Source organism: Peromyscus maniculatus, chromosome 20 (assembly GCF_049852395.1).
Source record: "Peromyscus maniculatus bairdii isolate BWxNUB_F1_BW_parent chromosome 20, HU_Pman_BW_mat_3.1, whole genome shotgun sequence".
Classification (NCBI taxonomy): Eukaryota; Metazoa; Chordata; class Mammalia; order Rodentia; family Cricetidae; genus Peromyscus; species Peromyscus maniculatus.
In genome coordinates, this window is record NC_134871.1 from 67,874,219 (window position 1) to 67,946,307 (window position 72,089).

Consider the following 72,089-nt stretch of genomic DNA (forward strand, 5'->3'; position numbering starts at 1 on the left):
TCCAAAAACCTTAAAGTGCATTATCATTAAATTGTTTACTTTATTTCTCTCTAATTTCTAGAAGATTTATTTTTATTATTTTTAATCATGTGACGTGCCAGTGTGCAGGCATGTGCATGTGCATGTGGCGTGCATGGGGTCTAGAGGCGGGAGGTCCTCATGGAGCTGGAATTTCAGGCGGTTGTGAGACAGTCCGGGTGGGGCACGGCAACTGCATCACTGCATTGGAGTCTTCCGCGATAACAGTACACGCCCCTAACTCCTGAGCCCTCTCTCCTGCCTCCATCTGACTTTTAATGTAGGCTCCTTGGCTGTAAACTTCCTTTAGGATTGCCTTCCCTGTCTCATAGGTTTTTAATTTCATCCTTAATTTTTCATAATTTAATTTCTTGCATAATTTAACATAGTATTTGAAGATTCCTTCTTGTCTTCTTCTGTGTTTTTTGTAATTCACTCACAAGCCAGTAGGTGGCTCTCTTCCTTGACCGCTCTTTCAGTTCCTGCCTCAAGTTCCCACCTTGAGTTCCCGTGCTGACTTCTCTCACTGATGGCTGTGAAAGCCAAATAAACTCTCTCCTTCCCAAGATGCCTCTGCAGCAGAAGGAAGGCTAGAACAGGGGTGCGGTGGGACAAAGGGCAAAGCGCTTTCTCAGCCTCCATGTGTCTTCTCTCCCCACATCATCACCTCGAATTAGCTTCCCTTTCCTGCCCTTCTGATTAACCTCCTGCAGCTTTTGTTCACTGTTGAGATCTTAGGCCATTCAGTTTCAGTGTGGAAGCTGTCCTTACTATTTTAGGATGTTGAACACCTGCTCTGGCTCATGCCCTGTAGGTGCCGGCAGCAACTCGTTCCAAGGTCGCCACATTGTCCTTGGTGGAGAGCCGCCAATCCGGACCACAGATAAAAGGACAGAGGCTGGGGAAAGCGAGGGAAAGAACGGGGCAGACTCACCAACTGTGAGTGAACTATGAAGAATACAGAAGACAAGGAGGGCTCTTCAAACACTACGTTAAATTATGCAGTGCATATCCAGGCTAACGATGACATCGCCAGGTGGAACCAAGTATGGCGGTGCATCCAAGTAATCCCAGTACTTGAGAGACTGGGCTAAGAGGATCAAGACTTGAAGATCCTGCCTCAAGCAAAGAAAAAAAATTTAAAACATTTATAAATAAATATGAGCATATGTCAGAATATTCTAATTCTAATTTGCCCCTGCACACATAAGTAACATGCAAACACACACACACACACACACACACACACACACACACACACACACACGAGTATTGCCTGCCAAACATGATCTGATCTGATTATCTTCTTCAGTTGCTTTTCCTTGAAAACCATGTCTGTCTCTTCTTCTTTTTTTTTTTTTTTCAAGACAGGGTTTCTCTGTGTAGCTTTGCGCCTTTCCTGGATCTCGCTCTGTAGACCAGTCTGGCCTCGAAAAAGTATATGTTTGGATATAAACATACATCTATAACTTTTTTTTAAAGATTTATTTATTTATTATGTATACAGCATGTATGACCAGAAGAGGGCACCAGATCTCATTACAGATGGTTGTGAGCCACCATGTGGTTGCTGGAAATTGAACTCAGGACCTCTGGAAGAGTCTCTTCTTAATTTATAAAATAAGTTTCTTTGCATTTCACATCTGCCCCCAAGAATGAAAGTGTGTTACCAAGGCACAGGGGGCACAGAGGTCTTTGTGCTCGCAGACATGCACTAGGAGAACCTGGAATGTTAAGCACACGGGGTTGTTCCTTCAAAGGAAGGAACACAAAACTTGTTTTCCACCCAGAAGCCTGGAATGAACTTGCTCTCCAGCCTGGTGACCTTTGTGCAATCTGCGGCCAGGGACTTTCAGGCACTGGACTGTCCTCCAGATGCTGCTAGAAAACTCGTTTTTCTCAGTCAATCTATAGAATCTATCCTTATGAAAAGTGTCACATGTACTTTACAAAGAGTTTTGATATCGTCACGTCTGATCGGTATTTAGCTTTGTTCCTCAGAGATCTAGGTACGTGTTGTTGTATATGCAGGGTTCAGTTATTCACCACAAGAATAGTTTTCGCGAGATTGTGCTGTGTTTAAATATGCCTAATAAACAACTTGGGGTCTGACTCCGGACGTCTGAACCAGCGTTGATCACTGATACACATTGTGTAAACTGCCTTCTTGCCCTCTCCCCCCCAGATTGTCTCTCTGCTGCCCATGCAGGTCGCAGAGATGTTCCCTTCCCCAAACTAAAGGAAGTCAGAGAAGATCCATCTGTGCTGAAAGCCATCTAGAGATATCATATATGGACACAAAAGAAATTTCATCTTGAGTCTAGTGCTAAGGTGGCCGTGAATCTCATTCCCGGAGTCTGGCAGAGATGATGCGGCCCAGGAAAGGGGTTACCTCTCCACTCTCCAGTGGAGGGAACTCTCTAGGTATCTTCCTCCTAGACAGACTCTGCCTGGGCCAGGTTGCCTCTCCCAAGGGCCCTCCCCATGGCCCCCTTCATTTCCTTGTTGCGGAAGCTGTAGATGATGGGGTTGCACATGGGGGTGATGATGGTGTAGAGGAGAGAGAAAGGCTTGTCTTTGTCAGGTCCATGTGTACTGCGGGGGTTCATGTAAGAGAACATGGCTGAGGTGTAGAAAAAGATGACCACAGTCAGGTGAGAGGCACAAGTGGAGAAGGTCTTCCCCCTGCCTGAGGAGGAGGCTCTGCTGAGGATGGAGGTCAGGATGCGGGCATAGGAGGTGACAATGAGCACCATGGGGCTGAGCAGCACCACAATGGCATCAAGAAAGATCAACTTCATGCTGAACTGAGGGTCCCCACAGGAGAGGGCAATCACTATGGGGGCCTCACAGAAGAAGTTTTCTATGTGGTTGTCTTTGCAGAAGGGATTCCGGAATGACATGTACTCAAGAAAGATGCCATTGACCATCCCAAAGATCCAGGAAGAACACACCAGCCTGACACACACCTGCTGGCTCATGATCTGGGCATAGTTCAGTGGGTGGCAGATTGCAACATAACGGTCATAGGCCATGAAAGCCAAGAGGATGCACTCGGCCACACCCACTAGAAAGACCAAGTACATCTGGGTCATACAGGAGGCAAAGGATACCGTGTGGTCCTTGGTCACCAGATGGATCAACATCTGTGGGATGGTGGTGGTGATGAAGCAGATGTCCAGGAAAGACAGGTGTCCAAGGAAGAAGTACATGGGGCTGTTGAGCCTGGGGTCAGTCCAGGTGATGAAGATGATGAGGCCATTCATGGCCATGGCGAGGCTGTAGAGAGCCAGGAAGAGGCTGAAGAGCAAAGCTCGTGTGGAAGGGGAACTCTGCTCGAAGCCCACGAGGATGAACTCGGTCACTGTGCTGCTGCTGTTCCTCAGGTCTGCTGTCTGGGGCCTGTTGGAGGGGGGGGGCAGGAAAAGCATAAAGGACACAGTTGTGTGGAAGGTGAGATGTTCCCTTGGACCCAGAAGCCCAGCAAGAGGCTTTCCCTGGTGACAGTGACAGTCTGGGAACTTAGCAATCTCTGGTAAGAAAATGCCAGGGTCACCAGAGGCTCTCTACATAAATTCTAGTTTTAGAAGCTGAGGAAGTGATGGTTCCCCTTTAGTCTGGATCGCTGAGATGCTCTGTGAGATGGTGCATGTGGTCCAGGTCCTTCAACATCAAAGGGCTGCTTATGGCCAGGATGCATTCAGAGGGGAAAGAATAAAATAGCTATGCCTGGGGCTCATGTCAGATGAGGGAAGTTAAGAGCTTGAGGGATGGAGTGTGTGATGGTGATAGCAATTAGTTTGTTAAAGGCCATTAGTATGAAACACACGAGAGAGTGTTCTCTAGAGGAACAGTATATTCTGTCTTTGCAGACTTAATTTATGGGATGAAAGGCTTGTACTTTTAAAGCACAGGAGTCAAATAACTCAGATGACAGTTCCTAGCAGTCATTTCTCGATCATTCCAGTGATCCATGCTTTCCCTGACTCATTCTCCTTACTCTCACAAGGGAAAGGGGCCTGGCTGGAGAAGGAGCTTCCTTAGTAGGTGGCACCCTTTCTCTACAGTCAGAGGTACACACCACTGGGCAGAAAGCATTCAACCACTCCCCTGAGAATGGGGAATGAATGAGCAGGGCTCATAGATGTCAGCCTTTCTAAAACTGGACCTGTAGGGAACTATGCTCACCCTTGACCCTGTGAGTACACAGTGTTTACCTTACATCTTTAGGGAGGTAGTATTCACAATCCGTATGCTCTTTTGCTCATTACTGTAACATTCAGGGAAGCACCATGTTCAGATCAAATCTCTTGTACTTTCATCTTGTTTGGATTTAAGATGTATCAGATCCTGCTGAGCAATAGTGGCACATGCCTTTAAATCCAGCACTCAGGAGGCAGAGGCAGGCAGATCTCTGAGTTCAAGGCCAGCCTGGTCTACAGAGTGTGTTCCTGGGCAGCTAAGGCTACACAGAAACCCTGTCTCAAAAAAATAAAAAACAAAAACAAACAAAATACGTATCAGCTCCTTTCTATTTAACACATGTTTCAGATGGCGGTTGAATGTCTGCTGAACTCTGTTCTTCAGCATCTCCTTTCACCTTTCCTCGTCCAGTCTCTTTTTGGTACACTTTCATTTTGCCTTTTTTTTTTCCCCGACAGGGTTTCTCTCTGTAGCTTTGCACCTTTCCTGGATCTCGCTCTGTAGCCCAGGCTGGCCTCGAACTCACAGAGATCCGCCTGCCTCTGCCTCCTGAGTACAGGGATTAAAGGCGTGCACCACCACTGCCCAGTCCTCATTTTGCCTTCTATGTGATCTCCTACTTTCATGTTCCCAACTCCTACTAATTCTTACTCCTTTCTCTCCCTGCCCCCCTCTTTACCGATTACCTACCTTTCAGCTCTCTAAGTCGAACTGAGCTCTCTTATCTTTCAAGTTCTCAAATCTCCTTCCTGCCTTGTGGAGGCTCCCTGCCCTGTTGTGGCCCCTCCTTGGAGCACTAGACTCCCTCTAAGTGAGGATTCTTGGTCATCAAGGCATCACCTGGGCCTGTTCCTACCATCTTCACGTTGGAAAGTTCTGGTGCCTAGGACTACTCTGGTGGTCTGGAAAGGGAAGGGAAGGGAAAGTGAGGACACAGTTTAGTACGGGTCCACAATCCTGCACTCAGCAGACGTGTTGGGACTAAGCTAGTGAATGGTTGGGCAACATCAGTTGTCAGTGAGCTACAATCCATAGAATTCTTGGACTTGGCCAAGAAGAAGTTGGAATTTAACTTGAGGACGCACTGAGCCCCACTGCAGGACAAATGCTTGCCTGTAGTTCACTGAGAAGAAATATGTTGGAAAGCAAACCACACCTACCTCATCCCGTGGCTCTGCTGCTCCGGCTTTGTCACTGAATCACTGTCCCTAGTGACAGAGATGGCGTGGTGTTTGAGGAGGAGCTGCTCCAGGGAGGATGGTCTGAGCTGGTGGGCCACTCTGGAAGACAGTGGTGTCTGGTGACCTTTTCAGTTCTTTGACATCAATGCTATTGTAGACAAATGTCTTCTTAAGCACTATTACCACACTGCATGTGTGCAGCACATTACAGAGCAGGGGGAGCTGCCTGCCTCACATTGCCATTTGGTAATGCACACTCTCATCTGCCTGCTTGTCAGAGTGTGTGTGTGTGTGTGTGTGTGTGTGTGTGTGTGTGTGTGTGTGTGTTTTCAAGACAGAATTTCTCTGTGTAACAGCCCTGGCTGTCCTGAAACTTTCTAACTTTCTTTGTAGATCAGGCTAGCCTCTAACTCATAGAGTTCCGCCTGCTTATGCCTCCCAAGTGCTGTGATTAAAGGCCTGCACCATCACCACCCCACCAGATTGGATATTTTGAACTTCTTGCCTTTTACAATTTTTGTGTTCATGATTATGATTTCTCTGGAAGCAAGATGAGAAGAGCATCATAATAGTGACTTGCAGACTATACAGAGAAAAAGCACTACCCTCAACTCCACTGGTTCTTATTTAAAGACCAAAGGGTCTTTGATCTTGGCAAATTAGCAACAATTTAAAAAATAGTTTATGTGTATCAAGACATTTGAGCCTTTATTTTATTACCTTTATGAGGTAATTTAATCCAATTGAAGAGTCACGGGTAATTTAGTTTGGACAATGAAGTCATACATAGTTTCCAGCAGAAAGAAACAGAGAAAGAATTTTCTGTAAATCTTGTGTTGTCATAGTTGACTTAACTGACCCACTGTTCTGACCCACCTCAGAACCATCTACAAGCAAATTAGAAACTTCCCAAAGGTCCAAGAACCTCTGAAAAGAGCAATTATTTGTACTAGGTAATCAGTCATGTGAGTGGAGCATGGCCATCTTTACTAATGCCCCTTTGGTTTACCATAGGCTTAAAGAGTAGGGAAATAAAATCCATATACTGCTAGAGGTTGTATTAGTCAGGGTTCTCCAGAGCAATAGAACTGATAGAATGATCTATACATACATAAAGGGGATTTATTAGAGTAGTTTACAGGCTGTGGTCCAGCTAGTCCAACAATAGCTATTTCTTGACAGAAGGTCCAAGAATCCACTAGTTGTTTAGTGCATGAAGCTGGATGTCTCAGCTGATCTTCTGTATATGACAGAATCCCAAAGGAGTAGGCTCTAATGCCAGCGAAGGAATGCCCCGACAGCAGGTTATATGAACTTGACAGAGAATGAGAGTAAGCAGGCAGAAGTCAAAAGCTTCTTTCTTCCATGTCCTTTATATAGGCTGCCACAAAAGGGTGTGGCCCAGATTAAAGGTGGATCTTCCCACCTAAATGATCTGGATTTAAGGTGGTCTCCATAACTCAGATGATCTGGATTAAGGAAAATCCCTCACAGGTGTGCCCAGCAGTTTGGGTTTTTAGTTAATTCTAGATGTAGTCAAGTTGACAACCAATGAAGCCATAGCAGAAGTCCTGATACTGTTTTTCATGGGAAGGTAATTGTCATAATGTGATAGTCCTAACCTGTGTCTGTCCTTCAATTACACCATCACAGAGGACAGGATATAACCCGCTAACTGTTTTTTGTAGAATGAGAGACCCATCACTTCTTGTCCATCTGATTCTTCTGATTCTTCTGGGGAGTGGCTTTCTCTAGGTCAGTGGTTCTCAACCTGTGGGTTGTGATTCCTATGGGGGGTGGTGTCAAATGACCTTTTCACAGGGGTAGCCTAAGACCACCAGAAAACACAGATATTTACATTACAATTCATAACAGTAGCAAAACTACAGTTATGAAGTAGCAACAAAAACTTTTTTACAGTTGGGGGTCACCACACACGAGAAGCTGTATTAAAGGGTCGCAGCATTAGGAAGGTTGAGAACCACTGTTCTAGAGCATTCTCGGCCCCTATTTGGGAGGCTTTGTTGCCATCTAGAACTACCAATGGCTAGAGAACTCCAGGTTTCTGTACAGAGACACTTGGAGGATCTGTGATCATAGTTAAATTAGCAACAATTTTCAAAGTAGTTCATACACATCATGGAAGGAAGTATCAGGACCTCTAACAGTGTCAAGATTTTCTGTTCCTACCCATGAAGCCTATGGTTAACCAAAGGAGCAGTAATAAAGATGGCTGTGCTCCACTCACGTGACTGATCCTACCGTACAAATCACTGCTCTTTTGCGAGGCTCCTGTCAAGAGTCCTGCACTCTTCCGTGTTCTGGACTAAAGAAGCACAGGGTTCAAGAGTTAAGGGCGAGGTCTCCACAGATGACCATGAACTCAAAGAACCAAGTGTGGCCTTGCAAACAGACCTGTGGGAAAATGCCTCATCAAAATGTGATGCTTGGATTCTCATCATCTTTACAAAGACGAGTCTTTCTGTTCTGCTATCGTGCTCTGAACACAGGAAACAAGGGAAATACCACATTCTGTTATTAATTAATTGTTTAATAATAAAACAATCTGTTTTAGGAATGAGGTTAGTTCATTTGAGCCTCATATGAATTCACCAGCCTTGTTTAAATTACGTTTATTATTTCTAAAAAAGCTTCAGTCTGGAAGGCTTGACTATCTTCTGGTAGGTATGTCTTCTGGTAATATGTGCCTCTCAGTCTTGTTTACGATCATCTAAAACTAGTTTCTTTCATGCATACTTAAGGCTGTTATTCTTTGGATTAAACCCTTCACTTTATGGTATAGAAAATCATTATTTTCTGGACACAAAGCTCATGTGGTAGATCTAACTGGAGACTCAAGGACCCCCAGAAATCGATAAATCTCTTTCACACTGTAAGATCAACTTCTTGAAGGCAGCTGGAACTCAAAGGTTTAAAACTCTTTTGTTGTTGTTTTTGAAGTTGCTAAGTTCAATAAACTTATCTTATTTTGATTAAAAATTGCTCTTCCTCAAATTTTCTCTTATGAAGCAAGATTGAAATGGGATTGTGCTGGGGGCAGAGAGGTCCTTGTGCTCACAGATAGGCACTAGGGGAACCAGGAATTTCAATGCAGTCAGGAGTTTCAATGTAGTCATGTCTTTAACTTTGTTGTATACACAATATTGGCTTAATTATCACCAGGAAACTTTTTCCAAGACCGTGCTGTGTTTAAATATGCCTAAAATAAAATGCCCAGTGTGAGACTCTAAAGGTTTGAACCAACACCAGCTACTGAGCCATGTTGAACAAAATTTCTTTCTTGTCTCACACAGATTGATACTCTGCTGGCCTTGGTGGTCACAGAGATTCCCATAGGAGTGAACATCTAACCCCACCACCAGGTCTTTCTTGAGAAAGACTTCTCAGAAGAAGTCCAGGGAAATCATTTATTTGGCTCCCAACTATTATGGGGCAGATGTCCTAGATCTCATGAGTCGGGTGACTGCATGATGAGCTCTTTCTCCTGGGGCTCTTGATGGCCTCATGCTAAAAGTAGCTAGGACACTCTAGGCTGCTTCCCCCACAGGCCTGTGATCCAATTTTGCCTTCACGGTTAAAAGAAGAAATGACCTAAGGACATCAGGACCCAAATGGGGATGGAGTGAATAAATTCAGCAGCAGGCTTATAGCAATCAGAAAACGACATTGGGTCTTATTCACCATAAAGGTGACCGTTCAGGCCTTAGAACAACTCGAACACTGAGACTCCTTGACTAAATATAGACGAGTTTAAGATGTGCAACGTTATATGCTCAAGCAATTTAGATGTTTAAAGCAACTCCTTAGCAAGAAAGATAATAATAGATTTGAAAATGGGCAAAGGACTTGAATAGACATTTCTCAAGATAGACAAATATCCAATAGGAACATGGAGAAAACATCCAACAGCTAACAATCAGAGAAATGCAAATTAAAGCCCTATGAGATATGAACTCATACTTGCTAGAATAGCTATTAGCAAAAAGATGAAACGTAAGTGTTGGCAAGGATGTGGAGGAAAAGGAGCATTCATGCACACTGTTGGTGGGAACGTGAGTCCTGCTGTTATATTAAACATGGCATTTCCCAAACAAGTTTGAAGTATATGTGTCACCTGATGTGGCAATATCATGTTTAGAGGAGACTGAGCTAGCATAATTAGCATGCTGAAAAGCATCTTTCCTTCCGTGTTCACTACAGCACTGTTTATGTTTGTGAAATCAAAGGTCTTATGACTGGAATTTTTTTTGCAGGGGGCGGGGTCCTACCATGGTCACCACATGTTACCCAGGAAATCAGGGGATCCTCTTGAGGTTCTTAGTTTTGTGAATAAAAGAACTTAAGAGCAGACTCTGAAGAAAGGTCAAGGACACATTTATTAGCATTTAAAAGAAAAATCCCAGGCAAGCAGCATGTAAACCTAGGCAGCTGCCCAGAGGAGGCAAATGCAGAGAAAAAGAGGAAATGGTGCCATTTGTAAGCAGCCATAGGGTGGGGAGGAGGGCTTCAGAGAAAGAAAAAGCCCAAAGTACCCCAAGGTACTGGAGGAAGCCTTCTTCTGCTCTGGCCAGTGACTCGGAAGGATGGGCGGACCTAACAGAACCTCATGGTGGCTCCACAGTGACTGCAGCAGGCTGTGGGGAAGAAACCTAAAGGATCTCATTAAAGGGCTGTGAATAAAAACTCCTGGAGAGAAGCTGTGTTTCCAGAGACAGATTGCCTGATTAGAGCTGTGGTAGTGTGGAGAGACTGAAATGTTACAGGGCCGGAGGCTAACTTAGGTTGATCTAGCTTTAGTCCCTGGAACTATCATTCCTTGCCCATCTCCATCAGAACTAACATCTCGTGACTAATAGATAAAAACCTTTTGGAATCTGTTAACTTAACAACCACAAGCTTCCACCAATCCAAGAATCTAAGAATGTCATCAGATAGCATCTTGAGCTTTGTGATGGTTTGAAAGAAAATGGCGCCCAAAGGGAGTGGCGCTATTAAGAGGTGTAGCCTTGTCGGAGTAAGTGTGGTCTTGTTGGAGGAAGTGTACCACTGTGGAGGCGGTCTTTGAGGGCTCGTATACACTCAAGATACTGCCCAATGTCTCAGACTACTTCCTGATGCCTGTGGGATCAAGGTATAGTTCCTTCTCTTATCTTAGCTCCTTCTTCACCACCATGCCGGCCTGCATGCTGCCTTGCTTCTCACCATGACAATAATGAATTAAACCTCTGAACTGTAAGTGAGCCACCCTAATTAAATGTTTTCTTCTATAAGAGTTGCCATGGTCATGGTGTCTCTTCACAGTAATAGAAACCCTAACTAAGACAGGCCTATAGAAAAGCTTCCCCCATCTTTCTGTAACCGACTTTCTGATATATTCATCAATGCATTTTAAGCTGGCTTTGTTGCTGTGATGAAACACCATGACCAAAACAACTTGGAGAGGAAAGGGTTTATTTGGCTTATGCTTCTATATAACATTTCATCATCAAAGGAAGTCAGGACAGGAACTCAAACAGAGCAAGAGCCTGGAGGCAGGAGCTGATGCAGAGGCCATGGAGGGGTGCTGCTTACGGGCTTGCTCTTCATGGCTTGCTCAGCCTGTTTTCTTATAGAACCCAGGACCACCAGCCCAGGGATGGCATCACCCACAGTGGGCGGGGGCGGGGCCCTCCCCCATCCATTATTAATTAAGAAAATGCCTTACAAGCTTGCCTACAGCCTGATCTTATGGAGGCATTTCCTCAGTTGAGGCTCCTGAGGAACCTGCTTAACTCCATGTAGAAGGCAGGAGGCATTTTGTTGTATTGTTAAAAACAGGTTTCCATTTACTGTAAGAAATTGAGTTTCTAAATTTCTGTTTCCTGGAACCTGACCTGCTCCAACCTATGACCTTGACTTTTGTTTAAGAACACCTTGACACTCCCTAATCAGTGACCATGTGATGATGACTTTTTGGTTGCTGTTTTTGTTTTTTGAGATTTTTCCATTTTTTTTTTTTTTTTTTTTTTTTTTTTTTTTTTGCCCCGGAGCTGAGAACCGAACCCAGGGCCTTGTGCTTGCTAGGCAAGCACTCTACCACTGAGCTAAATCCCCAACCCCTAGGTTTTCCCATGCTTCCTAACTGCTCCATTATCTCGCTTCTTCTGTGAACCTGCTTTGCAACTACTATTACTCCTTAAAAAAGTCCTGAGAAACACACTCAGCACTGCTCTTTCTAACCCAACCTAGGAGAGAGTTGCTGGCTGGCTCTCTGGTACACTGAATAAAATAGAGCTTGCTTCAAATTTGGCCCCAAAATTGTGGTAGTGGGTCTTATTCTCATGTGGTGGAATTAACACTCCCTCTTCTTTGGTGACTATAGTTTGTGTCAAGTTGACATAAAACTAGCCAGCACACTTCCATTTGTGACCTTCTTTATTCTGTAAACTGTAACTTCATGAAACTGCTTCCATGTTGGAACATGGAATTTGCGGTAACCTAAATCTGTGTCCCAGGCCACAGTCACTCAAAATGGCCCCAGAAAAAAATTATTTCAAGTTCCCTTTAAGATGAGAGTTATTGTTTTGTTTTGTTTTGTTTCTCTTAGACAGGGCTAATTATTCTTCCCATTTCTTTAGCTTGGCTTCAGGGAGGGGGGAATCTACTTTCCTGGGGGAGTGGTCCAAACTTGTTGAGGAGTGGTCCCACTTCTTGAAGAAGTAATCACTCTTAGCCAGATGACTGATCTGCCCTACGGGAATGTTAAGTTTCCACCTATGTCAGATGTTCCATTCTTTTGACCAGAAGAAATAGTGTTCTCGTAATAGATCTTTACTGTTATTGTAACAATATCCATCAACACATGAACAGAGTTCAGAAATATGGTATTAACTTTATGAGATATCATTCAGCCTTTAAAAGGCAGGAAATCTTACCCTTTGGGATAACATGGAAGAACTTAGAAGATACCATGTTAAATAAGTACAGTGAAATACTATATAATATCATTTATATGTGGAATCTGTAAAGTCCATGTTAAAGACACAGAGAGCAGGAAGGTGTTTCCTAGAGACTGGGGTGCCAGTGGAGATAAGGAGGACACAAAGTTTGAGTCAGACAAGAGGAATAACTTTGGTTATACAACATGGTGACTTATGTATTATATATTTGAAAAATGCTAAGGTAGTGAGTCTTGGGCATTCTCACCACAAAAGGATTAGTGATTGTGTGAGGTAGTGTGTGACAGGGCAAGACAGTGCAGTGGTTCTTCCATTTTGTATTCTTGCAGAGGCCATTTGAAGTTTGACTGGAATTCAAGCTCTTTGATGGAGAATCCTGTGGAAAATTACCCAGCTCTATTCTAAGAACTCGAAGTTAAGATGCCCCAGCTAATTTATCCTGGCCTCTGTTAAACTGCCTCCTTGTATAAGCCTTTCCCTCCAGCTAACTGCTTATCTTAGCTTCTGTTAAACAGCTTGCTTGCACAATTCCCCCTCCCATAGCTTCCAGCAAGATAACAAGATGCAGGGAGTAGGAGGGGGTGTTTGCCTTTAAAAGCCCCTTGTTACAAATGCTTGAGGCAACACTTGGGTCCTGAAAACCTGAGTGTAGTCCCCGCTGGCTGGAATAAAGACTTTTAATTGCCTATAGACTGTGTCTGAGTGGTCATTTCTGGTGGACTCCCCATAACAAATCGATATGACAGCTAAATTGATTTAGCTGTTTCACAGTGTACGCACATATATGAAAACATTGTGTTAGGCTGGGAGTGTACCTTGGTGGTAGCATGCTTGCCTAGCATATGTAATACACTGTGTTTTTTTGTTTTTGTTTTTTGTTTTTTTTTTTAGTCTCCAGCATTTCAGAAAGCAAACAAGCAGTGAAATAGCACATTGTACATCAGAAAAAAATATATACTATTTATTTTTAATAAAAAGTTCAGTCTAGTTTTGAATCAGAATCAGAACACAAAATGAAATTGTGACTAGTTTGGCAAGCATGACACTATTTTGAAGGGTCACTTGTGTCTGTTATTTTGGCTATTGAACAATGGGCCTCAGGAAACTAGAATTCCTCCAGGAATCCCATGCTGAGAGAAGAGAAAGCCTAAAGTCTGGGCCAACCAAAACAAAAGAGATTTCATGGTTATTAGATCACCTTAATGAAGAGACAGTGATGGGTAGGACCACGCCTTGACCTGGGTCTACTTAGTGTGTGTAGCTCTGACCATCTATTAAAACTTTAGTTTCATTTCAGGACCCAAAGACAGACTCAGAGGATACCCGGACCTATTTGCTCCTTTCCCTGATGTGGCCACATTGAATGCTTTTCATTTCTCTGCTTTTCATTACTAATTTGGTTATTTTTTCTTTTTTGAAAAGATTTTTATTATTGTTATTTTATGTGTATGTGTGTGTGTGTGTATGTGTGTCTGTGTCTGTGTGAGTGAGTGACACATATGTACAGGTGACCATGGAGGCCAGAAGAGAGTGTTGAATCCCTTGGAGCTGGAGTTACATATGGTTGTGAGCCATTTGACAGGGGAGCTGGGAGTGGAACTTTAATCGGCTTATCAAGAGTGGGTGGGCAAACCTGACTTTTTGGGGCACAGACTGGGACCTTAAACTTCATAACAAAAGCCTTTGTTATCCCTAAATAGGTGGCTTTCTATAGAATTATTCCTCTTGAGTACATAACCCATTTTCTTCAGACATAACCATTGGAAAGTAATCTTGAAGGCTGATGCATAAATTAAGAAACAGAATATGCAAATGCTCATGCAACCTTCTGTCCAGAATCACCTTCTTAGGAATCAGTGAGGTCCAGTATATATAGGCAGAGGGACTTTGATCTGGGCCAGGCACATCTGAAACTCATCTCTAGAGAAGTGTTGGCTACTTGAGTCTTAAGTTTTTTCTCCTACCAAATGAGGACTAGCTCACATAATTAGTGTCCAGTACAGATTAGACAATATGCATTGGTTTTGATTCAGTTTTCCCTCTTCTCATATGGAAAGAACGCTACAAAGACTTGTCTAGCTTCCCACCCATAGCCCAGCTGCTCTTGTATTAGTGGAGAGAGAAGAGGATGCCCTTCTACAGTCCTCCCCAATATTTCCTGCCTCTCACTGTCAGGGAGCACAGACTCCCTTACTCTTTAAACAGCTGCCTAGAGGCTAACCCAGTGACCTGTCAACCCACACAGTTAGAGCCTCGCTCCTGATGACTCCAGACTCCTCACTCTAGACGGCCACCCTTAGGAAGGATACACGGTGTTATAACACTTACTATCTAACAAGAAAATGACCATCCACCTCTTCTACTCTAATATGACTCCATGCAGACAGCCCAGGGAACAAGGCAGACAAGTTCTCTCAGCATCTATAAAAGGACCCAAGTTCCCCTCACAGAAGTTCAGCTGGTGACCCTAATGATGTGGAAGCCCTAAAAAGACCAACTTTACCCAATTTAAAAACCTGTCAGACCTTTAAAGTGCTCAACTCAAAGTCTCCCACTGGTTACCAGATTACAGAATCAACAAGTGCTAGACTCTCCTACACACTCCAGGACATACTGTAAAACTTGGCCAAACTTTAAATCCCAACATCCCAAATGCTGGCTTACAAATGGAAGGAGTCTTCTGGTGGCAAGATACAGGCTTTTAGCTATGCAGTAGTCATGTGCTTTGGGCCCCTTCTGAGCCAGCCTCCAAACCTGAAATGATCGCTCTCACTTAGGGCTTTCCATCTGGGGCCAGATAGGGAATTTAATGTTTATACAGATTGGGCCTGTGCATTCCATATGAACCACACCCATGCAGCCTTCTAGAAAAATCTCCTCACTGTTCATAGCCTTCCTATTAAACATGTCCCCAAGATTTGGGGTCTTCTAGAAGCCAGGTAGCTTGGCTTCTACTCTCAAGTCTATGACTCACCAGTACCCCTTAAAAGTCCTTTATGGTAGGGCTTTCCTCCAGACACACGTCTTACTAGATCCAGAGACTGGTTGTCTGTCCCAATGTTATAATCCTCAGGACAGACGACCAAGGCTGTTACTGGGTTCCAGGTTAAGGATAGCCCAAACACAATTCTGTGTTTTGGGGGGATCATCTTCTCACATTAAGCCAGATACTGGGTCTATCCTCAAACCTTCCCACAAGATAAAAGGACCCCTCAGCTGTCTGCACCAGACTTTATCAAGTCCTGATACATCCCTAACTGCAGTCATGCTACAAAATCTGTCATCGTGTAGGGTCATTTGTCCAGAGTAAAGGTTGTTCTACTCCCAAAGTGCAAATGGTCTGTTCCTGTCACCCTCTCGGATTTCTTTGTGTCCTTTTCTGCCAAGACCCAGGTGAAACTCATCCTTAAATACCTCAAATCCCAGGTAAGTCAGGATCCCAGGTCATGACCATTGGTTGGACGCCCTTCCCACAGCATCACTGGGCCCCTGTGCTGGCTGCAGAGTTCCTCATCCTCACAGTCACCTCCCCATGGTGTCACTCCAAACTACTATGGCTTTTGTTATTCTTTTACTCCTGAGCATCGGCCCTTTGTTTTTGTTTGAATTCTGCTGGTTTTAATCTTCTGGTACAATTGGTATCATCCAGATCACAGGCCATTAAGCTCCAGCTGATATTGTCTTGGGGTTGTCCGTCCTCACCAGCTACATCAAAACCTGTCTCCAACCACCAAGGACCTCTTGACCTCTAGGCAACCTTCAGCCTCCTGCAGGAACTAGGCCTCCCCGCTCCAAAATGTGGCTCAAGCATTTTATGAGTCATGGTCATTTCACCCTGTAACACATCCACGATGCCACTGTCCCTTCTTGCTCTCTGAAGCAATGCCAGAAGAAAAGAGAACTGTCCCTTGTCAGTGACTCGGTCTTGTTGGTTTGTCAAGGGATAAATATAAAGACGAGAAAGCCAAAAGCATAGAGCAAAATCCCCTCTCCCTAACACTAGGGCAGCTTGGAGTGTGACTCAGAGAACTGGGATGCCCTATAATTAGAGCCTAGTGACTGCTGGCATCTCACCCCGACGGCCAATCTCAGGAAGGGCAAGTGATGCTGTAAAATGTACTTTCTAACAAGCTAGTGAGCTGCCCACCTCTTATCTGTCCAAATATAACTCGACACAAATAGATCAAGGAGCCAGGTGGCTTTTCTTAAGTGCTATAAAAGGACTCCATTTCTCCTCAGTAGAGCGATTTCCTTCCCATCTCTCCCTTCATCCCCACCTCATCTCTCTTCTCTCTCTCGCCCTTCTCTCTCCTTCTTTCTCTGAGAATTTTCTCATTGTTTCTGTCCACATTGTCTATTCTTTATTAAAAATTTTCATATAAAATTTTTGTCTGATAAATGTTTTACCCATGAATCTTGGGCTCCTCATTCCAGACACAACACACCTAACCTGTCCATTTCCTGATCTATTAAAATATCCATCCTTTCCTTTTTCTTGGCCAGGAGTAACAGCCTCCCTCCACTCCCCCAAGACACACACACACACACACACACACACACACACACACACACACAACAACAACATAGTGCAGGACACACGTTCTTTACCACAATCTCCAAGGGAGAGCTGTCCACGAGTCACTTCCCAGTCGCCCTTTCCGAAGGGAAAGAAAAGAAAAATGCCAATGGAAGAGCTGAGATGCGAACATGAAGAGGGAGAGAAGATGGAGATGAGGTGAAGCAATCGGAGGGGGAGAAAGCTCCCGAACCGTCGGTTCTCAACCTATGGATTGCGACGGTCGGAAAACACACGGGTCCGATGGTCTTAGGAACTGAGACACCACTCAGTTATAAAATTATGGTTATAAAGTGGCAACAAAAATACATGCGTGGTTGGGGGTTCCTAAGACCACCGGAAATATGTATTTTCCGAGTGGCTGTGACCCACAGGTTGAGAACCATTGCACTACACAATACGGAAAGACAAGGAGAGGAACAAAGAGTTAAACTGATTGAAACACAACGAGGAACGAAATCAAGCATACATTGAACCTGGAAGATTCAGTCCCATTGTCTGGCCTTCACGGTGCTGGGAGGTGCCATGCATGCCACAGAGGAGAAAAGTCATCGTCAGCTGTACCCAGCTGTGAACGCGGAGAGCTTCAACAATGCCTGACCTGACACGACATGCCCACTGGCGTAACGGTGGCATTAATTTCATGAGAGTAACCAACCACTCTCTGGTTGGACAAGGCCTACTTTACAAATTCAAACCCATACCTGAACTGTTACTGAGGCCAAGAACCTGTGGCTAGACAAGTCACAAAGCCCAAAGAAGCCCTTACGATTCTGTTAAATGGGCACAAAATTAAACAGACTCCTAATGACTTATTGTTATACCCCTAGACAAAACACCTCTCAACCCTCATCAGAGAAGTTTCTTTTTACAGGAAATGGCAAATAATACAGAGACTTACCATTGGTCAGAGACTGAACATGCTTAATGCCAAATCAATATTTTTATCAAATCCCTTCCTCCCAAAGTTCAGGGGTCATTGTGAAGAGGGAGCAGGACGATTGTAAGAGTCAGAGGTGGAGGATGACTACGAGGAAGCAGTGTTTTCCGGGCATTCCAGAGCAGCTGCCCACATGAACCCAGAGCAGGAGTGACAGCGTGCACAAAGCCACAGAAACTCAAGCTAAAATCCCAGCCTGCAGAGGGGAGGTGGGAAGGAAGTCCTCCTCCCAGCTGAGACAGCAACTGATAGCTGCTGGGAGGAGGAGAGTCACTTCTCTTTAAGGGTGTGGCCCCTGGTAGGTTGTTCACGTTCTAGTGGAAGGTCATATACTCAGGAGTGTGCACAGCACAAGTTATACTTGATATGAGTTAATAAAAAAAAAAGAGAGCACAAAGTTGGATGGATAGAGAAGGAGAGAATATGGTCAAAACATACACAAAATTCTCAGTGAACTAATACAAATGTGAAAGAAGAGAAGCGTGAAAATAAAGGTTAATACAGAGACGCACACCAGGAAACAGATCCCCAAAGCCTTCACCGATAGACAAGGACAAAGAAATGAGATAAGAAACCTATCATGGAAGGAGCCAGGGAGGCTGGGCATGCTTGCCCGGTGATGTGGAAACAGAGCTAAGGAGTTGGGCCCTCCTCCAGCTCGTCAAGACAAGAATAAACTGAGCTGTCTCTTTCTCTCTGGCCTTGGAAACTGGACTCTGAATGTCAGCCACATCCAGACTATTGGCCTTCTGCCTCAGCCAGGAGGGCAGGTGAGCAGGTGGCAATCCTGATGGACGTTTGTAGGGGGACACAGAGGAGGAAGTGACCAGCGAAAGATCCAGTACAACAGAGATGCTGGTAGACTCTAGAGAGGGAGAAACCGAGCAAGGGAAAGGATAACGGAGTCGAATCTGTGATCTCTCAATGGCCACCATGTACAGAGCCCTGTGTGATGTGAATGCTGAGAAACCCAGAGAATACTTGGCTCTGGTGACAAGGTCAGAGACAAGGTCAGCTCCATAGCAGAAGAGAGTTCATTCACTGACCTTGACCCTGGGGTTTGGGACACGCTGATGAGGACATTGTCTGTGCTGGTCTTGGATGCAGAAGAGGAATCCAGAGGTTCAGAGTGAGGGTGCAGGACATTGCTGCAGACTAGCTGTGCACTTATAGGGCTCCTCTCCCCACTGTCTCCCACCTCTACCTCCCTTCCTATCTCTCAGGTGAGCTTGCCTGATCATGTGAACTCCCTCTCTCCCCCTTCCTGAGACAAACAGGAGCTTCTAGTTGGTTACTATGGCAGCCAACTGTAATAAGGCCAACTATTCATTCTTGAGGCCTGACCACTCCAAGTGTGTCCCTGGTGGGTAGTTTTACTTGGTCCTTTTTAAAGCTCCCTTGTGAGGTCATGTTCATGGAAAGTGGCCTGGAGGGCCAAATATACTCCCAGGTTTTCTTGAGAAATTTGTGTTCTACTATAGATAAGGGACTTAGCAGATATGATCATTGTAACGTCAGTTTAAGATCCGGGAGTCCTTTGAACTCTTGTCCACTTATTTCCCAACTTGACTTTGAATTCATTATTTTGTTGGGGATTCTGCGGCTTAATGACCACCTCTTACGCTGTCACCAATCATTTCCTCATATCATCATAACTATGTTCAACCCAACAGTAAGGGTCAGCTGAGCACTCATGCTGTATCAGGACCATAATAAGGTGAGAAGCATAGACAGAGGATCTCCCCAATGGAGCAAGCATGCCTATAGATTGATGTCTTCAGGAACCCCATCCTTTCCTCCTCTTCAGTATCACAATTCTCTTTCAAAAAGCAGAATTTCTCTCCACTCCAACTTGCTCCTCTTTCTTCCCAAACCTTCCTTGACGTCTACTGACTTAGCTGCCCCTTTAGATCCTGCATGACCCAGAGAACTTCCACTGACTCCCAGCAGCTCTTCACCTCTTGGAAACCTCGAGTTGCTGTATAGTGCAAATGTATGATGCTTGTGTTCTGATTCATTCTAAATGTGGAGGGCTACTCCCAGTGTGTCTTCTACCATCCTCTCCCAGTTTGGTGGTTTTTACTCAGTCTAATAGACTTAGGATAGCTTGGCAACATATCTTAGTTTGTATATAATAAGGCACAAACTCAAAACATGAAGAAATAAACTTTTGCAGTATAAAATGTCTAATGCTTCTTCATATTTTTTTTTTGTTCATTTGTTTGGTTGGTTTGGTTGGTTTTGGTTTGGTTTTGGTTTTGTCAACTTGATGTAATTGAGGGTTATCTGGGAAGAGGAAACTCAGTTGAGAAGAACCCTTCATCTGATTGCCTGAGCAAGCCTGTATGGCATTTTTTTGATTAGTAATTGATATGGGAGGGCCCTATCCTCAGTGGACAGTAACATCCCTGGGAAGGAGTCCTGGGATATATAAGAAAGCAGGCTGAGCAAGCCATGGGGAAAGCCAGGAAGCAATGTTCCTCCATGGATTCTGTTTCAATTCCTGTTTCCAGGTTCCTACCCTGGCTTCACCTTATGATAGAATGTGACCTATAAGCCAAATAAGCCCTTTCCTCCTTAAGTTGCTTTTCCTCATGATGTTTTGTTATAGCAGCAGAAAGCAAACTAATACATATAGGCACTCAAAAATCTCAGAAACAAGCTTGTCAAAGCTCTTTAAAACACTCAAGAACATCTTGAGTTGAAAGATGTGTCGACTGATACAAGTAAGGAGTTTATTGCTCATGTTTCTATAATTTCTGCCAACATTTTACTCACAGAATTCCAACCCAAACATGTTGTAAGATTCCAACCATTCCCCATGATATTCCTTTCCTAGGAAATACTGACTCAAGTAAGTTGTGATTTGTCTAAAAGTTGCAGTGTTGAAATGTCACTTCCTTCCTTCTATCCACACCCATCTCCCACACTCCACTCCATCCATCCACCCATCTATCTATCCATCCATCCATCCATCCGTCTGTTCGTCTGTCTATTTATCTATGTGTTTTTTAAGATAGGGCCTCATGTAGCCAGCCTGGCCACACACTTGCTGTGTAACCGAGGATGAATTTGAACTCTGGATCCTTCGGCCTTTACTCCGGAAGTGCTGAGAGTATAGGCATGGAGCACCAGGTTTATGCTGTGCTAGACACTGAACCCTTATAGATACATTACTGTACATTCTTATGCATACTAGACACTGAACCCTTATAGATACATTACTGTACATTCTTATGCATACTAGGCATTGAACTCTTATAGATACATTACTGTACATTCTTATGCATACTAGACAAGCTCTCTGTCAGCTCGGCTCTATCCCCAGCTCCCAAACACCACTTCTCACAGCAGATCTATTTGGTGTGTTTGGGCATAAAAATGTATTTATGTCAGAACAAGAATTGTTCAGAATGTGGTCTGACTCTAGTCCAAAGAACTGTTTATATATATGTTCTGAAGTAAGTCTCCACATAGTTCCATTCATTTACATTTTTATGGTTAGTGCCATTTTATAATTTTGAATGCAGCTTTTTTTCTATGAAGAGTTTCCATTTTTATTAAAATCATTCCAATGTGATTTACATTTTGCATACTATTTAAAATGTTGTCTCACTTATATTTAGAACCAAAAGCTGCATGGATGGAAAAAGAGGACAGAATAACGGTTACCAGAGACTAGAGAGAGAAAAAGAGAGGGAGAGCTAGGGAGAAGTTGCTCAATAGGCCCAAAGATACATGTAGCTGGAGGGATAAATGCTAGTCCCTAGTCCTAGTCCAAGGCAGGATGCACAAAGCCAGTAATATTGTATTCTATATTCCAAACTAGCTAAATGAGAAATGTTAGAATGATTTCACCATCAAGAAATGATAGAACTGTATGGTGGAGACATGGTAATCACTAGGATTTGATCATTGCATAATATGTACATGTATCAAATCATTGCACAGTCTTCCATAAATATAATTATTATTAATCAAAAACAATAAAAAGGGCTCAGATAGTGTGGCATATGCCTTTAATCCCAGCAGTTGAGAGGCAGAGACAGTCAGATCTCTGTGAGTTCTAGGCTAGGCAGGGCAATATAGTGAGACTGTGTCTAAAAAAAAAAATACCTTAAAATGTGTATTTTTTACTTTTTTTAAAAATAGTGATCAATTGGATTTTTGTGTGTTAATTCATATCCAACAACATTTAGAACACCACTAATTTTAATGAACTGCATTTTAAGTTTCTCTCTGAAGATGATTATATTATCCATGGACAAAGACAGTCTTGAGACACAAAAGCCCCCAGTGAGGGCAAGGTGACCAGAGACAAGGCATTTTTAGCACACATTAGTGGAGATGGGCACTGAATTGGAGGTAAGCCAGGATAGGGCACATGGGCACAAGGAGCCTCACCATGAGATGGCAGAGGCAGGATCTTCTGGGGGTGAGCCAGCAGGAGTGCCCTAGGTCTGGAGAGGTGGGATGTAGAACGGAGAGATGTCAAGTCCCAAGGGCGCACAGGGGTGTAGGATCACTGCTCCGTCAGCACGCGAGGAACATGCAGGCTTGACCTGACAGCTTCCTACTCTACTTGAGCAAAGTGCCCCAAAGGACAACGCTCCGTGTGTGAAAGCAGGAAGAGCCCACTGAAAGAAAAAACTTAAAAACAATGTCCCTCCCCTGGGTTACCACTATGTATGTATGTGTGACCGGGTTGGTGCGAGTGCAGGCACGGGTCTGTTCATTGGCCTGTAAGTATAACTTGGCTATAGTTTTCTTTGTTTTCGTCTCTTTTGCTCACCCTTTAGTATGTTCATGTCTATTCTTAAGTGCTTGTTTTTTTCTCTTGAACTCTATATTAAATATAACTCTTTTCCATTTTTTAAAATGAGTTCACTCTTTCATAATTTCAGGGAGGTGTACGATACAGTCTAATCACATTCACCCTCTTTCCCTCTTCTCCCGCTCCCACACCAAGCTCCCCGTCCTTGCACTAAGTCCTCGCCCCACTATTGCCTGTCTGTTTTGTGACCCACGGAGTTTAATCGGAGCTGCCCACCGGGGCATGGGTGTGAAGCTCTCCACTGAAGCGCGGGTAGCTCACCCGCGGCTAGACCACTGAAGACAATGACTCCTCCCTTCCCACAGCAGTCATCAACTACCAACAGCTCTCAAGAGATAGCTGCTCTGAGCTCGTGAATGCAGCGAATATACTTGGAAGTCGTCCCGTGGCCCTCCTCTCCATAGTCCGGCCGACATCCATTCCACATCTTTTGAGCCTTGGAAGGCAACATGGATGTTCTATGGAAGGATGAGTAATCACCAATCATGTACACTTAGGACCTTGAGCAGCTGTGCATCTCTGCATCAACTACTGTTTTCATATAACTGCTTACAGCTCTGCTTCATAGTACTGCCATCTCATGGAATAGCCCTGTGACTGTACCTCACCTTCCTACACCGATAAAAGGTTTTCCATCCACCTCCATTTCCTGTACCACCCTGATACTAATCACTAGTCCCACTGAGGTTTTTTTTTTTTTTCTTTTTTGGTTCTACTCATACCCACAACAGCTAATATGCTAGCACACAAAATGCTATTAGTACTTCTGTACTTCCTAAAATAATTTGTATTTAAGTCGTGATTGTTTTGTGGGTGACTATTATTCTTTGTTCATAGTGAGTTAACTCCTGAATACTGACTGCTGTTACAGAATGAAGCTGACTTTTAGAGGAACGCCTGGCACCCCTGTGGTGATTTGAAAGAAAACAGCCCCCAGTGGGAGTGGCACCATTAGGAGGTATGGCCTTGTTGGAGGAAGTGTGTCACTGTGGGGGGGTGGGCTTGAGGTCTTCCATGCTCAAGCTACACCTAATTCACTTCCTGTTGCCTACACAATATGTAGACTTCTCAGTTCCTTCTCCAGCACCATGTCTGCCTGCATGCCACCATGTCCCACTATAATGATAATGGACTAAACCTCTGAACCATAAGTCACCCAAGTTAAATGTTTCCTTTATAAGAGTTGCTGTGGTCATAATGTCTCTTCACAACAATGGAAATCCTAACTAAGACAGGCTAGGACACCAGTCTAATAGAGGAAAATAACACTTCAACCATACTACAACCCATTCCCCCTGAACATTGCAATACCTCCATTGAAAGACGACTTAAATAAATAAATAACACCCACAACCATCAATCTAACACCAGCTATAAAGGCCTCAATGCAGAAACAAAATATCCTTAAAAACCAGGACAACATATGTCTTTGAAAAATCACTCCTGTAAATACAGCCTCCAATGAAAGGGACTTAGACAAAATTCCAGACAAAGAACTCAAATAAATGATTAGAAATATGTTCAAAGATCCCAAAGAGGAAATGAAAATATTCCAAGAGAGATTTCAAATTCTGAAAGCCGCAGCTGCTCATGTAAGCTATGATACTCAGAAGTAGCTGCCGTAATTGAAACGAAAACTTTCCAGGACAAAATTCATACCCACCAAGCCAGCTCTACAAAAGATGTAAGAAATACTTCAGACTGCAGGGAAAAGCAAACACATTTAATGGTGTGTTTTAGCATTTCAAGATGCTCCAGGGAAAAGAATGCCAGACTAGTATAAGCAAACGAGAATGAAGCAAACACCCACAAAATTAACAGAATGACAGGAATTAACGCGTTCCTCTTAATAACCACTGAATACCAATGGGCCCAATTCCCTAGTAAAAATGATGAAACTGACATATTGGGTTAGAAATGAAGTTCTCTCCTTCTACTGCCTCCAAGAAACACAGTGCATCATCAAAGACAGACATCACCTTAGGGTGAAGAATAGAAAAAGACATTCCAAGCCAGCGGGACCAGGAAGCCATCAGGCATCACTGTTCTAACACCTGATGAAAAACAGACTTCACGCAAAAAGTGCTCAGAAGAGATAAAGCAGGGCCATGTAACACTCAACAATGGAACAGTCTATGGAGAGGATGTTACGGTTCTAAACCCAGGGCTCACCAAGCACCAAAGCACCCAGGTTCGTAAAAACGAATACTACTAGACATGACACCACAGTTTAATCCCAACACAGTTATAGTTATGTGACAGATGCAAGGACCATCCCTTGCTTCTGGTCTTCCTGAAGGAGTAAAATCAGGCAACAGACAGACAGGTCACGCAGCGTAGTGGGTAAAGCTAAGGAGGGCGCTCTAAAGAGGGGTTAGTGTGGACTGTCCTACTAAGAGAGCAGCCTAGTAGGTCTGCATGGTGGACTTGGGAGCAAGGGACAGCAGCTGCTCCCGTGGTACAGACCAGGAGTCAGAGCCCAAGATCTAAACCAGGGCTGAGTATTGCCTTTACCAGCATAGCCTTGGCATCCCACTTCACTGTCTAAAAGCTCCAGAACCTTCCAAATAGTACCACAAGCTGGGGACCAAGTGTTCAAAATGGGAGCCTGTGAGGGAATATCCCAGAGAGAAAGTATAACGAAGCTTTTAACTTATGGGCCTTTATGGACATCTAGGATCCTAATTATAGCAATGTTCAAAATCAGACTTTTTTCTTGATTGTTTGGTAATGTTACAATTATATGCCTGTCTCTATGTTTATAGGAATAGTTAAACTACACATTTAAATTTGTGCTTATAGATCATTCATGTTTCCTATTTCTTCTTCAATCATGTCCAACCTTAAGGGGATCGGGAAAGGGACAGAGATATCTGTGACTCTGGGATCAAGGCTGTAGAACCTGGGTGATCAAAGGAGCCAAGATAAGCCGGGCGGTGGTGGTGCACGCCTTTAATCCCAGCACTCGGGAGGCAGAGCCAGACGGATCTCTGTGAGTTCGAGGCCAGCCTGGTCTACAAAGCGAGTTCCAGGAAAGGCGCAAAACTACACAGAGAAACCCTGTCTCCAAAAAAAAAAAAAAAAAAAAAAAAACCAAAAAACAAAAACAAAAGGAGCCAAGATCACACACTGTCTCTCCATCCTCCTGCATCCTTCCAGTGACTCTCCTTAGGCAAGGAAGGCATCGTGCAAGGAAGGCATTGTGCACGGAAGGCATTGAGCAAGGAAGACATTGGGCAAGGAAGGCATTGTGCAAGGAAGGCACTGTGTAAGAAAGACATTGGGCAAGGAAGGCAAGTGGCTCACTGAGATGATTAATAAAGGTCCAGCTATGGGGACCCAGCTTAGGAGGAAATAAGGGTATTAAACAGTACAACCTGTGGCCAGGATGGTGATAGAAACTTCAGATAGAGCCGGGCATGGTAGCTCGTGCACGTATCTTCTCTGTTAGGAAGCTGGGGCAAGGGGGTAGAAACAACAACAACTGTGCCAACGTGTTAAAGCAGCCCTGCTCTATTGTTGAACGATGTAAGTTCCTCAAAGACTCCCTGACTCTGGGGCCTTTCGTGACACAGAGGGAACTCCCAGGTTATGCTCACAAGTGGGGCAAGCTGGTGCTTTTGGGCTTTGAGTCTAGTTCTATTCTCCGTCTTAAACATTAATCTAGAATTCCGTGCCTCCTCTTGCTGGGTTTGGCAAGTAATAAAATTCCACTGATTGATTCCCCCTTTTCTCTATAAATTCCCCTTTTTCTCTTAAAGAATTTGTGGGCCGCCACACAGGGATAGAACTCTGCATACCTCACACAATATTTCTCCAACCCACTGCCTCCACACTATGATTTTCAAACTATTCTCTTCCCTAAGCAAAAGCTCTCCAAATCATTTTGGTTTTTACACCAACTGCTTCATCTTGAGAAGCATGCCTGCCTCTCCTCAGTGACACCCCCCCCATTGCACTGCATTTGTCTCTCCAATCACAAAAACACTTTACCAAGAGAAACCAGAGAGGCTCAGTCTATGCTGGAAGTCAACTCAAGACATGCACCTCAGACATCTGGAGAAATGACTTCAAGGTCTGAGTCTGGTGCCAAGGAAGGCATGAATGTCCTTTCATGGGCCCTCCAGTGTTGGGAGTAATGACTGGAAAAGGGACAAGCTTCTATTTACAGTAGGTTGAACCCCTCGAGGGAATTTCAGGCTAGACAGACTCTGCCTGGGCCAGATTGCCTCTCCCAAGGGCCCTCCCCATGGCCCCCTTCATTTCCTTGTTGCGGAAGCTGTAGATGATGGGGTTGCACATGGGGGTGATGATGGTGTAGAGGAGAGAGAAAGGTTTGTCTTTGTCAGGTCCGTGTGTACTGCGGGGGTTCATGTAAGAGAACATGGCTGAGGTGTAGAAAAAGATGACCACAGTCAGGTGAGAGGCACAAGTGGAGAAGGTCTTCCCCCTGCCTGAGGAGGAGGCTCTGCTGAGGATGGAGGTCAGGATGCGGGCATAGGAGGTGACAATGAGCACCATGGGGCTGAGCAGCACCACAATGGCATCAAGAAAGATCACCTTCAGGCTGAACTGAGGGTCCCCACAGGAGAGGGTAATCACTATGGGGGCCTCACAGAAGAAGTTTTCTATGTGGTTTTCTCTGCAGAATGGACCTCGAAATGTCATGTAATCAAGAAGGATGCCATTGACCATCCCAAAGATCCAAGAAGTTAGTACCAGCCTGACACACACCTGCCGACTTATGATCTGGGCATAGTTCAGTGGGTGGCAGATTGCAACATAACGGTCATAGGCCATGAAAGCCAAGAGGATGCACTCGGCCACACCCACACCAAAGACCAGATACATCTGAGTCAAACAGGAGGCAAAGGATACCGTGTGGTCCTTGGTCACCAGATGGATCAACATCTGTGGGATGGTGGTGGTGATGAAGCAGATGTCCAGAAAAGACAGGTGTCCAAGGAAGAAGTACATGGGGCTGTTGAGCCTGGGGTCAGTCCAGGTGATGAAGATGATGAGGCCATTCATGGCCATGGCGAGGCTGTAGAGAGCCAGGAAGAGGCTGAAGAGCAAAGCTCGTGTGGAAGGGGAGCTCTGCTCGAAGCCCACGAGGATGAACTCGGTCACTGTGCTGCTGTTCTTCTGTAGATCCACCCTTTGGAGTCTGCTTTGAGAGGGAAGGAAGGAAAAATGGGTGAATGAACAGTGTATAGGAATGATCTACTTTGATTTTCTGTTGCTGTGAAAATAAACAATGACTAAAAGCAACCCAGCCCATGGACAGTGTCATGTTTGGGAGTATGTGCACTGTGTACACTCTGAATATGTATTGGTCTCATTGTTAATAAAAAGATGATTAGCCAGTAGCCAGGCAGGAAACATGCGGGGGGGGGGGCAACCAAACTAAGAATGCTGGGAAGATGAAGGGTGGAGTCCAAGGAGTCACCAGCCAGACACATAAAGAGGGATAGAGGTAAAAGTCATGAGCCTCAGGGCAGCATAGATGAATAGAAATGGGTTAAGTTGTAAGAGCTAGTTAGTAACAAGCCTGAGTTATCGGCTGAGCATTTACAATTAATATTAAGTTTTTGTGCTGGTTATTTGGGAAGCAAATAACTTCTGCCTACAACCTGGGAAGGCAAAGGTTTATTTTGGCTATAGGTTAAAGTCTATCATTAAGGGAAACCAAAGCAGAAACTCAGATCAGAAACCCATAGACAAGAACTAAAGCAGAGACCCTGAAAGAACATTGCATACTGCCTTTCTCTCCTTGGCTTTGTTCGGCTACCTTTTTTTTTATACAGTCCAAGCACATACTCCCAAACATGGCACTGTCCATGGGCTGGGCCCTGCTGCATCGAGCATCAGTTAGGACAATGCCCCACAGGTATACCCACAGGGCAATCTGATGGAAGCAATTCCTCAATTGAGATTCCTCCTTCCCTGGTATGTTTAGGTTTGTGTCAAAGACTAGCCAGCATAAGAAGCTATTTGGATAACCTACTTCCATAAGTACAGACTAGGGGCAAATAAACAAAAGGGTAGCAAATTATAATTACGCTAAATTCTATTAAAGGCACAGAAAATGTCAGGGCCATTGTAGACTGCAATAGTGTGACATCAACCATGGATTGATTGATTGTAGGATTTTGTGTCTACTAGGTTGGTCCTCAAATACCATCTTCACTCTCTCCTACTTATATACAGAGAGAAATTCAAGATTCACAGCACAATTGAAGAGAGATTAAGGATTACCTTCAGTTCCCATATCAATATATGCAAGAGCTCCACCCCACGCTATCAACATCTCACAGACTAGTGGAGCATCTGATGATTGCCGAGCCAACACTAACAGCACCAACATCAACAGCTTACATTTCAGTTCTCTCTGGTTCACTTTTGATGCTGTATATTCTGGGCATTGTAGAAATAGTGACAAGTTGGCCCCTAGAATATCCAGGCTAGTTTTACTCCCCCACTAATCTTCCGGTTGTTTGTTTACTCCCCCTGCCCAGCTAACTCCCTGACTGATATTTCCATAGTTTCCTGGATTGTTGAAGTGGTCTTAAATTGGTGGAATTGTGTTTAGAGACAAAAAGGATGGCATAGGATCTAGAATTACCTAACAAATCATTGCAGGGGCCTTTGAAGTGAAGACGTAGGCAGAATCTGAGAGTTCTCTTAAAGTGTGCATAGGTGGGGGCTGGAGAGATGGCTCAGAGGTTAAGAGCACTGCTTGTTCTTTAAAGGTCCTGAGTTCAATTCCCTGCAACCACATGGTGGCTCACAACCATCTGTAATGAGATCTGGCGCCCTCTTCTGGCCTGTAGGGATATGTGCAGACAGAACACTGTACACGTAATAAATAAATCTTAAAAAAAAAGTGTGCATAGGTTTCCCACCAAGAAGAGAGAGTTTACTTTTCCTATGTAACCTCAGTGAGTACATCAGACTCCAACACAGCAAAAAACAACCATGCAACAGTGTTTTGCAAGATTCTAGTATCAGTTTAAAAGCAGGGAAGAAATGGGCATTTTTTATGGATTAACATAAATCATTAAAATTCATTGAAAAAAAGATGAAGTTAGACTAATATCCTGAGTGAAATTCCTCAGTGCTGGATGTTGTAAGTAGTTCCAAATGCTGGCTACATGCTATAGTCTCCTGGAGAATTTTAAAAACACCACATATGCCCAGGCTGTTTACCAGACCATTAAAACAGTAGGTATTGGGAGGTATTCAGGCATCAGTTATTAAAATTTGAATTGACAAGTAACAATGATAGATAGATAGATAGATAGACAGATAGACAGATAGATGATAGATAGTTGATAGAGATTGATAAATGATAGATAGATGATAGATAGAGAGCTAGAGATAGACAGTCAGTCAGACAGATAGATAGATAATGTGTATGTGTATGTAGTACAATATGATGTTCTGATACATGTTTGTATTATGGGATGAATCAAAATAACAACATATCCATCACCTCCTCTCACCCCCCCACATACACATGAGTAATTTTTAAAGTTCTGCAGGTGATTTTAATGTGCAGTCAAGCCTGAGAATCACAAAAATAGGTAAAAATGGCAAACATTAAGGTCCTAATAGTCCTAGCTTCTGGTAACTGTACAGGTAAGTCCTTTATATCTTGTAGCAAGTTTCATATGTTTTCCAAAGGCTAGTGAAATTTGTGAAAATATAAATTAAAAAATCTTTAATATCTTTATAAAGCAACCAAGCTATTAAAAACAAGACCTTTGAGAGTATATGAAGGATATATAACCAAGAGAATGTACTAATGATGTTGCAATGGGCAAATTAATCGTTATCGAATAGAATTCAGTACTGCACTCAAACAGGATCACACCATGGCCAAGTGGTGTTCATTGCTGGGATCTGAGTGTCTTCTAGTGGGAATGCAGCTACATGGCTCACTGTATTACTACATGAAAAGTTAAATCCTCTAATTATGTAAGTGTTTAGGGAAATTTGATAAAATTAGACATTAATACCGACTTTAAACAATTCTTAGTAAAATAAGACTAGAAAGATGTTTTCATGACACTATCTGATTCTACATTAAAATAATCAAAACAAATGGTGCTGCACATTCCATGTTCTACACACACACATCACAACTCCTTTAAGCTTTGAAATTATCCTATGTGGTTGGTAGTCTTTATTTCATCCTTGCTTTATAGGAAGGATCAACACCTTTCCTTCGGTCAGACAGTAAGTAGTGAAGCTGAAATTCAAACCTAGAGACCCTGACTCTAGAAGTTTCCTTGCCTTCACTTATGGGCTTTGAATAGTCTACAAGTACTAGTCAAACAAAACAAAACAAAACAAAACAAAACAAAACAAAACAAAACAAAACAAAACAAAACAAAACAAAACAAAACAAATGAATTAAAGCAGTGTTGTGGTGGCATTGTCTTAACAAAATGCTTTAGGGAGGGATATCACTCCCAGCATGATGTATTTCAAGCTGCTAATGTAACACTGCTACTTATGAAGAGGTAGACGTCAAGTCACCATTAAGTGATTTTCCCACCACATAACGATGCAAAGACAGAGCTCAGAAGATGGTTCAGTGGGTAGGGAGCTTCCTGCACACGTGTGAGGAACGACCTGGGTTTGAATCTCTAGAAACCACGTGAAGTTGGGTGTGGCTACAATCCCAGGGCTCTTGCAGTACTTTGTGAGACAGAGACAGGTGAATCCTTGGTATGCTCTGCGGCTGCAGACAGCACAGAGAGACCCTGCTTCAAACAAGATGGGAGAGGAGGACCAACAGCTGAGGTTGTCCTCTCACCTCCACAAATGTGCGATGACATGCGCACACCTCCCCGCATATACCTGTACTGAACACACATGTAAACACACATCATACACACACAGACACTCAAGCCCACGCATCATGCATACAAACTGAAGGCACAGATAACAGTGAAATGTAGTGGACCAAACTAGGAAGTGATGATTTTTGAATGTTTACTGTGTTTGTTTTTAAGCATAATTTATTTAGTTGTAAATCAAATTATCTGTTACTAATGACTATGTTTTGATCGCCAGGTTTCAGAATTCTTGACAATCAAATACTTAGCTCCTTAGAGCTGATACATCTGGCTCCAGGACAACTCCACAGTGAAAATGAACGGGAGCCATTCTGCAAATGCTTTCCTGTGAGGAGAGTGCATTTCTTCCCTCTTTTGTGGTTCTGCCTCAGTCTATACTGGGGATGCCAGAACACCTGTCTAAAATTCGCCCAGAACAGGCAATAATTCTTTCTGATCCGCTATTCAGTTCTCTACACTATGGCACATTCAAAATGGGACTCTCGGAAGGACTCACGCCTTACCTCATTGTGTTGCCGTGACTAAGATGGTCGGTCACAGGATCACTGCAGCAGATGAGAGAGAGGACTCCATGACACCAGAAGCTGAGCTACCCCAGGGAGAACATCTGATGTTGGATCTACTCTGGAAGAAACAGCTTGTTAACACAGTCCGATCTGGTGGGGCATTTTCTCAATGGAGGCTCCTTCTTCCAGAATGACGCTAGTTTGTGTCAAGTTGACATAAAACTAGCCAGCACAACCTGCTATTATTTTTCTAAATGGACATAGTATCAAACTGTCTTCCAGATTCATCTCTCTACTCATCGACTAGTGTAGCTGTCAGACCTCACCAGAGAAATTTCTTTGTACAGCGGTGGCTAACTTAGAAACTCACAGCTGGTCAAAATGCCAGGAATAGGTGTCCATGGGGGCTCGGACACAAACAGGACATCTATATCTCAACCCTCCTCAAGGCTCTGGGACCATCTTGGAAAAGAGAGCTTAAAGATTGTAAGAGCCAGAGTTCTGAGAAGACTGGAGAGAAATGATGTCTTCCGGACACACGGGGCTGCTGCACTCACAGCAGCCGTGGTTGTCTGTACTTAACCTGCAGGATATCAAGTCTATCAACATTCAAGCATGGACAGGGAGAGTAGTAAGTCCCTAACTGAGGTTTATTGGCAGTTGACGGCTTCTAGGAGAGAGAGAGAGACAGAGAGAGAGAGAGAGAGAGAGAGAGAGAGAGAGACAGAGAGAGAGAGAGAGAGAGAGACAGAGAGAGAGACAGAGAGAGAGACAGAGAGAGAGAGACAGAGAGAGACAGAGAGAGAGAGACAGAGAGAGAGAGACAGAGAGAGACAGAGACAGAGACAGAGAGAGAGACAGAGAGAGAGTCAGTTTCCTTTAACAGTGTGGTCCTGGTAGGTCAACCCCACTCCAGAGTCTTGCCTCACACTAGGAAGTATATGGACATCACAAATTCGAGCTGATAGGTTATTAACATTTTAAAAAAAGGACAGAAAGTACAGGAAGTAGGGGTCTTGGAAAGCTCGGAGGATAAGGTGGGGGTGGCGGGAGTTGGAGGAGAATATGATCAAAATACATGGTATGAGATTCTCAAAGAATTAATAAAAATACATTAATTCCTTTAATGTACAGACCATTTACCACTTGGGAAGTTCAAGGACTTGGATTTAAGCCCTGGTTCTTCCACTTTACCAACTATGTGATTTAAGTTATTTAAGTTACCAGGTTTCAGTTTCCTCATCTCCAAAAACAAAAACAATAACAGTTCCAATATTATTGGGTTAACTTGAGGACAAAATGAAGAATTCTTAGGAAATTTTTGAGACAGTGCTTGGCACAAGATGACATGACAGAAACTTACTACGTAAGTAGATGGATCCATTGAAAAATTTCATAAATTACCAGTTAAGAATCTTTTTACATGAAATTGTACATCCCAGCATTGTGTGTAGAGAGAAATTTAGGAACTATTGCATGGGAATTGTTACTTAGAAAAATGAATGAAATATTTTGTAGCTATTAAAACTATATTCATGAACCCATGATAAATACATAATTAAAGTGAAACCAAAAGCAAGGTGTAGACCAATGTGTTTGGAATATTCATGGCTGCATTTAATTAAAATGAAACTTCTTATAAAGAATGGAGCTGTGAGAGGGTTACTTATTTATTTCATTTGTGTGTGTGTGTGACAGGGTCTTGCAGAGTGGCTCGGATAGCCCTGAACTCGTCACTTCCTGAACCAGCACCCCACACACCACCACCTCCATGCTGGCATTGCAAACAGCAGCACTATACCTATTTTTAAATACTCTTCTCTTTTGGAAACTCAGAATTCTTAGCACGTTAGTATGCATTTAATGTAAAAAAAGATATTATGTGTAGTGACTTACAGTTAAAATCACAGCATAGCTAACCAGAGTGCATCAAGCGTAACGACTCCCAGGCATACTAACTTTACATAGCCATAAATGATATGATTTCTTTAAGTACTAAAACAAAAAGAAATAGATGTCTGGACAGTTGCAAAAAACTAGGAAACTCTGAGAGTTGAAGCATTGTAAATCATCACATAGAAGATGTTACAGGCTTGAAGAGTAGGAATTCTAGGAATTTCACCTGGCCATTGTGGAAAGGAATCACTGGACCCACAGATGGGTTGGTTATGGGATACTTTGAACCGTTTAAATGTTGGAATCAACATTTAAACAATTGTTAGGATTGCTCCTGGAATGAAGAGACACGGGTGCTGAGTTCTAAGTCCCAGCAACATTCTTTCCGGTGCTGCTCATTTTGTCCCGGCCTCAGCAAGGCTGAGATTTATGTCCAACCCTTCCTTAACTATGACTCAGACAAACCCAAAAACAAGTTCCTTAAATATAATAATATTAACAGGGTCACACCCCTGCTTTGGGCTAGGTTATAGGCAGAATCCAACACTACTGTTCTGCTAAATGGACATAGTGATAAACTTGCCCCTGTGTTCTTATCTTTATACCCACAGACCCACACACCTCTTGACCATCAGCAAGCCTTTGTGCAGCAGATGGTGATGGATACAGAGCCCCACCCACTGATTACCTAGCAGAGAATAGGACACTGTGGCACACTACGCTCTAAATGGGCCTCTGTGTCTCACCCCTTCCTCCCAAGACTCAGGAATCAAAGTGACACAGGCGGCAGAAATTGTTAAAGCTGGAGGAGGTGGACATCTGCAACAAAACAGTGCTTGCAGGACGTGACAGCACTGTCACATATGTGACCTGACAGGAGCCATGACGGTGACCGAGCCAGCCCAAACTGTCCGCAAATAAAAACAACCAAACAAACCCAATCATAACTTCCTTGTGAGAATTACCCCCCCCCCCAGGCTACTTAATGTGAAAGATCAGAAGACACAAAGAAAAATCCCTCTTTACTAAAACATACTCCAACTCGCAAACCCCTAAGAGGCACAGAGAAACAGAAGGAAAATGTGTCCTGTTAATACGCACTGAGAATTAGCCTCTGGATATAAAGGGTTTGGGTATTTTCACAGAGTGGCCTTAGAAGAAATCATGAAGGTTTTTGACACTGATAACAGCAAGAGGGGATGTTACACTGGTTCTTTTCTGTGATCTCAGCATGACCGTGGTTCGTGTGAGTTCTAGCATCATTTGTGCCAATTTGAAATTGTGTACTGATTGCAGGGATAACTGACCTAAGCTGAGAGAACATGTAACCACATCTGAAAGCCTTTGAAAGAACTAAGCAGCTACCTGCTCAATGACACAGACAGAATTAGGGAGTGAAATACACATTTGTTTGAGACTCAGTATCTATACGTGAAAACCATAGATGGGTATTGTAGATATGTGCCCAGATCTCAGGGTTTGAACTTAGATAAACCAAGTCAAGTTGAGCATCTCTTCCCTGAAATGCTCGACACAGAGGTGTTTTGAATTTCACAGTTTTTATATCTGTAGATGATGAAATAGCCTGAGGATGACCCCATGTCCTAAAACAAAATTCACTTATATTTCATATATTCCCTATGCACATCACCTGAAAATGATTTAATATAGTGTTCTAAATGATTCTGTGTACTTTGAGCCACCATAAAGCAAAGGGCTGACTATCTCAGTCACTCATGACAACATCTCTGAGAAGGTGTAGCCAGGTTGAAGGGGGCTGGAAGGGTCTTCTCTCCCCTCGGGGATACTGAATACATTGTGATCTGTACCTGAGTTTTGAGGCAACTGGTTACCTGAAGTCAAGTGATTGATTCTGACCCTCAACAAGTTTGGACTTTCAGCATTTTGTATCTTGTGTGTTCAGACTGTGGATGTTCAAAACATACTTAATCTCGGTTTTGCCACTTGCTAAGAGCACCCCGCTAAGAGCATTTCATGTGTGGGCTGGTGTAAGATACTGATAACAGAAAAACTAAAATCAGTGTAAGCAATGGACGGTGGTTATCCAAGGCATCACAGCTGCTCCCCACCATTTCCTTTTCCTTTTCTTCTTTGAACTATATGTTGGAAGAGATCTTTTAAGATTTTGATCTCAATAGTTTGTTTAAAGATAAGTTTTCTAGATCAGAAGGTTCTTAAATAGCTGCCATGTTGCTTGTAGTTCTTTGTACAGAGGGGGCTTCAGTTTGAGAGTGAGTAAAATGGGGGGCACAGGAGGTGTTGGTCGAAGGAAGGGGAGGGAAGAAGTGATGTAATTATATTTTAATTAAAGCAAATTTAACAAAAAAGAAAACCTTGTCATGTCCCTAACTCCCAGTCTGTTTCTTTTTAATTCTGTTAATGCTGTAGATCCTAGAGAAAATGGAAAGCCTGAATCTTTGCATTATATTCATTGTAATATATTCATAAGCCTCTATAAGACACTTGAACAACTTTCCTCAAATGAGCAAGAAATAAAATGCATAGACAACCAGGAAATCTATTCAAGGGGGGGGCGGAGGATTGAGAAAAAAAGCACTGTTGGGAAAGAAGAGAGGAATAAGTTATGAGACAGATAAAAAGGGGGGGGGAGGCAGATGTGTGAAAACACATGATGGAATCGAATACAGAAATGAGTGAGAATGTTAGGAAAAGAGGAAACAAGATTAGATTGCAAAAACAGAACCATTGCCACGACTGTTTCTGCAAGAGTCCACGGTTTGCATTCATTTCCGAGTGTGCTCCTCACAGGCAAGGCATGGGCAGGGTTTCAAAAGGTTCCTTGCATATGCCTTATGGATGGGGAATGGAGCCTGGAAAAGAGAGAATGTGCTGACTTGTCAGGTGGCCTCAGGGCAGAAGAGGCAAAACTAACTTTTGAGAGTCCTCAAATATCTCTCCCACGGAGCTACTTGATAATAAATTATTTAAACAGAAAAAGATAGAGAGATAGGACGATGCCCTTTCTGCTACTGCTGTGGAAAGACGACGGGGAAATGATGCAGTCAAGATGATGAGGGACACAGGAGGCAGGAAGCTAGAATAATAGAAATCAAGAGTCTAGAGAAAATGCATAGCCAAATAGACAGACTAAGATGTCTGCATACATATAATGGGACTTTTTGATAGTTTGATACAGTCAACTTCCTGAACCAGATGTTTGGAAGGGCCCACCTCTGGCTGAGAACACAGGTCTTTTCGTGTTCTCTCCACATAGATAGGTCAATTCAAAAGAAGACTCATCCTGGCAGTATCACACAATCCATCTTTCTCTCACCAGAGCCAGGGCAGGTGGGTAGACAGAGCCCCAGACGGCAACACAAAGGGAGACACAGAGGAGGAATCGTGTAAGCAGACAGAGTTGGGATAGCAGAGACAAAACCGGACATCTACAGGAGAAACAGCAAGTGCGGGGACTTTGGAGTCAAGATCTGTCACCCCTCCTCTGTGGCCACTGTGTGCAGAGTGCAGGTGTGACCTGAATGAGGGGTTAGGAAGTGCTCACCTCTGGGATTCCCAGAGAGCCAGGGTCAGCTTTCACACGGAACGAAACATTCACTTACCTGTTCCATGAGCTGAGACATGTGCTGGAGAAGTCATTGGTTGAGCTGATCTTACATGCAGAGCAAAGGTGCAGTGAGTTCTGTTAATGCAAACCCACTGGATATTTATAGGATTGTGAGCTGCCGGAATCACATGCACACCTGCACACACAGGCAGGTAGTAGGGCAGCCAATGGGCTTTCCGTATCAAGGAAGGAGCCGCTTTTCACTGCTCACCAATGGGAATCTGATCATAACTGACAAATAATCTATTCTTGGCGTGTGTCTTAATTGGCTGGCATTCAGGAGCCCAGCTACATTACTGCACTCCTAGAATTCCCAAGGAGAGTTGCTCACTGACAAAATGCCCTGGAATTTCTGTTTGAGAATTTTTTGGGGTTTTTTTTGTTTGTTTGTTTTTGTTTTTGTTTTTGCTTTTTTTTGCTTGCATCTTTATTTTTCTATTCTTTAAGAATTTCATACATGTACACAACAAAATATCACCATACCCTCCCCCATTTCCTCATAGCCTCTCTAACATGTCCTCTCTCAATTTCATGCCTTCTTCTTTTGCTTTGGTAACCCACTAAGTTCAACTAGTGATGCCCATACGTGCATGCGTGGGGTCATCCCCTGGAGCATGGAAAACCAACAGTGGCCACACCCTCACAGAAAAAGAATTCTCCCTGCCCCTGCAATGATCAGCTGCCAATAGATGCTTGGTATGGAATGAGGACTGGAGAGCACCTTCTATATCTCTGCCAGAATTTCAGATGGCTTGATGTCACACAGACAACCACATCTGTGCATTACAGTAGCTGCTTTGAGTGTAAGAGTCATGCCACGCCTGGAAGACAGCATTCTTCACATAATTCCTCTCCACCCTTCAGCTCTTACATTCTTTCTACTTCCTCTTTCTCCGTGTTCATCAACTCTTGAACGGCTAATACAGATGTTCCATTTAGAGATGCGCATTCACAATCTCTTATTCTTAGCACCTTGACCGGTTATATGTATCTGTGTTGACTGCTGCCCACTGCAAAAAACAAAAACAAAAACAAAAACAAAACCCCAAAAACAAACAAACAAACAAACAAACAAAAAACACTAAGCTTCTCTGATAAAGGTTGAGATCATTCCAGGTCTTTGGATATAAGCCGTAAATATTTAGAAGACAGTTTGACAACATGACCATTTGGCAAAATAGCAATAGCATTTTCTACCCTATGGCCCATGACCTCCCCAGCCATGGACTGTTGACCAAGATTACAGCACTAGACATGAAATCCTCTCTTTTGGAGTGGTCCCCAAATACATGTGGAAATCAGTTAGTTACCCATAACAGTCACACCACTGTTGTATCAGTGGCCACACCTTGCTTGGTGGGTCAGTATTGTTGCATGCAGGGTGCACTTGTGAGTAAGACCACTTATGTCTTGTGTCTGCCAGCTGCCAGCCTAGCACCTTCAGGCAGTATGAGATCTAGATGGCAAGAACTTTCTTGGTTGGTTTGTGATTGATTTTTCTATGTCATGCTCTCAAAGAGTGTGGTTTCTTTAGCAATAGGTGCTGTGGGGTGGTCCTTCTGTATACCATGAATATGTATTTCTCTCATTGGTTGATAATAAAGTTGTTTTGGCCTATGGCAGGACAGGATAAGGTTAGGCAGAAGAATCAAACTAGGACTTAGAGGAAGGGCAGGATCAGGACAGCCACCAAGAGCTGCCTAATAAGCAGGATGCTGGAGGACCAGTAAGCCACGGACCACGTGGCAATAACTAGATTGATAGGAATGGGTTAATTTAAATATAAGGGCTAGTTAATAATAAGTAAGTCTGAGCCATTGACCAAGCATTTATAAGTAATATTAAGCCTCCGAGTCAATTATTTGGGAAGCAGCTGCTGGGTATTTGGGAGTTGCTGGTGGGACAGAAACTTCTGCTTACAAATAGGATCTTATTACATAGTTATGGTGGGCAACTAAGAGCAATGGCGATAGCCTGTGTTGCTTTAGAGACTTCCTGACCGTAGGGAGAGGTGGGGATTTAGACTTCCCACTTATAACTGTCTTCAGTGTGTCCCATCGATTTGGTAGGGTGCGCTTCATTTTCATTCAATTCTGCAGTAAATTCAAAATTCTAGGAATTTTTAAAATTTCCTTTTTAATTTCTTCAGCAACTCACTCATTCATTGCTCAACAGTTAGTTAATTTCCATGGATTTGTGGTTTTTTTCTGTTGATACCTAACCTTATTCAATTGTGATCAGTTAGAGTACAGAAAAATCTTTAAATTTTCCTATATTTATGGAGAGTTGCTTTGTGTCCTAATATGTGATGAATTTGGGGGGGAAGTCCCATGGGTCATTGAGGAGACTATGTATTATGTGGTGTTTGGGTTGAGTATCCTGTAGATGTCTATTGAGTCCATTTGATTTCTGGTGTCATTTAAAGAGCATTTTTATTATATTTTTTACTTTATGTGTGCATGTGTACGTGTGGGTGTGTACATTCTGCTACACATGGAAGGAGGTCAGAAGACAGCTTACAGGAATTGTTTCTCTCCATCACGTGGATCCCAGAGCATGACCTCAGGTGGGCCAAGCTTCCCGCAAATGCCTACAGTGTCATTTAACTCTGACGGCTCCCTGTTTGTTTGTTTTGTCTGAATGACCCATCTGTTGGTGAGCGTGGGGTACTGAGGTACCCACTAGTGCTGTATTGGGATTGATCTGTGGCTTCACAGTAAGAAATGTTTGGTTCATGAAGTTGGATGCAGCAGTGTGTTTGCTGTGTGCTCATAATTGTAACCCTCCCTTGATGAGTATGATGTCATCTTTTCTGTCTTCTAAGCAGTCCCGATTTGGTTTGTCAGGCATTGGAATAGCTAGCCCTACTTTTTTTCCTGCTTGGAATACCTTTTCCCACCCTTTACCCTAAGTTGGTACGTATTTTGGATGGTGAAGTATCTTTCTTTGAGGCAGCAAAAAATCTGGATCCTGTTTTCTAATAGAATCTGGTAGTCTATGTCTTTTTTATTGGGGAATTAGGACCATAAATATTATGAGTTTTATTACTGAAAATTTTTATTAATTCTTGCTGTTTTGTTGATTTTGACTTTGGTGGTGTTTTCTTGGACTTCTTTTTGTTAACTGTCCTGGTATTGCTTATTTTTCCTCTGTGGCCTCTTGGGATGTTTCTTTCTCTATTCTGAAGTATTCCTTCCAGTATCCTCTGTAAATAGCTGGCTTACTGATCATCTGTTCCTTTAGCCTGTTATTATTATTGATAGTTTTGATTTATCCTTCAATTTTAACAGACAGTTTTGCCAGGTATAGTAAGTTGGGTTGGCAGTTGCGATCTTTCAGAACTTGGACTAGATTTTTCTAAGCCTTTAAAAGTTTCCATCAACTAATCAGTGGATACTCTAATTAACCTACCTTTGTATGTGACTTAGTTTTTCTCTCTTGCTTTTAACAGTCTTTCTTTTGTTTGTGTTGTAGCTATAATATGTCATGAAGCATTTCCTCTCAGGTTTTCTTTTGTATTTTCTTTCTGTAAGTCTTTTTTTTTTTTTTTTCCATCACAGGCAATTTATTTTGTTCTATTCATTCACAGTTAATACAGAAAATACTTGGAAACATTTCCATATAATGTTTGACACAGAAATCATCAAATAGAAGTATACAATGTTGACAGGAGGCAGTACATTTATAATTTATAACCCCAAATGTATTTATAAGTTAGAAATGGAAAGATCTACAAATGAAATTATGAAGGTTCACCAAAGTCATTTAATCTGTCAGTTTCTCATTCATTTTTATGTCTTAATAATATTCTATTGTATGAATAAGCCACATTTTATTTCTCTCCAGTATTTCTGTAAGTCTTTTAAAATTGGATGGACAATTCTCTCTCTCTAGATTTGGGAATTTTCCTTCGATGATTTTGAGCCAGGCGGATCTCTGTGAGTTCGAGGCCAGCCAGGGCTACCAAGTGAGCTCCAGGAAAGGCGCAAAGCTATGCAGAGAAACCCTATCTCAAAAAACCAAAAAAAAAAATATATTTGCTATGCCTTTAGCCTAGAATTCTTCATCTATGTAGATATTCTATGTAGATATTCTATGTACATAATTAATATGTTTAGTCTCTTCATAGTGTCATAAAGGTCCCATATATTCCATTTATTAGTGTTCTAGTTAGAGTTGCTATTGCTGTGATGAAACACCATGACCAAAGCAACTTGGGGAGGAAAGGGCTTACACTTCCATATCACTGTTCATCATCGAAGGAAGTCAGGACAGGAACTCAGACAGGGCAGAACCTGGAAGCAGGAGCTGATGCAGAGATCATGGAGGAGTTCTGCTTACTGGCTTGCTCCCCAAGCCTGCTCAGCCTGCTTTTTTTAAAAAATAGAACCCAGGACCACCAGCCCAGGGATGGTACTACCCACAATGGAATGGGCCCTCCAACATCAATAACTAATTAAGAAAATGTCCAACAGCCCCATTTTATGGAGACATTTTTTAAACTGAGTCTCCTTCCTCTCTATCTGTGTCAAGCTGACATAAAACTAGTCAGCACAGCTGACCCTTGTCAACCTGACACACAAACACATCACCGTTAAGACACAACCTTTCCTTTCTTATTCACCCCCAAATCACACATTAATAAAGACATCACAATGTAAAACATTTTACAAACATAAAAAGTCCAACAACCTTATAAACTCTAACACTTTAAAAATTGTCTCTTTGAAAAAAAAAACCCAGTCTCTTTAAAACCCAGTCTTTATAAAACTCCAAAATTTCTCTGTCTTTTAAAGTTTAAAGTCTCTCAAATGTGGGATCTTGTAAAATAAAAAATAAATTAGATACTTCCTTACTTCAAGAGGAAAGAACCAGGGCACAGTTACATTCAGAACAAAGCAAAACCCATCTCCAACAGTGTAAATAACTCAATGTCCAATAACTGGGATCCACTCATGATCTCTTGGGTTCTTCCAAAAGGCTTGGGTCACTTCTCCAGCTCTGCCCTCTGCAGCACACACAGCTTGTCTTCTAGGTTCCAGCTGGCTCCACTCCACTGTTGATGCTGTTCTAGTGGTCATTCCATGGTACTGGCATCTCCAAAATGCTGGGTCTTCTGCTGCAACTAGGCTATACTTTCACGAATAGCTTCTCATAGGCTCTCTTCATGGTGCCAAGCCTCAAGTTCTCTGCATGACCCCTTCAGTCCCGCCTTCAACTGCTACTGCAGCTGCACCTTCCCCAATGGCCTCTCCTGACCTCTCACAGTGCCGAGCCTCAGCTGCTCTCCATGACCCCCTCCATGCCTTCAGAACCAGTACCACCTGGGTGACTCTTACACATTACCAAGTTCAGCTGCCAGCAAGAGGTATGACCTTGGCCACCTCTGAACATAGCTTCTGTGTCCTGACCCTGAGGAAACACTTCCCAGAAGACTTCACCTCAGAAATGCTGGTCTCTTCTTACTCACTGCTAATTTCTCAGCTCCGGCTGCCCAGCGTTAATTGTCCCAGTAATGCAAAGGTTTCACTTCAGTGTTGCCAGTCTCTTGTTAATCATGGCTGACTTTTCAGCCCCAGCTAACCAGAACCACAGAATCTTAAATCAAAATAAGAAATGGCCCTGATAGAGTCTTTTAACTTCCCAAGCCAGCCCTCCATCATTTGCCTTGCCCTCCACATTATACTCCAAGCTCCTACAGAACAGTTCACTGAGCTCTTAACACTCATTGGCTTTTCCAGCCCAAAGTTCCAAAGTCCTTCCAGCATCCTCCCTAAAACAATATGGTCAGGTCATTCACAGCAATGCCCCACTACCCTTGTGCCAACTTCTGTCCTAGTTACAGTCACTATGGCTGTGATGAAACACATGACCAAAGCAAGTTGGGGAGGAAAGGGTTTATTTGGCTTACACTTCCATGTCGCTGTTCATTTATTAAAGGAAGTGTAGATAGGAACTCAAGCAAGGCAGGAACCTGGAGGCAGGAGCTGATGCAGAGGCCATGGAGGAGGATGCTTACTGGCTTGCTCCCCCATGGCTTGCTCAGCCTACTTTCTTATATTTTTGGTTGTGAGCCTAGCCTTTAACGGCAGAGCCATCTCTCCAGCCCCAGCCTGCTTTCTTATAGAACCCAGAACTACCAGCTCAGGGTTGGCCCCATTCACAGTGGACTGGGCCCTCCCACATCAATAACTGCAGAAATGCTATGGGCTGCAGGAAAATATCATAAGAACTCAGCTGGTTATAGCAAAGAGATCAAGAAATTCCTTCAGAGGAAGCCACATTTCAAGGAGCTTTTGGTGTTACTTGGCTTGTTATATATCAGCTGTCTTCTGTTATGAAAATCATGTGTGCCTTCATAGTTTTCCCAATTGACTTTTCCCTAAGAAGGGCTAACAGTGTGGACTGATCACTCTCTGGACATACACATTCCAGGACTTTGGAGAACAGCCTCAGGAAAGGCTTCCTTCCCCCCAGCTCATCTGTTTTTCTCCTTTCAGCACTGGAATCAGAAATCTCCCTTAGCCACTTTCAAGGACTAACAGTAATAACAGTCCACATGCAAGTCTCCTAATTTAAGGTAAATTCCACAAGGAGACACCGCCTAGGTCAGGTGGACGTTAAGTAATAGCTTTACACAATTTAGCTCAGACCCTCCTTTCTTACAGCCTTACTAACTTTATAGATCTCTAACTCCTTACCTAACCACTTCTAGGAATATTTAGATAACCTTCTGCGCTGACAGCTATGCTCAGCCAGAGCCCCAGTAATTATGATCATTGGCAGCATCTGGTCAGGTCCATCTCCAGATGGAGGAAAGTGCCTTACCAGAGATACCTCTGTACTCTCTAAGAACAGACTTAAGCATCCAGACTACCTGTTTGAGAAGGCCTGGCGGATGTGCCAATTAAGCTTAACTACTTCCTTTCCCAAATCTTTCCTCTAGTTCCAGATATCCCTTTAACTATCATCAGGGGCATCTACCTGTACACAGGTTGCCTAGCGACCGAGCACACTTTCCCCCACCCTGTAGAAAAACGGCAGACAGCTTGACCAGATAGGAGCCACAGGAAAAAAAAAAGGGAGTTTTATTTTTTCCCATTGACCTAGCAACGCATAGATTCTTAACATTTTCTACCAATCACATTTAAGATTATAGTTGAGCACATAAGATCCATCTTCTTAGATATTATCCGAATTTAGCCTTTAGTTAATTCATTAGTCACTTCCCTTTGGGGTTGCAAATGATAATTGACAATTACTGCCCCTCTATGTGGTTCTTGTCCCCTCTGTTGGACCCTGGAAGCCTGACAATCACTGTCTGAGGAAACTCTTACCCGCCTTTATGACCACACAGGAATTCAGGCCTGGTGACCTGGCTGGAGGGGAGGATTGCGAGCGATTGTTTGGGAATGTAACTGTAAAGCTAGAGACTGAAGAGAGAATTAAAGTGAATGGACTGAAGAGCTCGGTGTGCTGAGATTCTAATTTCCCGAAAACAGTCCTCACCGTTCGTAGTTTCTCTCCTGAAATCCTGGGATGTGTGATATTAAGGCTGGTTCCTCTAATATTACAAAGGACAGAAAAGCCCTACAGGCTTCCTGCAACCCAGTTTTAGGGAGGCGGTTTTCTCAGTTGAGGATCCCTTCTCTCTGAAAATCGTAGCTTGTGTCAGGTTGACATAAAAGGAGCCAGAACAATTAATGTTATAAAATTTATCAGTGTATTTGCTTGATTATCCAATTCTGTCGGTTATACGCTCCATTCTGATGCTGAGGCTTTCTATTGAGCTGTTTATTAGACTCTGGGTCTTTTCATTTCCTCTTTCATTTCAGGTTGGGTTTTCTTCAGTGCTTCTATCTCTTCATTGAATTTAATTTTCGTATCTTGCATCGTCTTCATTATTTGATTTAGTCATGTGTGTTTTCTTGGACTTCAATCAGTTTACTCCTGTCCTCTCTTTCATTCAGGCGTCTATCTTTGTCCCCTTTGAATTCTTTGAACTCACTGAACATGTTTATAATTGTACTTTTGAATTCTGTATCTTGAATTTCATTTAAATTGTTTGTGGGGACTGTTACTACAGTATTGGTGATTTGGGTGGGATATATATATTGTTCGTGTTTTTGTGATGGGACTTAGGTATCTGGAGTTAGGGTATCTTTTAGCCCATATATTTAACACATCTCTTCTTTGTTTGTTTGTTTGAGACAGGGTTTCTCTGTATAGCCCTGGTTGTCCTGGAACTTGCTCTGTAGCCCAGGCTGGCCCCCAACTCACAGAGATCCACCTGTCTCTGCTTCCAGAGTGCTGGGATTAAAGGTGTGCACTACCGTCTCCCAGCTTATTTAGTCCATCTGGATGGAATCCAAAGGCTGGGTGGCAGGCTAGACAGCCTGAAGAGTTTAGAAGAGGCAGAGCTGAGGGTCTCTTACTGGGTCCAAGGCTGCAGTGATTACATGAAGTGGTTAGAGCCATCACTTGGAATGACTGGGCATGTGGGTCCAGGGGCAGGAGGGGTGAGGTGAGCCTAATGTTGGGGCAGGTTTTCTTACCAGATCCAGTCTGAAGCTACAGCAATTATGTGAAACAGTTGGTGTGTTGGGGTCTAGAGGCTGAGGGAATAGGGAACTAATGTCGGGGTGGAGGTCTCCTCCCCTTCTTCCCAGATCCACATCTGCAGCGATGGCATGGAGCAGCTGGTGGGGGGGGGGGCTTAGAGGCAGGCAGGGCAAGGGCAGGATTTCTTACCAGGTCTTGGTCATGGCCACATGTTCTATATCTTCATAGGAATATTGACTATTCAACTAAATACATTTTGCCCAAACTTACTGAGTTGTTTACTTAAGACTTAACTATTCTTCTATATGTATAGTAGATCTAAATCTTAAAAAATAAGAAATATTTTAAATGATAAAAATAAAATAATAATAGTTAAGTAAAGGAATTTCACACACAAATGTAGAAATACTCACTTGGAGGCTCACAGATCCTGAAGGGATTCCCAGGTAGAATGCACAGGACTGAAAATTTGAGCTTGCATTATATTATCATTTCATCTAATCTGCTGAAATTTATCATCTTATTTTAAATGAGAAAATACACACAACAAAATACAGCAAATCCTGTAAACTACCACAAGAAAAAACTTCCTGAGATTAAAAAATGTACTTAAAACTACGTTAAATGGAGCTTTTCTGTATCAAAGAAAATTGATTCCGAATAATCAATATAGAGATACGTTTGTTAAACTATACAATTTTAAAATTTTGTGTGCATGTTCATGTGTGTGTGTGTGTGTGTGTGTGTGTGTGTGTGTGTGTGTGTGTGTGTATAATTGAGTGCACATGCATGTGTGCACACGTGTATGGAGGCCAGAAGTCAACCTCAGGTGCTATTCATCTTGGTTTTTGATGCACCATCTCTCATTGGCCTAGGTCTCACTAATGAGGTTAGGCTGGCTGACCAGTAATCCTGAAGGATACAGCTGTCCCAGCTCCCCAGTGCTGGGGTGATACCCTTGTACCATCATGCCCAGCTTTTTTATATGGGTCCCAGGGAACTAAACTCAGGTCTTTGTGCTTGTAGTTAGCATACTAACAATGGTGCTATCTCCTTAGCCCTAAAACTATAGGATTTTAAGCAAGATGAAAAGAAATTCTACTCTCAAAAGAAATCTATTATTAATATATACTAATAAAAGCTTCTTTGTAAAAAAGGAATACTGTGGGCATCTAAATAAATAGACAAGTGGAGGTGGGAGGGGGAGAACAAGGGAATCCGTGGCTGATATGTAAAATTAAATTAAATTATAAAATAAATAAATAGACAAAATCATTTATAAAGAAAAATACATCAGGTTGTATCAGAGCTTCCATAATAAGACCACATACAAGAAGACAATGGAGTAATGTATCTTAAATATTAAAGACAGAAAATGTGAGCCATGAATTTTATATCTAGCCAAACTGACTGTCAAATTTAAATACCATAGACAAATTCATAAGTAAGTAAGAACAAGTGGTTATTATTTCTGGGAAATCTGTTACAGTAACAGGCTTTAGACAATCAGAATGTTTAAGAAATCTTAGCACAAAGACAGAAAAGCAGCTCAGTTTCCAAGAAGATTTTTCTCTAATGACAAAGATGAAAATAACAGAACCAGATTATCAGCAGTTTGCAATCCACAATGAATTCATATTCCTAGAACTGATCACCAGCTAATATGAAAAGAGCCAGATTGCTGATGTATTATTTCTGGTGGGAGCAGTCAACACCAATCATAAAGCAGTTCTAGGAGAAAGAAACCCAGCATGCATCTGCTAAGTCTCTAGATCTAACCACCAATCTATGGAAAGTACAAGGGACAGAAGGATGCGTGAACAATGTCACATATACACAGTCAGCAAAAACAAGAATGTGAAAAGTCATTCAGAACTCCTTTTATACAACTTAGGAAGAGGGGTTGCTACAGTTGAGTATGTAAGCCCCACACTGGCTTTTATGTTGAAATTTTAGCCCCAAACAAGTAGAGTCATTTAGGCTATAAATCTCTGGATACATCAATGAAGGAGTGTCTTTACTGGACTAACTCAGATGGGAAGACCCACCACAAACATGACTGGCACCGTTCCATGGATTAGGGTCCTGGACTGGAGAAAACAGAGAAAACAGAGTATCAGCATCCATTGCTCTGTTTTCTGAGTGTGGGCACAGAGTATCCAGTTGCCTCACCTTCCCTCCATGGTGAACTGTATCCCTTCAGACTGTAAGCCAAAATAAGTCCTTCCTCCTTTAAATCACTTTTATCGAGTATTTAATCATAGCAATGAGAAAAGTAACTTACAAACCATTCTTTACTTAATCAGTCTGCCCACTTAAAAGAGATTTGAGATCAATTGAGTTTAGGTTATCATACGTTAAGTAGTTTTGTTTGCTGTGAAATATCTCAAATATTTCCTATGCCAAATGCATGTTATTGACAAAAAACAAAAACAAAAACAAAAACAAAAAAACAACAGTTCCCAAAACTCGCTTTGTGGTTTAGTCCTTTTTTTAGGAAATTCTCAACATTTCATTGCATGGGAGTTTTGGAATTGTTGCTCCAGTATTTACAGGGACAAACTTCTGGTTGGGGGCTGGGAGGATGGCTCAGTCAGTGTGGTGTTTGAATGAGAATGGCCCCCATAGACTCCTATGTTTGGATACTTAATCCCCAGTTGGCAGAACTGTTTAGGAAGGATTTGGAGGTGTGGCCTTATCGGAGGAGGTGTGCCACCGGGGCAAGTTTTGAAGTTTCAAAAGACTCATGTCGTTCCCAGTATTCTCTGTGCTTCCTGCTTACAGATCAGAATGTGAGCTCTCAGCTATTCCTGTTGCTATCATGAACTCTAACCCTCTGGAACTGTAAGCCCTATTTAATTTGTTCTTTTATAAGTTGCCTTGGCCATGGTGCTTTGTCACAGCTATAGGAAAGTAATCAAGACAGTCAGTCAAGTACTTGCCACACAGGCATGAGGAGCTGAGTTCTGATCCATGACACTCACTTTAGAAGCTGGCTATGGTGGTGCATGTCTATAATAATCCAGGTGCTGGGGAGGCAGAAACAAGATCACCAGAGCATGCTGTCTAGCCAACCTAATCAAATCAGTGAGCCCTAGGTTCAGTGAGAGACCCTGTCTCAAAAAAGAAGATAGAGAGGACCTGAGGAAAATACCTAACAGGGATCTCAGGCCTTCATACACACATGCACACATGTGGATGCACACACACACACACACACACACACACACACACACACACACACACACACCAGCAATAACACACACTCAACAGACTTCTGGTTGGAGTCGGTAAGAATTCCAATATAGTAAGAGGCATGATGTTATAGAGTAAGTCAATTATAGTACGTAAGTGCTTGCTGTGTCCCAGGCCCTACGACATGTGCTAACTCAGCCCTCAGAGTGAGGTGAGGTAGGTTCAGTCGTGCTTTCCATTTTCTACCTAAATTCTCTGAGAATTTAGTTGCTTGTCACTCAACCATTAAGAGATGGGATTGGAAGAGTGAGAGCTATTGCTCAGTGGTAGTGTTTGCCTAACATGCATGAGGTCCTAGGTTCAGTCCCCAGTATTGCTACAAAAATGGGGGGAAGTTATTTAGTGGAGCTGGAGAGATGGCTTAGCAGGTAAGAATATCCATTCTTGCAGAGGATCCAGGTTCAATCCCCAGCATTGACATGGTGACTCAATCATTTATAACTCCAGTTGCAGGGGATCTGATCCCGCTGACCTCCAAGAGCACCAGGCACACATAGGTTATGGTACCCTAATCATATATACGTGCAGCAAAACCACTCATACACAGAAAATATCTCTAAAAACTGTTGACAGAGAGCCAGGGACATAGCTGGGAACATGCATCTTTACAATGAGTCACTCGGGTTCGAAGACGAGAGCAGGTTATTCAGAGGTGTGTGAGGCAGCAGTAAGATGGTCTGAGAGAGAGAGACAGCAACACACGGTAAGCATCAGGCAGCCTGCTGAGAGGCGACACAAAACACAATGCTAAGATGATGCCAATGATCGATGAGCAGCTACTCCGGTCTTTCCTTTGGTGCGTCTCTTGGTAACCCACAGGCCCCGCTATGAATGCCAGCCCCCTTGCCCCACATGAAGTTGTACATGCATGAGCTCAAGCATGAAGAAACAGTGTCTTCTTCTTCCACCTGTCAAGACACCTCCTTTCGCCTCTATCTGGATCATGGCATACACCCCCATGAAGGTGATCTCTCTGTGGCCAGAGAAGATGGAAGAAGGATCTAGAGAAGGAAGGGTCAGAAGAAATATTGAATATTCTACCCAAATATGGCAACAGACCCTCCCTTTTCATTCTTATTTTTAAAAATTGGTATTGAGTTTATTTTATTTGATTCAGGTAAATTTAATCCTAGCAGTGGCTGATTATAATCTCAGGGTGTGCCACCCTTCCAAAATTTCTTAAGGGTCTGGGAGAAGACAGGAAAAGAATGACCAAATGATGAGTGCCCACGGAGACAGGACTCTTGGGAAAAGCTTGAGAGAGGAAGAACCAAGGTGAGCTGTGAGGGGGGCACATTGGATTGAGTCAGCTGTTGGATCTCTGGCTGATTTTTCCCCAATTAAAAAAAAAATGAAGATGTGTTTCTGTGAAGGTCACAAGCAGTAACTCCAGTGAAGTAAACATTTCTATCAGACATCTGGTCTACCCCAGCCCTTTTCCCCAGATGCACCCTTGAGCATGTGTATTCTTCCAGATGTTTGCGTGTGTTTGAGCCCATGTGCAGGATGGAAGGGAAGCTCCATCACGTACAGGCACACTTTTGTGTCACTAATGCAATTCAGTCTATTATTCTGCTGTGCACACTGCTCACCTCACAGTCTGTCTCAGAGAATCTTCCTTCCTTCCATCGCTCTTTTGTTTTTATGCAATTCACTGAACAATCTTTCCTCTGAATGAGTAATTCATTCAATTATTAGCAGCATGTCAGTGGTTTTCAACATTCTGCCATCATAATCAGTGCTGAGTGAAATCTTGAGTCCTTCATATATTTGTGCTGTTATTTCTTGATAAAAAGCATCCTGGGGAAGATTTCTGCATTGAAGGGTACACTTACTAAAAAAAAAATAGTAGATACAGTCAATTTGTCAGCACACAAGACTGCTTTCTTTAGTTATTGTTAGTTTTCATTATGTTTTCCAAAACAGCCTCTAATTGTGCTAATTTGCATATTTTTAATTACTTGTGGGTAAGAATCTTTTCACATGATTGCTTGTTTCCTGCACATTTTCATTCAATTTTCAATTTTATTTCTGCTGCTTTTTTTACTGGGTAATGTTTTCCTTCTTACTAATAAGCATTAATTATCCCAATCATAAGCAAGGTATTGCAAATGTTCTTCCAGGTAAATGGCTTGTCTATTTTGATCGTTGTGTCTTTTGTCATACAGAGGGCTTCGTTTTGACATGATCAATGCATGGTCTTAAACTATGGATTTTGCATTTTGTGTCCTTGGAAGGTATGCTTTCCAAGATCCTGGTTAGATTATTTTCTAATAGTTCAAGTGAGTCTATTCTATTGTTTCTTTCACTTTCCTTCTTTTGTTTTTAGTGTCTGTGCAGTAGTAGGGATTAAATGGAGGTCCTTGTATATGCTAAGCCTATATTCCATCACTAAGTTCATCTCTAGCTTCCATATTTGGTTCTTCAATAAGCTTAGACTTTGCCTTTAAGTTGGTAGACATTTTACTTTCTTAATGGGATAGCTAATTGCCCTGATGCCATTTACAAATTAACCTTACTCAACCTGCTTTCATATAGAACTCAGGATTAACAGGAATGACCCCACCTACAATAGGCTGGGCCCACCCCCATCAACCACTAATTGAGAAAATGCCCTACAGTTTTGCCTAAAGCCCAGTCTTATAGAGGAATTTTCTTGATTGATGCTCCCTCCTCTCAGATACATAGCTAGTGTAAGTTGACCTATAACTACCCAACACAACCTCCTATAGAGACTAGCCATTCCTTCCCCCTGTGATGTACACAACAAACATACTGAGATTCCGGGTTACTGTGCACTTGGTGCATCTCCATCAGAGAGTGAATGGGCCACCTGAGCATCTCAGGGGAGGAGGCTGTGGTTGCTAGGTTTAGCACACACCGGTTGATGTTCATGAGCTTGTCTTTGCACACACTGTTAACATGTGCACTCAGCCCTTGCACACAGTTAACATGTGCACTCAGCCCAGAAGAAAGTTTTACCATTTCTGAGCCTGACCCATACAGGGAAGGCTTTGCCAACTTCCTGTGAGTCTGAGGTCTTGATCGTTGACGTGGACACATTCATTCAGGACTTCACTCACTCCCTACACTGGGAAGGGAAATTGGTTTCAAATACTTTGCTTTTTGTTTTAAGCCACTTTCTTGTGATATGATTGAGACATAAAAATTTGCAAGTGGCCGGGCGGTGGTGGCGCACGCCTTTAATCCCAGCACTCGGGAGGCAGAGCCAGGCGGATCTCTGTGAGTTCGAGGCCAGCCTGGGCTACCAAGTGAGTTCCAGGAAAGGCGCAAAGCTACACAGAGAAACCCTGTCTCGAAAAACCAAAAAAAAAAAAAAAAAAAAAAATTTGCAAGTGTTTAATGTATACACCTTAAAAGATTTGAAGATTAATGTGTTTCTAGGAAACCATCAACATGATTGATGTCAAAAACACATCTCTCTGTTGTTTCTTATTAGCTTTTATTTCTGTGTTCTGATTGTGCTTCATTGTGGTCAGTAGATGGGATCTGATTGATTTCTGCTTGAGGAAATTGCTGCTATTTTCTGTCTCACACATTTTCTGAGATGATGACTGTCATGGATACTTTTCTATTGCTGTGAAGAGACACTATAACCAAGACATACTTAAAAGAGAGTTTATTGGGGTTCATGGTTCTAGAGAGTTAGAATCTTGACCACCACAGGGTGGAGGTACAGCAGTAGGCATGTAGGCATGGCACTAGAGTAGTAATTGAGAATTCATTCTGATCCACAGGTGTGAGGCAGAGAGAGCTACTGGGAATGTAATTGGCTTTTGAAACCTTGAAGTCTACCTTCAGTGACTCACCTCCTCCAACAAGGCCACACCTCCTAATCCTACTCAAACAGTTCCACCAACTGGGGACCAAGTATGCTGGGTAGTGTTAAGTCAACTTGACACAAGCTAAAGTCATCTGAGAGGAGAGAACCTCAATCAGGAAGATGCCTCCATAAGACTGGGCTGTAGACAAGCCTGTAGGGCATTTTCTTAATTAGTGATTGATGAGGGAGGGCTCAGCCCATTGTGGGTTGTTCCATTCCTGGCTTGGTGGTCCTGGGTTCTATATGAATGCAGGCTAAGAAAGCCATGTTGAGCAAGCCAATAAGCAGCACTCCTCCATGGCCTCTGTATCAACTCCTGCCTCCAGGTTGCTGCCCTGTTTGAGTTCCTGCTCTGACTTCCCCTCAGTGATGGACTGTTATCGGCAAGAGTAAGCTGAAATAAATCTTTTCCTCACCAAGTTGCTTTGGTCATGGTGTTTCATTAAAGCATTAGAAACACTAAGTAAGATATCAAGCATTAAAATATATGAGACCATGGGGGCCATTCTCATTCCAACCACCACATTCCATTCCCTTGCCCCAAAGGCTTATGGCCAAATCATAATGCAAAATGCATTTAGTCCAACTCCAAAAGTCCCCATAGTTTTTCACAGTCTAAATACAGTTTAAAAGTCCAAAGTCTCATCTGAGACTCAAGCCAATCTCTTAACTGTAACCCCCTGCAAAATGAAAATCATATTAGATAGTTCCAGCATATAATATCATAGAATATAAATTACCATCCCAAAGGGAATTGGAGCACAGTAAGGAAATATTGTACCAAAGCAAGAACAAAACCCAGCAGGGCAAACTCCAAATTCTGTAGCTATATATTTGATGTCCAAGGGTTTAGATGGCTGCATGTAAAAGAATCTAAATAAATGCATATTATCGCCCTGCACAAAACTCAACTGTAAATGGACCAAAGACCTCAACATAAAACAAGATACACTGAACCTGACAGAAGAGCAAGTAGTGAATAGTCTTGAACTCATTGGCACAGGAAAAGACTTTCTGAACAGAACACTGACAGCACAGACAATAAGATCAACAATTAATAAATGGGACTTCACGAAACTTAAAAGCTTCTGCAAGGATAAGGACACCTTCATCCGGACAAATTGATAGCCTATGGTTGGGAACAGATTTTTACCAACTACACATCTGATAGAGGGCTAATATCCAAAATATACAAAGAACTCAAGGAACTATAGATCAAGAAAATAGGCTTTGCAGACGCCGCTGTCCCCTGTCGCCGCTTGCTGCAGCCATGGTCAACCCACGTGTTCTTCGACATCGTGGCCGATGGCGAGCCCTTGGAGTTATTTGCAGACAAAGTTCCAAAGACAGCAGAAAACTTCCGCGCCCTGAGCACTGAGGAGAAAGGATTTGGATATAAGGGTTCCTCCTTTCACAGGATTATGCCAGGATTTATGTGCCAGGGTGGTGACTTCACACGCCATAATGGCACTGGCGGCAGATCCATCTACGGAGAGAAATTTGAGGATGAGAACTTCGTCCTGAAGCATACAGGTCCTGGCATCTTGTCCGTGGCAAATGCTGGACCAAACACAGATGGTTCCCAATTTTTCATCTGCACCGCCAAGACTGCGTGGCTGGATGGCAAACTCGTGGTCTTCGGGAAGGTGAAAGAGGCCATGAACATCGTGGAAGCCACGGAGCGTTTTGGGTCCAGGAACGGCAAGACCAGCAAGAAGATCACCATTTCCGACCGTGGACAACTCTCATTCTTTCGACTTGAGGGCTTCTTACCCACCAGACCGTTCCTTCGGTAGCTCAGGAGAGCACCCCCACCCCACCTGCTCGCAGTACCCTGTAATCTCTGCTCTCACTGAAGTTCTCTGGGTTCCATATTCTCCTCATTCCCCTCCCAAGTCTAGCTGGATTGCAGAGTTAAGTTTATGATTATGAATAAAAACTAAGTAAGAAAAATAAATAAATAAATAAATAACCCAATTAAAAATGAGGAGCAGGAACTGGAGAAATGACTCAGAGGTTAAGAGCACTGGCTGCTCTTCCAGAGGTCTTGAGCAACCACAGGCTTACAACTATCTGTAGTGAGATCTGGTGCCCTCTTCTGGTGCATAGGAATACATGCAGGCAGATCATTGTACACGTAATAAATACATCTTTAAAAAAAAGAAACTAGGAAAAAGTGGGGAACAGATCTAAATAGAGGAGTCTCATTACAGGAAACTCAAATGGCTGGGAAACACTTAAGGAAATGTTCAACATCCTTAGCCATTAGGGAACTGCAAAGCAAAACTACTTTGAGACTTCATCTTACACCCATCAGAATGGCTAAGATTAATAACACAAGTGACAGCTCATGCTGGTGGAGTAAGGAGAACACTCATCCAATGACGGTGGCAGTACAAACTTACAGAGGCACTGTGGAACAGTGTGGCAGTTCCTCAGGAAGATGGGAATCAATCTACCTCAAGACCCAGCTACACTACTCTTGGGCATATACCCAAAGGATGCTTCATCCTGCCACAGAGACATTTGCTCAACCATGTTCATTGCTGCTCTATTCATAGTAGCCAGAAATTGAAGACAACCTAGATACTTCTTAACAGAAGAATGAATAAAGAAAATGTATTCACACAATGGACTGTTACTCAGCCTTAATCAGAAAAGCTTCTCTGTAGTGAATGGCAAGGAATGGAATTAAATCGGAGATTCTAAGCTACCCAAGATTCTAAGACTAATGACAGTTAAGGGCCTAGACCCAGATAAGATATTTTACCACCCCTTTTGACCTCTTTCAACCTGACACACAAACACATCAGTTAAGCTACAACCTTTCCTTTCTCATTCATCCCCAAGAGGTCACATTAAAAACTAAATAACTTTAAAAGTCCCACAGTCTTTACAAATTCAAATACATTAAAAGCTCAGTCCCAGCTGGCCATGGTGGCATACACCTTTAATCCCAGCACTCAAGAGGTAGATACAGGAGGATCTCTGAGAGTTTGAGGCCAGCCTGGTCTACAGAGTGAGTTCTAGGACAGCCAGGGCTGTTACACAAAGAAACCTTGTCTCAAAAAAAAAAAAAATCAGTCCCTTTAAAATATTGAACCTCTTTAAAAATTCACAGTCTTGGGGTTGGGGATTTAGCTCAGTGGTAGAGCGCTTGCCTAGCAAGCACAAGGCCCTGGGTTCGGTCCTCAGTCCTGAAATAAAAAAAAAAAATTAAAAAATTCACAATCTCTTTAAAAGTTCAAAATCTCTCAAGTGTTAAACACTTCATTTCCAGAGGGAGACACCAGGGCACAATCACAATCAGATCAAAGCAAAACCAAGACTGTAAATAATGGGTTGTCCAAAGTCTGGGATTCACTCGTGATCTTGTTGGCTCCTCCAAAGGGCCTGGATCTCTTCTCCAGTTCTGCTCCCTGCAGCACACTCCTCAGCTCAGGCTGGCTCCACTCCACCCCTGCTTCAGTCCTTGGTGATCTTCCCATGGCACTGATATTTCCAAAATGCTGGGGTCTTTTGCTGAAACTGGGCTGCGTTTCACCTATTGCCTCTCCTGAGCTCTCTTCATGGTGCCAAACCTCAACTTCTCTTTGTGACCCCTTCAGTCCTGGGCTTTCAACTGCCACTGAAGCTGCATCTTCACCAATGACCTCTCACAGTGCTAAGCCTCAGCTGCTCCCCAGGACCCCTTCATGCCTTCAAAACAAGTTCCACTTGAGTGAGTCTTACACTACCAAGTTCAGCTGCCAGTGGAAGGTACAGCCTTGGCCACCTTTGGAACACAGCTGTGTGCTGACTCTCAGGAAACACTTCCCAGAGTTCACCTAAATGATGCTGGTGTCTTCTTAATGACTTCTCATTTCTCAGCTCCAGCTGGCCAGCATCAAGTATCCCAGCAAAGCAAGGGTTCACTTTAGTAGTTCTGGTATCTTGTTAATCACAGCTGATTCTTCAGCCCCAGCTAACCAGAACCATAGAATCCTAGTTCAAAATAACAAATGGCCCATCACAGAGAGTGTGGGAAAAGTAAGGATAGGGAGAATGGCTGTGAAATTCATCCACATTGTTGTGTGTATTTGCATTATTGAATATATATCATGATGTGAATACACCATGGTTGCATTCTCTTGCTGCTAGCTGTACGGGTTGCCTCTGCTTTTGACTATGAACAAAACTGCTACATGCTTTTGTGAACAAGTCTCTTCATTTTTCTTAGATACTAAAAGAGGAATTAATTTTTGGATCAAGTGTGGGTGTCTGTTTCATTTGCACAGGAAAGTGTCAAAAGAGTTTTACGATGTATCAAAACAGATAAGAAGTGGTACCTTGTCATGGTTTTAATTGGCATTATTCTGATGACATATTGAATAACATTTTTATGTTTAACGTCTCTGTATTTTACGAAGTGTCTCTTCAAGACTTCTGCTCATGTTTTAAAATTGTGTTGGCATTTTAAGAATTTCTGTGAGTATTCTGGTTACAATTGATCTATTTAATCAGAGTTGCAAATATAGTCACTAGATGCCCAGTTTTCTTCTTGTAAGTGTCTCTTTAAACAGTAGATTTTAGTTCTGAAGACATCTGATTTATAAATTTTGAACTTCTCTGTGTAATTTTTGTGCTGTAAGAAATATTTGCTTCCTTCAAAGCTTCAAAACATTCTCTTGTTTCTGCTTAAGTTAAAAACTATTTTAGGCCGGGCGGTGGTGGCACACACCTTTGATCCCAGCACTTGGGAGACAGATGCAGGTGGATCCCTGTGAGTTCAAGGCCAGCCTGGTCTACAGAGTGAGTTCCAGGATAGCCAGGGCTACACAGAGAAGCCCTATCTCAAAACAAACAAACAAACAAACAAACAAACAAACCAAACCAAACCAAACCAAACCAAACCAAAAATTATTTTAGATATACTCATATTTCTATGATTCATTGTGAATTAAATTTTTTCCTCTCTCTTTCTCTCTTTCTCTCTCTCTCTCTCTCTCTCTCTCTCTCTCTCTCTCTCTCTCTCTCTCTCTCTCTCTCTTTCTTTCGCCCGTCCTGCCTGGCCCCAAGATCCAATAGCTGCTTATAAAATAATCACTCAGAGGCTTAATACTAATTACCAATTGTGTGGCTTATGGCAGGCTTCTTGGTAGCTAGCTCTTATATAACTTAACCCATTTCTACTAATCTATAAGTTGCCACATGGCCGTGGCATTACCAGTCTGCTGGCATCTTGCTGCTCCTTTGGGAGCAGCTGGCATCTCTCTCTTCTCCTTTATTCCCTCTGTCTATCTGCTTGGATTTCCTGCCTGCCTCTAAGCTGCCTTGCCATAGGCCAAGGTAGCCTTATTTATCAACCAGTCAGAGCAACACATATTCAGAGCATACAGAAAGACATCCCACAGCAGGCTCTCTATGTAGTCTTGGCTGTACTGGAGATTGCTACATAGACTGAGACGAACTTGAACTCACAAAAATTGGTCTGCCTCTGCTTCCCCAGGGCTAGAATTAAAGGTGTGTCTCACACACCTGGCCTTAATTTTTATTTTTGTCCTGACATTAACATTGGCCCTAAGTTAGTTTTTTCCCAAAATTTGTCAAATATCACAAGTTTATTTTAAATAGAAAAATTTTTCTTTCCCCAATGAAGTGGCTTAATCTTTTGTTGAAAGTAAGTTAATCATCTATATGTGGGTCTCTTCCTGAATTCTTTGTTCTGTTTCTTTGACACCAGAATCCAGTTTCTTACAGCTTCTTTGGCCTTTCAACACAGATTGAAGACAAGCAGCTCTCCAGTCCTCCAGGTCTTCAGTGCCAGAATGGGATTGCTGAGACCTCCAGCCTGGTGTACAAGCAGCCACTGAGCCTCTCCAGTGTGCAGACAGCCGCTGGATTACCCAGCCCTGTGACGTGAACCAGTCTAATAAACCCACTTTCCAATACACGTTCATTGTTGCTTCTGTTTCTATGGAGAATCCTGACAGCCACTAGAGGTTTTAAAATCCCTCGCTTCTTTACTGTGGGGGGCATGAGTGAATATGTAAAGGGGCAGATGAGGTCCTGAATCAATGTGTATTGACTCAACCGTGTGTATAGGCACAACCATGTCAAGGACTTCAGTGCCTCAAGTACACAGGGGTGGCTAAGTCACCTCTCTGCCCCTCCCCAGCTCCCTGGAGTCAGGCTCAGATCGACAGCAAAGTCTTCCCCTGGTCCAACTGGGAATGATGGCAGTATACGCAAAGACATAACAAAAGCACCCAGGTCCCTGGCTCTTCCCTTTCTTGACGCTGCTCCATCAGAGCAAGCACACACCACCACCCTCAGGTCAGCTTTCTGTACATGTGTCTGTATGTCTGTCCTTTCTTCATTACCCAGTCAGCATTTCAGGACCAAGCTGAGAAGGACATAGTGCGTTAATTCATTAGTTTTTGCCTTTAACTTTATTTAAGTGTATTTCCTTTTATTTGTTGTTCTAACCTCCTGAATTCAGCTGATGTATTTGTTTATTCTTTCATTTTATTTTTTTTTATTTTTTATTTTTTATTTTTTTGGTTTTTCGAGACAGGGTCTCTTTGTGTAGCTTTGCGCCTTTCCTGGAACTCACTTGGTAGACCAGGCTGGCCTCGAACTCACAGAGATCCGCCTGCCTCTGCCTCCCGAGTGCTGGGATTAAAGGCGTGCGCCACCACCGCCCAGCTATTCTTTCATTTTATTAAGCATTTAAGGGATAGAATTTTCTCCAATCACTGCTTTAGATGCATTTCACAAATTTTCTAATATCATGCCTTCGTTGTAATTATTTTTTTATACTTATTTATTTATTTATTCATTCATTTTTTTTTGTTTTTGTTTTTTCAAGACAGGGTTTCTCTGTGCAGTTTTGGTGCCTGTCCTGAATCTCGCTCTATAGACCAGGCTGGCCTCGAACTCACAGAGATCCACCTGGCTCTGCCTCCCGAGTGCTGGGATTAAAGGCATGCACCATTGCCAACAGGCTATTTATTTTGGTTGTATAACTCTTGTTATCTTAGAGTTGCTTTAAAAGGGCAGAAGTACTTTCTAGCAGGGTGAGTTGTTTTAAAATGTTATTTCTAATTTGTGTGTGTGTGTGTGTGTGTGTGTGTGTGTGTGTATACCAGAAATCAGGATGTGATATTTGTTTGAGTACAATATTTTTCTGCAAGTAAGAGGATTTTGTTCTGTTAATCTCACTGAATGAGAGGGAAGACCATTGCCCAGATTTTTGGTCAAATCAAGCAAGTTTTATTTTCTGTCACACAGGGATATCTCCCTAAAGCAGGGTTTGAGAGAGTAGTGCTGAACATAGGAGTAAGCGGGACTTATACATCCCCAAACCGCAAGGGTAGGGCATTTACAAGGGCTTTTGGTTATGCAGAAACTTGACGGAACATCTCAAAATTATTTGGCAGAACATTTAATCACGGCGGTCAGTGTATGGTCAGATTATAGGGTGTGGAAAACAGAAGACAGTAATGAACTTATTTTGACCTTGTAATAAGATGGCTTTTAATATTAAGATGGAGTCAGGTTGGTCCATAAGTTCTCCTTTGTGACTTTTTAAATCTCTGTATCACATTTTCTCCATTTGTCCATGGGCATTTGGGCTGATTGCACACTTAGCTGATTTGAGTACATGTCCAAGCATCTCTACAGTATGTTGTCCTTCAGGTACATACTCGGGAGCGGTGTGGCTGTGTCTTGTGGGAGTTCTGTTTTGGGTATGTTGAAGAACCTCCACACTGTGCTCCCAGAGGCAGGACTGATCATTTTCATCCCCAGCAGCGCATGAGGGTTCCCTTCCCCATGTCCTTCCTCCTGGCATGTGGCTAATCTTTTCTTGTGTGCAGCCATTCTGACCGCGATGATGTGGGATCTCAGTGTTGTTTGATTTCCATTTCCCTATAAATGTTATAGATGTTAAACCTTTTTCATCTTTGTTGGCCAGCTGTATGTAGTCTTCTGAGACTCGAACTGCATGTGTGTTGAATTCTCCCACCTTCCCGACACTTAATCCCTTATGTTTACAGTGGGTTTTTTTTCTTTGCTTTATTTCTATTTTGTTGGCTGTTTCCTTTTCTTGCCCCCATTGCATTTTATGCTGCACTATTAAACCAAGGCAACTTGTAATTTTATTTTTATGTTTGAGACCATTTTTGTCAGTGTTTGTTATATTCCTTTGTTCGAGTCAATTGATTTTAACTTCATTTCTTCCTATTTTTCTAAAGTTTTAGAAGTTCTGATTCAAGCTGGATTTCTTTCTCTCTGTGTGTATGTGTGTATACAGGTGTATACATGTGTGTGTATAGAGTAGTGACCAACGCCAGGTGTATTCTTTAATTGCTCTCTACCTTGTATTTTTTTAGTTCTTTTATTTTTACTTTTATTCATTCTTTGAGAATTTTGTAACTGTATATAGTATATATTGATCATATTTACCCTTCACTTCTCACTCCAACTCTCCCTAGGATTCCCCATCACATCCCCTTCCTGACTTCATACCCTCCTTTTATAAAAGTTTTTAAATTAATTTTTATTATACAATATAGTTTGATCATTTCCGCTTCCCCAGCTCCTCCCAACCAACCTAACTTTTTTTGTTCCTCTGATCTCTCTCAGAAAAGCCCAAACCCCAAACAAACAAGACAAATAAGACCAAAAAAAATGCCAAAACAAAACTAAACAAAAAGCCCCACCCCCACCCCCAAAAAGAAAAAAAAATGGAGTTAATTTTGTGTTCTCCAACCACTCCTAGACATGGAGCCTGTCTTGGAGTGTGATTGGTATACCCTGACATTCCGTTGGAGAAAACAAATTCCCCCTTTGCTGGTAGCTATCAACTGCAGATAGCTTCTTGGTTAGGGGTGGGACCCTGTGTCCCCTTCCTCCTCTCAAGGCTGGGACCCAGTCTGGCTCGAGCCCGTGAGGTCCTGCGTGTGGTGCCAGAGTCTCTGGGAGTTCGTACGTGCATCAGTCCTGCTGTGTCTGGAAGTCATTCACCATCTTTCTGCCTCTTCCATGTAGACTCTGAGCCTTGAGGGGAAGAGGTTAGTGAAGACATCTTCTCAGTTGGGCCTGAGTGTTCCCAAGTTTTCAAAACATCGTTTTTATTGGTGTGTGTGTGTGTGTGTGTGTGTGTGTGTGTGTGTGTGTGTGTGTGTGTGTGTGTTTAACAATATCTCAAAGTCTTGATGACTGCAGTCTTATATTAAGTACTGCACACAAGCACCAAGCACTGGTAGTTGCTGAGGGTCTATCTACGCACATGCACCTCCAATGAACTACAACTCCCACCCATGTGCAGGTTTTTTGTTTTATAAACTAGGCCTTCTCTGAGTCCCCTTTGTAAGCTGGTTCACTGCCGTCCTCTACTTAACTCATTTCAGTCTCCATCACTCTGATTTATATGCTCACTTCTCCCTTACTAAAATACAAGCTACATGAAGACAAGGGACCTTTCCAGGTTGGTCCCTCTCAGCATCCTCTCTTGGTCTTCACCCTGGCACTTTGGGGGAAAAAAAAGTGTTGGTTGAATGGATGAATATAGTAACAAAACTCTGATCCAAGATCTCGGGCCTGGGGAGGGGGAGAGAAATTGGAAACTTCCAAGAGTCTGTTAAACTTCTAATCCCTTGAGATCCATCTTCTCTCCAATCAGAAAGTGAACATAGTCCCCAGTCGCTGGACACCTTCCCATTTCTGCTTGTCTGTGTTGCATTTGTGGGCTTAACATACCTTCCATCTTCTTATGATGGTTTTGAAATGAATCTTTGTCCCTGTTGGGGTTTTATCTATCTGAAGGCAAAGGCCGTTGTTACTCATCTCTTTCCCACAATAGCCACCAGCACATGCTTGGCACCCAGTAGAGTGAAGACATTTTGAATGAGGAGATGACGTGAAAACTTTGCAGGTGGAGGGACCAGGTAAAGGATCTTCACGAACTGGATCCCTGGATACTTTCTATGCTAGTTAGCCTTTTGGAGAGGGTCCCAACCTGCTTTACAGAGTCTTGCAATCTCATTACAAAGGTTCTTTGCCCAGATGAACAGGATGAGCTTTCCATGCCTTACTTTTGGAGGGAGACAATGAAGGCTACAGATGACTCCATCTTTTTCCATATTTAATCATCTCCAGTAAGGGCTTTAATCACACAGGGCATTGCCTGGCACCGCTAGTTAGGCCTACAGAAATGACTTTGTATTTCTGAACTTTTCTCCCAAGGGAAGCCAGGTCGTAGTGCCTGAGGTAGTAGTTTGAGGAGACCCTTGAGTCCCAGCCACTCTCTACCCAGTCAGGGCTCCTTCTCCTCCCCATTTCTCTGATGTCTGAGGAAGTAGGTCTACTGGGGAGGGGAAGAGGGGGATTTAAGCAGAGGCTCTAAGGGCCTCATTAGCAGTTGCTATCTAGACATTCCCAGAAGTTGCAAATGTGGAAGTCTCCATGGGCAGCTTCCCTTCAGCTCAATTAAGAGCAGCCTGAGTTTTGCTTTGACTCTAAATGAGTCTCAGTGGATTAGTTATTGGAGATGCCTACAGTAACTCTCTTAAGTGACAGACTCAAAGGATTTGGAGCTACTGGGTTTTATTAAATGAGCGGGTGAAGGGTCAATGCCAACAGCTAATGTTCCAAGCATCCCTAGAAAACTCAGGCACTCCGGGGCCCAGCTCCTGCCGAGGTGTGCTCCAGAGCTCTCTGTTGTCTCGCCGATGACCACAGGATTGGCTCCCCAGCAGCGTTGGATGCTAGGGTGTACTAAAACACTGTTTTACTCTCAAGAAAATTGTTCCAAAAGAGTGATGGTTACTGTGGTGTGTACACAATTCGAAGCATGCCACAGAGATGAGGAAGAGAGTCATGATAAGCCCTTCTCCACTCATGAAAATGGCGGTTGGGGCTGCCAAGATGGCTCAGCCCAAGAAGGAGCCTGCCGTCAAACTTCACTGTCTAAGATTGACCCATAGGACCCACATGGAAGGAAAGCTGTCCCCTGACCTCCACACCATACCATGCTACACACACCCTCCCACAGCACACACAAAACACACAAATAAAAAGTGTAAAATAATTCAAGTGGTATGCATTAAATTTCTGATGTAACCTAGACTTGCAACAACAAACACCAATTTTTTTCTTTAATACCCATTATCTATCTGCAAAATTGAAATTCAGATGAGTTAGAGAGATAAACTTTAAAAACATTAAAATGTGGGATGCTTTATTAATGACCTAAGGCAGAGAAACAAACTGTGAAGCTGAGAAGCCATCGTAAGAGAAGATTTTTAAAAACCAACAACGTGGAATAAGAAACTTACTAATGACAGAAAATACCATAAACAGGGTCCTGTGATCACAAGAGCAAGGAGAAAATGTCCCTCTCATGCCTCACAGCCAAGAACTTATGTGTAGATACCCCGGATATCAGAGCAAAGGTGGGCCTATTGTTTATTGCAGGAGAGAGAGAGAGACAGAGACAGAGAGACAGAGACAGAGAGAGACAGAGACAGAGAGACAGAGAACACCACGGGGAATCTCTGAGGGTGTCCCAGTAAGGAGATGGTAAAAGTGTTTTGTACATTGGGCCTGTGCAAAGTGGGAGGACAATAAGCAGGACAATCCGTGACTGGATGTCTTAACTGTCATCTATGAGGTTGAATACCACGGAGCAAAAAACTAACGAACAAAACAGCAACAGGTCCTCATGTTAGCTGAGAGACGGGCCTCTTTGGTCATTTTTGTGAATTGTCCAGTGTTCCTATCTGCCTGTGCTTAGACCTGGTCACAAAGTGTCTGTAATGTAGTTTTGAAATGATCCGAACATTTAGCCTGTTAACATGATGTTTTTGTTTTGGGGTATATTCTCTTTCCCTTCGAGAACATTATAACAGATCCCACATACTAGAACTAACAATGATTTTCCCGTCCTCTAAGTGATAGGACATCAAACATGAACAGAACCCACACACATGAGTTACTATCCTCGACTACTAGACTTCAGATTATATAGAAACTCAAATCTGACCATCGCTTGAGAGGTGAGTATTGTGTGATATTTGATCACACTGTGTGAAGATGTGTCTTTGTCCTTCCTTGACTGCCTAAGGCACCTTTTGATTGGTTTAATAGCAAGCTGAACATCCAATAGCTAGGCAGGAGAGGATAGGTGGGACTTCCAGGGAGAGATAGGAAATCTGGGAAGGAATTTGAGGTGGGGAATTCACCAGTGAGACTCAAAGGACGTCAGACATCCAACACCAAGGAGAGGTAACAAGCCACATGGCAGAACGTAGATTGATATAAATGGGTTGATTTAAGTTTTAAGAGCTAGTTGGGGAAAAGCCTAAGCTAAGGCTGAGCTTTCATAATTAATAAAACGTCTTCCTGTCATTATTCATGAGCTGGTGGTCGAAAGAAAGATCTTTACAAGTGAGGGTGCAGCAGGCTGAAACTGAGAACTTGGGGTACAACAGTGCCACGCTCTGTCAATGCCTGGGAGCTTTAATGCCTTGCTTGGAAACACCAGCACCATTCCCCAGTGTCAAAGGACCTCACCTGCTGCCGTGAATCTCAGTCTGGGGGCCACAGCAGCTTCTCCCAAGAGTCACACGTATAAAGTCTACCTCGGAGTTTTCACAGGAGCTTGGCTCTGTCCTGACTGAGTGATTGGACTGACAATTTTGCAGCTCCCTCTGCTTTGCAATTAATGCAGCTTGTCTATGGAGCGGATTCCCTGTGAGATTTGTTCACATTATTCTCCGCCACTTTAAGCTCTGGGACCTTGCAGGGGATGGAGGAAATATCTTTTTATGGAAATACACTGCAAATTCATGAAACGACACACTGATTGTGTCCTAATTTCCATGGTGCTCTACAGTGTTCACTTTTTTTTTTTATTGTTCCATTACAATAACACATCGATCTTGTCTAAAGTTGGTGTTTTCCAAAACTGGCTATATTAGCCATGGAGCCATTGTATCTAAGCACTAGTCACAAGCACACCCTAGCAAATAACCATCATTCTCCTTTCTCATCAAATGTGTAGAATGCCCACGAGCAAATAGCCTGGTAAAGAACCAGAGAAGGGTGTGACTAACGATTGCATGGTCTAATTTTTGTCATCATAATGGAACAAGGATTCAATAAAGCTGGGCATCTCTAAAGAAGAGGTTCGTGCAGTCCTGAGGTTGAGCAATGCCTGCTTGACTCAGTCATGCCACTGAAGAGATTAAAGCAGCGAAACACTGATGGAATTTCAAATCCTCCGGCCTTTCGGAGGCAATTTGACTTGTCTATATTCTTCAGCTGCATGCAGAAAGAAGGAGGGATGAAGGATGCTCACTGAAGTATGCTCTCAGTAGTAAAAACCAAAAAGCCTAAAAGCTATCAAAAGACCATAACTAGATTCTAGAATACTGGGCAGTGGCTTAAATCTGAGCTTACTTAACTTTGTTATTAACTGTAAAAATGTTTAACAGCCAAATTATATCTCTATGTAAAAGTACATTAGAAACTACTTATACTATTTCATAAGGAAAATAGCATTTATAATTGCACATAATTGTGATTCCAAGAATTTTGTTTTGTTTTAGAACACTTGAAGGGAACATGTTTATAAAATAAATATAAACAGCTCAGTCGGTAGAGCATGAGACTCTTAATCTCAGGGTCGTGGGTTTGTGCCCCACATTGGGCGCCAGATATTGGTGAAATTATTAAGGCAATTAATAATAAAAGGAGATTTATTTAATGGTGTAATTTACAAATGAAGGGATAGGTAGGTTGAGGGTTCTGGGAAAGATGCAGCATAGTCCGGCGATGTTCTCTGGAGCTCTCTCCTCGGTCCACCTCTAGCGTCTGGGCTCCCAGCAGCAAGAGAGCACAGCGCGTCCTGGGCTCATCCTGATCTCAGGTTTTCAGCGCCCTCCCTTGGCCTTGCCTTGTAGGCGTGATAGTTACTGAAGCCTCAATGGGGGTTGGAACTTCCAGACCAAAGCTGGAATGGCTACCCACTACAATCCGCCTGTGCACACACAGAGAAAGAAAGGGGGGGGGGGAGAGCAGTAGCCTGCCTCATGACAGTAGGCACTAATTTGTAAGATGAATTACTAAACAGTCTCATTAATAAAAAACCTGGAGCCAGATATTGTGGTGAAAGCTGAAAGATCAGCGGGATAGAACAAGCCACAGCCATTAGCTATCACCTTTCTAACTCCACGAATCCTCTGACTGAAATCCTCAGCCTCCAAGAGAGAGCGGTTTCCTGTATACTCATGCCCATGTACCTTTCCGTGCCCTGCCATCTTACTTCCTCTCTTTGCCCAGCTAGATCACTTCCTCTTTCTGCCCAGCTCTATCATTTCCTGTCTGTCTGTACAGACCTCCAGACCTCTATGGTTAACTAGTGCTGAGATTAAAGGCATGAGCCACCACACCTGGCTCTATTCCCAATGTGGCCTTGAACTCACAGAGATCCAGATGAATCTCTGCCTCCCGGATTAAAGGTGTGTGCTACCACTGCCTGACTTCTATGTTTAATATAGTGGCTGGCTTTTTCCTCTGATCCCCAGATAAGCTTTATTGGGGTGCACAAATAAAACATCACCACACTAATCCAGTTTAGAAAAGTTGGCTAAATGGTTGTCCTGTGCTTTGGTCCATTATAGAGGGTTGGGCATCATGTGTGATACCAGTTCCTTACCCCTCAGGAAGAGGTTGGGTTTAGGTTTTTGTTTTTAATTTTAAGGCGTTGTGCTCAGAGGTAGCAAGAGGGCATAGTTTGTATTTTCTACCTGGTCTGACTTAGATCTTTTCCTATTCATCCAATGTATAAGTTTTTAGCTGAACTTTGTCTTTCTCTGGGGAGAATGTCCCTATGCGTTGGTGTTCACCACATGGGTGTTGAGGGGAAGGACATCAGAAAGCATCTACTCCTCCAACATGCTGATGTCACTTTTGGTCTTGGGATTTTTAGAAAGTTTTTTAATATTTTAGTTCCTCAGTTTTCCTTGTCAAGAAGGTAGTTATAATAATACCCATGAGACACTGTTGGTGTGACAATTATGATAAATGTTGAAACCCATTTGGAGATTTGTCAAATTCAGAGCAAGAATCATGTCTGACTTGTCAATGCCTTATTCTCAATCAGAACAGTACCTATCATTACACATTTGGAGCCCAATAAATATCAGCAAATGGATAAACACAGAGCCCTTAGAGATAAAACATTATCTCTCAAAAGCCAGGTTACCACACTAGCCATGGAAGAAATGTAAATTAAAGCTACATGGAGATTCCACCTCACTCCAGTCAGAATGGCAGCCACTAAAGAAACAAATAATTAGAAATGCTGGCAAAGATATAGACAAAAAGACAAATCCAAAAACCTATATATGCTGCTAATAGATGTTGTGGAATTCAGTTCTGAGATCTGTCAAAAATTAAAATAGACCTGTCACATATACAAAGATATACATCAGTGACAATTCACAATAGCTAAGATCTGGAACCCAACTAGCTGTCCATCAAAATGACTAAGAAAAAATGTGGTGTGTACACACAATGGAATATTTTCAACCATACAGAAGACAAGGTTATGTTATTTGCAGGAGACTGTATATAACTGGCAGTCATAATGAGTAAATTACATCTGTCTCAAAGAGACAAATATCATATGTTATGAGATATTTGTACACAGTGTGAAGATGTGTCACTGTGAGTGGTTTAATAAAAGGCTAAATGGCCAATAGCTAGGTAGGGAGAATAGGCGAGACATCCAGGAAAAGAGAGGAACTGGGGATGATTCTAAGCATGCAGAGGAGACACCAGGAGATACAGAAGAAGCTGGAGGTACAGAATGAAAGTAAGGTAAAAAACTACATGGTAGAACATAGATTTTTAAAAATATATGTTATTTTAAGATATAAGAGTTGGTTAAGAGCAAGCATAAGCTATAGGTTGAGCTTTCATAATTAGTAAGAAGTCTCCATGTCATTTTTTGGGAGCTGGCTGGTTTGACAGAGAAAGACTCATTACAATCATATGTTTTCTACAATTTGTGGCTCCCAGATTTTATATAGATATATAAAAGCATAAGTGCAGCTGGAGAGATGGCTCAGTGGTTAAGGGAACTGGCTGCTCTTCCAGAGGTCCTGAGTTCAATTCCCAGCAACCACATGGTGGCTCACAACCATCCATAATGAGATCTGGTGCTCTCTTCTGGCCTATAGGCATACATGCAGGCAGAACCCTGTATACATAATAAATAAATAAATAAATATTAAAAAGAGCATAAGTGTATGAAAGTGGATGTAAACTGTCTAGCGGAACAAAGGGAACTTATAGAATGTAACACAGTATTATGTACAATTTATGTACTCAATGAAACATTTTAACATTGGGTCATCTATTCATAATTGCTATCACTACTGTTATTCTCCTACGAGGTTCAAATGAAGTTCACACCATGAACTATGATGATTCTTTTGTTTTTCACTATCAGTCTTATACGTCATCATAGTTATCCCTCAGTGAGCCCTTGAAGAGGAAACTATGAGATACACGTTAAGTCCCCCCTTGAATTCTTTACTGGGCAAACCCTTTCCAGCTTGTTTCCTGGTTATAGCCCAGCCTCTTCTTTAGTCAACAAATGACCTCCCAGACAGCCAGCCACTCATGGCTAGCCTTGTGACACCAGGCAAGTCTTTGTTGTGCAAGAGTGTGTCAGTATAAAGTTCCCTGGTGGCTCTGCTGCACCCCTGGGAAATCCACCCCACCCTATCACCTTGCATTTAAAAATAATAAACATAAGGATTTCTAGAAAGTTAGCTGGAATTAGCTTCAAGGGAGGAAGGTTAAAGAGAGGGTTGTTTTAAATCACATAGACTACTAGAGGTTAAACCAGGGCTAGATAGAACATCCAATTAAGGTTATTAAAAACTGCTGGGAGATGCCCTTCTGTATGCTGTGAATATGTGTTGCTCTCATTGGTTGATAATAAAGCTGTTTGGACAATGGTGAGGCAGAATAAGATTAGGTGGTACAATCAAACTGAAGACAGAGATGAAGAAGGGCAGAGTCTGGAGGTGCTAGCCAGTCACTGAGGAAGCAAGACAAGTAGAAAATGAGGTAACAAGCCACGAACCACATGTCAAAGCATAGATAAGAAATGTGGATTAATTTAAATGTTAGAGCTAGCTAGTAATAAGCCTGAGCCATCAGCCAAGCATTTATAATTAATATAAGCCTCTGAATGGTAATTTGGGAAGTGACTGCTGGGTATAATCGGGCATACGGGACAGTAAGCTCCACCTCCGGTTACAAAAAACCTTGCCACAAATACAAGTTTGGTGACCTTTTCATCCTTTTCACAGTCTATGCAGGTCTGTGCATTACTGATTTACATAAAATTAAGATTTTGTTTAGTTTATAAAGATATCTGCATTTGCTTTATAAAAAGTAGTAATTACTGGTAAACAGCAACAGTCCTCCATATGGTGGTTTCCCAAGAAGGTATGATCCTTGTCTCAATTCCTGTTTTCAGTATCATCCAGTCATAAGACTGCACTGAGCCACTCTGTGTTTTGTTGATGGCCTTATCATGTATACATAATCATCAGGAGAAGTGGCCTGCTAGACTAACTGCTGGAATGGAAATTTTCTGACACTGAGATTGATTATATTCACTATAATAGTCACCTTTACCTTCTTTGGTATAGAATAAAAGCTTTCCATTTCCCCCAATTTAGTATAACGGTGATGATGGGTGTGTCCATGCCATTTGAGACATGCTCCATCCAATCTTAATTTCTTTGGGACTTTTATCACGAAGGCTTGATGAACTTTGCCAAATGCCTTTTCTGCATCTTTAAGATGATCAAGTGATTTTTTTTATTTATATTATGCTTATTGATTTGTGTTTGTTGAACAACCTCCCATCCTGGGATGAATCCAACTTGAACTTAGCCTGCAGTCTTTTTCTTCTCTTCCTTCTTCCTCCCCGACCCCCAGAGTCTCAGTATGTAACCCTGACAAGCCTGGACCTTGCCAAGTTGATCAAGCTGTTTTTGAACTCACTGAGTTCCACCTGCCCCTCCCTCCAGGATGCTGGAAATAAAGGTGTGCATCACCATGTCCAGCCCAGCACAGTATCTTTTAAATGTGTTCTTGAATTTGCATTGCAAGTATTTTCTGGAGAATTTTTGCATATATATATATATATATATATATATATATATATATATATATATATATCAGATAAGTTAATCTGTAGCTTTTTCTTGTTGCTATGTCTTCAGTGTTTGTCTTTGGGGTTTTTTTGTTGTTGTTTTGGTTTTTCTGGGGATTGTCCCCCCTGCTGTGATAAAAGACTCAGACAAAAGCAACTTCATGGAGAAAGGGTTTATTCTGGTTTGTGGTTTAGGGATACCGTCTATCACATCAGGGAAGACAAGGGGGTAGGGGTTTAGAGCACTGGTCACAAACAGGAAGGAAAGAGCAGTCAATTCATGTTCTTGTTTAGCCCCCTTCTCACTCACTGTGGTCCAGGAACCCAGCCAGGCAATGGTGCTACTCACAGCGGGCAGGTCTCTCCACCTCAATTAACACAACAAAACATAGGCACACCCAGACTCTCTCAGGCAAGTCTAGATTCAAGCTGGCAATTAACCATCCTCGTATAATACTGACTTCATAAACTGAATTTGGGGATGTTACTTCTCTTACTGTTTTGTGGAATGGTTTAAGAAATATTGGTCTTCCTTAAAAGTTGGCCAGAATCTTGGGATTATTTTTTAAACTGAACTTAGGTTTTGACAATTTCACACATGCATAAAGTGCA

At 42.7% G+C, this 72,089-nt stretch overlaps 3 protein-coding genes across 3 annotated transcripts; 1 reads left to right on the forward strand and 2 right to left on the reverse strand.

Moving 5' to 3' along the window:
- Positions 1–1,496: 1,496 nt before the first annotated feature.
- On the reverse strand, positions 1,497–19,175 carry LOC121824455 (olfactory receptor 10AD1-like). Its single transcript, XM_076555704.1, has 3 exons — positions 18,924–19,175; positions 5,382–5,501; positions 1,497–3,420 (listed from the first exon to the last, which is right to left on the reverse strand). Exons 2-3 carry the CDS (start codon positions 5,384–5,386, stop codon positions 2,454–2,456), a joined length of 972 nt encoding a protein of 323 aa, XP_076411819.1. The 5' UTR covers positions 5,387–5,501; positions 18,924–19,175; the 3' UTR covers positions 1,497–2,453.
- A 7,666-nt stretch (positions 19,176–26,841) lies between these two features.
- LOC102925761 (olfactory receptor 10AD1) lies at positions 26,842–32,086 on the reverse strand. The gene is made up of 2 exons (XM_006974417.3): positions 32,082–32,086; positions 26,842–27,878 (listed from the first exon to the last, which is right to left on the reverse strand). The coding sequence occupies exons 1-2, from the start codon at positions 32,084–32,086 to the stop codon at positions 26,912–26,914; spliced, it is 972 nt and encodes a 323-aa protein (XP_006974479.2). The 3' UTR covers positions 26,842–26,911.
- Positions 32,087–50,284: 18,198 nt separating this feature from the next.
- Positions 50,285–59,150, forward strand: LOC102926073 (peptidyl-prolyl cis-trans isomerase A-like). The gene is made up of 4 exons (XM_076555689.1): positions 50,285–50,368; positions 54,517–55,040; positions 56,857–57,007; positions 59,010–59,150. The coding sequence occupies exons 1-4, from the start codon at positions 50,285–50,287 to the stop codon at positions 59,148–59,150; spliced, it is 900 nt and encodes a 299-aa protein (XP_076411804.1).
- The last annotated feature ends 12,939 nt before the right edge of the window (positions 59,151–72,089 follow it).

Bases quoted from the DNA above. Each gene is read 5' to 3' on its own strand.
- LOC102926073 (XM_076555689.1), top strand. From the start codon at position 50,285: ATGAAGAAACAGTGTCTTCTTCTTCCACCTGTCAAGACACCTCCTTTC. The intron at 50,369-54,516 runs GTGATCTCTCTG...CGCTTGCTGCAG, and splicing joins TGGCATACACCCCCATGAAG to CCATGGTCAACCCACGTGTT. The intron at 57,008-59,009 runs GTACAGCCTTGG...CTTTCAACACAG, and splicing joins AGTTCAGCTGCCAGTGGAAG to ATTGAAGACAAGCAGCTCTC.